This window comes from Lycium ferocissimum, chromosome 4 (genome assembly GCF_029784015.1).
Source record: "Lycium ferocissimum isolate CSIRO_LF1 chromosome 4, AGI_CSIRO_Lferr_CH_V1, whole genome shotgun sequence".
NCBI lineage: Eukaryota > Viridiplantae > Streptophyta > Magnoliopsida > Solanales > Solanaceae > Lycium > Lycium ferocissimum.
Genome location: NC_081345.1, coordinates 17,568,258 through 17,619,269, shown reverse-complemented (window position 1 = coordinate 17,619,269; position 51,012 = coordinate 17,568,258). Strand labels below are relative to the sequence as shown.

Genomic DNA, 51,012 nt, shown 5'->3' with positions numbered 1-51,012 from the left:
GGGTCATACGTTCCACGACAATATATTGATATATGATGATACATGGATTGGGCTGCATGTTCCGCAGCAATACATGATATGATATTTTACGAGTATGCATGCATGACTCCGCCTTAAGGGCCAAACAGTCCTTTGGTTATCTTCTTATCCTTATTCTAACCTCTTGTTCCCTTGTTATTTTATAATGCATGCCTTACATACTCAGTACATTGCTAGTACTGACATCCTTTCTTTGGATCTTTTGTACTCGTACCCCGGGTAGGCGGGGGAGACGATCCGGCTTCCTAGGAACGGATCGACATGCGGGAGCACTTCCATGGGCGGAGGTGCAGTTTCTGATATATTCTTTTGTGTTTATACTTGGATATGGTGGGGTCCTGTCCCATCTTCATGACTTCACAGTTCCAGTTAGAGGCTCGTAGATACTCGTATATAGGTAGCAGATGTTATGTGGCTCTCGACATATATCTTGTGTATTACTCTTTTGCTGCCGCGAGGGCTTGTATATATACATATGTGTACATGTTTTATGGAGTTTATATGTGTATAGGTTAAGACGACGATGGTATGGAAGGTGGTGCTCGGTAGTCGACTCAGGGTACCGTCACGGCCCACTATGTGGGTCGTGACACTCACTCCCTATGAGATATGTCTTTATGATAGTGATGATGATAATGATGTTTTTGGGACGATGCTTCTATGTTTATGATTTCATTGATGCTACTCTTTGTTGTTGTCTTACTCATGAAATTAGTTTTTAAGGTGGGACATAGCGATCTCGATGTTCCATAATGCGATCGGAGGTTCCGACCTTACGTCACTACGATAGTGTTATAGCTGTTACTTGAGCTCACGTGCATGCTTGATATTATATACATAATGATGATACACCGTGCCTAGTTGGCGGGCGGACACCTTACACCGGGTGTTGTGGGCGGCTATGATGATACAGGTGCCCTAGTTAGCCGCGAAAGTCTAGTGGGCAGCGTGAGATGTTTACCCCGGATGCGGGAGGCCCAGACGCGGGCTAATGATGTTATTACAGATTATATATGTATGTATGATATGATTAAACAGTAAAGGCGGGCATGCATGATTCTGCCTCAAGAAGCACGCAGTTTCAGTTACTCTTTTTATTATGCCTTCTGTATTTTCTTATTATGTTACCATACATCCATACTACATACTTGCTCTTGCGCGTCCTTTTCTTTTATGCCAACATGTGTAAATCTCCCCGCGAGTGAGACGGGGGACTATCCGATTCTAGGAGTCGGATCGGCTTGCACGGAGCAACTTCCTGTTCGGTGCGATTTTTTTTTTTTTTTTGATATGTTCTGTTGTGTGCATACTTGGGTATGGCGGGGTCCTGTCCCATCTTCATGACTAGGTGTTTCAGTTAGAGGCTCGTAGATACTTATGTGTGGGTAGCACGTATTAAGTGACCCTCATTGTATATTTTGTACATCATTCTTTTGTTGCCGTGAGGGCTTATGTATTTCATGCATGTTTTGTAGAATAGTTTATGGTCAAATCATGGTAAGCATTATCTTGGAGGTTATATATATACAGGTTGGGTGAGATAGTAGTATGATGGGTGGTGCTCGGTAGTTAGCTCCGGATACCCGTCATGGCCTATAGTTGGGTCGTGACAGGCTAAGTGGAAAAGGCTAAGTGGACACTTATTTTAAACCGACTCAATTTCAACTTTAATCTCAGTTAATCAATTTTGAACTCAGTTTACGAAATTTCCGTTCCTTTTCATCTAGTTTCATGAGCATATATGTCAGCATGTGAGATGTCATATGCTTGCACTTCACTTGGCAGGTGAAATTCAAAATTGAGTAAATCAGAATGTCGTAATTGGCATCAATCTAAAAGTTCCTGGATGTAGGTATTATTAATTGGAGAGATGCAAGCAGTAAGGTAGAAAATATGAATGAAAAAGTTTCTCATATATAAAAACTTTAGACTCTCATATATAAAAACGAAGAAACTGAATATTATCTACTAAATCAACATTTAGATTCTTCTTACAACTAAAAAACTAATTATTCTACAAAAATATAGCAATAACATATGCAACATCCAACTGTAGTAATGGATTAATCAATAAGAAGTGGGGGGCACTAACTGATGGCCCTATATGATGGTCCATCTCAGCTTTGAACTTAACAGTTTCCCGTAATATTATTGCTAGGGCCTGCTATCGTTGCTACGTACCATTTGGATCTTCTGGGATTCTGCTCTTTAATTTTTCTATCGTGGAGGATCAATTCATGATATTTTCTCTTTTGGCTAATTGTATTTACATGATCAAATTCGTCCAAGGTAGCTCCCCGACCAGCACATGTGGGAAACTATGTGTACAACTTAGACAAGTACGAGCGAACCATTGCTAAGTACGTACTTTTGTGTCAAATCATTCTCTGCCAACTGTTTATCTCTCTGCCTAGCATTCCATTTATGAACTAGTTAACCCTATTCCTAAATCGGGAAGGAAATCACCCTAAGATTTCCAATATACCTATGTAACCTCTTGGCGCAACATGCACTCATGTAAACGTAACATAGTGTAGATCTCTTGTTCCACAGTCCTAATGAATTGTGCTGCAAAATAGTGGCCTATTGCATCTAAAAATATTTATTTTCCTCTTTAAGCCGAAAATCTATTGGAAATAGCTTCTTTATCTCTCAAGGTAGGGGTAAGGTTTAAGTACACTCTACCCTCTCCATGTTGGGAAGAAACAAGCAAATACCAAATTGCACGACAATGTAACAGCCGAAGAAATACCCAAGTCAAAACTTCCTATACTATTTGAATCAAGAGAAGGCAATAAATACTAGCACAAATGGAAATCCGGGCAGCAACTATACCAACAACAAGATGTCAAAAGCAAGCAAAAATAAATCGAATGCAAGAGACACCAAATTTACGTGGTAAAACCCCTTCAAAGTGAAGAGAGAACATCCATGGGTCCAAAGCTCCACTATATCAAATGAGGGTTACAAAGTTCTCCAAAATGGCTACCATATGAATGACAAATGCGGAACAACAATAGCAATAAGAGCAACAACAATACAATTTAAGAAAAGAGAGAAATCACCGAAAATAGGTCTACTGTTCACTGCTCGAAAACTGCTGCTACAAATCTCCGAAATAGATCTCCACCGTTCAGATCGAAGAACAATGTGTTGAGAACATTCAGTTAAAATTTCAATCCAATCCAACGTTAGATCAACAGGGATGGGCAAAACAACGAAGCTGGTCGCACAGAATTTTCAGCAAAGACAAACTCTCTATTTCTCTCACTTGGTTGCCTCCTTTCTTTGCCCTTTTTGTCGTGACCAACCCTAAAAATCAGACCACTTAAGTCTATATATATGTGGGTTGGGATCAAAGGGTGGTTTATTTATTCACATACCCAAAAACTCAACACTCCAGACTCCACTCGTGGAATTACATTGGGTATGTTTGTTGTTGTTTAAGCCGAAACTAAATTTTTTATTCTTCCATCTGATTGAGAAGAGAAAAGAAGTATAGATAGTTAATGCTTCTTGTACAATTTGAAATAAAATTATTGGTGGACAGTTTTGGAGGAAAAGTCAAATTCTATAATTAAAGATAGCCACTTGGGCTGCATGAGCATAAAAGCATCCTGAAATTAAATAATTGTTTCAACCATCTTAATAAAGTAATATATTTATTTTAAACTTTGTTAAAAAATAGTTTTGAATTTTGAATTGCAAAAATATTATTATGTGAGTTTACAGCGAAGGTAAGTTTGTTTTGAATAGTCCTGTGTCTTAATAAAAATCTCATCAGGTATATATTATCATTACCAAAAAATCCCTATGTTTTCACTGAAAAATTTTTATTGGCTATTTTCCACTGAATGTCGGTGAGAAAAACCTAAATAGTAGGATTTTCACACTGAAAAATTTGGAAGTTTTCCAGCATTTCAATGGTACCTGTTTCTCACTATGCGTTTTCCCAGTGAACTTGTTGGGTGGGAATGAGGTGGAAAAATCACACGTTTTATACACAAATTTTTCACTGAATGTCGATAGAAAAAACCTCTATTTTTAGTAGTGTATATAATACATGTTTAATATCTCCAACAATGCATATCATCAGAATTTGCTCAAGTGTTCTTGTTCTTTTCTTAATGTGCTCAAAATTCACAAGTATTCTTGTGAAAATTTAAGTTTTTGTAGAACTTGAATTTTATTTCTCTTTGCGGGCGGAACCACCTTAGGCCAAACAGTGTCTGGTGACACCGCTTGGTCTTAATTAATTAAATTTTTACTACATATAAACAAATATAAGAATAAACATATAAATAATAGTATAAACTTGATGGTAGTGAACAAGATGCACCTTCCTAGTTTTACTGGTCTAGCGAGTTAATAGCTTAATTTAGGTTGGCGTCACTACGAAAAAACTGCCCAAAAACCGACAGAATATAGGTTGTTGGTTTAGGTCGCGTTGCTTTCGGACTCCATCGGTTTTTTTTTTTTTTTAAATAAAATAATGAAATGTAGCAACTAGGAATCGAACTTAGGTATGTACACTGGTATTAAACAACTCTGCCACTAGACCAGTCATGTTCTTTGATCAAACACTTCCATTGTTTTAATTTGTACTCTTAGAATGCAGTTTTGCGCTCTAAAAACGACGGAGTCCGTCGGTTTTTGTATAAGAAAATAAAAATGCGACGGAATCCGTCGGTTTATTTTAGAAAATAATATAAAAAATAATAATAATTTTCGTGCGAAAAATAACTGACTGAAGTACATCGGTTTTCTTTTAATGAAAAAAGATTTAAAAAATTTATTGAAAAATCCGTCGGTTTTTTCCTTTTTTTAAGCAGTGAGTTACGAGCTAGCTAGCTTTAGCTTGAATATGACTGTTTTATTTTTTTAGCCTCATTTATTAAAATATAAAAATGATGTTGAAAAGGAATGGTTCTCTAACTCCACAACAGTAGGAATCAACTATACTAAAGTTTCAGAAGTGTGGTAGTAATATATTTGAATTATGTTTTATTAATAATATAGAATTTCTGCCTTTGATTTATTTATTTATTGGCTTTTGTTTCTATAACTTTTTCCCAACAGTTTGAACAAAAAACCAAATGAAGTACACATGTTCAACTTATTCTTGTCTGTCCTAATTTTTCTGAGATCACATGAGATTGGCATCAACTTGGTCCTATTTCTATAATGACTAGTAGAAAAGGAAAAGCACTTAAATTGATGTTGCCTTTGTTAAAGATCTAGATGAGGAAAGAAAGTTTCTATACATGGATAGTGCATAAGTGATAGAAAAAGTGTTGTGACCATGACTTAAAGTTAGATATGGCCAATTGCTCTTCCCTTTTCTGTGTCTAAAAATGGAGACAATAATCTTTGATGTCTTTGGATACTTTTATATTTGATTTCGTCCGCAATTTCATTTAAATGTCATAGTAGGATTTATTTCATTTTATAGACGAGTCTTCGAACTGGATGTACCGACAAAGTTGGGTAAATAAAACTGTTCTCTTTTTTTTTTTTTTTTTTTTTGGTTGAACATGGGCCATGGGGCTGCTGAACCAATTGTTTAAAGATTTTTGGGGCTGCTGAATGAATTGTTTAGAGACTTTTGGAGTTCTATCATTTCTTTTTCTACAACAAATTGTACCGTTCCCATTATTATTTGATACAATTATTACAAGTCAATTAAAACACATTTTCGCTAGTAATGATCCCCTATACTGTTTACCGCTAAAAATGATTTTAGGATTCTCAATTAAATTTATTTTTATTAAGGTTAAAGACAAGCGAATCGTATCTGATCACAAATTCTTTCGAACACAATAGCTTGGCATCGATGACTACAAATGATAATGGCAGTGAAAGCAAACTGATCACAGGTGATATATATAAAGACGTAGTTCAAAGCTTAAGAACAATGTGGATATATTTCAAGTTCTCCTTTAGAGAAAAAGGTTGCTAGGGTTACAAGTCGTAAAGATGAGATGTTGCTCCTTCCCCCGGAAGGTATATTTAACAATGCCAAGCCTAGACTTTTCAACTCTAAAGTACAATTAATGTGACGTGATGGTAGCTTCTCTCTGCAAACGCATAGTGGTGGGTAGCCCAAGGTTGACAAATGTGACGGAGGTTAGTGGAAGTGGAGGTCAACTATGTTATAACGTCTGAATTTATCCATTCGCGCCCAGAAGGCCTTCTCTATTTCGCAAACCCAGACCTGAACTCTTATGCTCCCCTCAGGAGCGTAAGGGGAACTCCCGGATCCTTAGATTGCATGTTCCCATGTGGCACCTCTCATCGCTCCAGCTCATGTCCACTAGGCTCTTCCCTAATACATATACATTTACAAAATTGAATAGAATAAAATGAATTTTTCTGAGTTGATAAGTATTTCTCGAGGACACAACTTTGAGACTATTACCCATCTAACCAGCCAATTTAATCACAACAAATCTAGGAGCAAAATCAAATAAGATTGTCTTTGTTCCCCATTTTAATAGAACCAAAGTTTATGAGCTGACCCACCATGCATTATAATGCAGCATATAAAAGAGAGGAAAGAAAAGTAAGCTATCTTTTTGTGGATAAAGAGAAGTGGAACTGTATTTGTCCTACCTGTAGACAGTGGTTGCATGTATTTGAAGTACCTATACTTAAGATGTAATAGAGATCCAATCTTGCTGGTCTATCAGATCGTGGGATTTGTTCGCCGATAACTCATTTGCCCCACTTTTTGTCTTCATGATATTGTCATCACACCACTGGAGGAGCTCGGTTGTATATGATGCTGATTTGGGGAATCAATATTGCGTCATAATGGAGGCAGGGCTGTCTAAAAAAACCGAAAAATCAAACCACATTGACATAAAAAAAGTCGGTGCGTATTGTCATTTGGTTTAGATTGGCATTTAATTTTGAAAAAAGGGACTTTTAAGGAGCGGAGCCACAGGGGTGCAAGGAGGATCAATTTTTTTTTTTTTTTTTTTTAAATTTCCCAAAAGCCTTCTGGGTATTTTATAATCACAAAAAACTGGTGCTTTACATAGAGGTGGATTAAACATCCATGCCTCCAATTTCACAGCTATATAACCAAAATACCAACCTACTATACAAACGTTATATTAACAGCCTAAAGCAGTTAGTTATTTGCTTGGCTTCTAGCCCATGAGTCAATTGAACTCCCTTGGCATAAAAACTTTTTACACTCGACTTTTAAGTTCAAATGTGGAAATTGCAATATGATATTATGCATTATGTTTTATATTAAGTGATGCATTAATTTTTCTTAGAAAGTCTTGTCCCAGATTTGAGTATTGTGACATTGTACGCAGCCCTCTTTGGCCCCTTTATTTTTCATATTTCAGGATGAGGCGGGATACATGATAACCCTACATGGACTAGGATGACTCTCTTCCCAAGGTATATGTTGAGGCGCCATAATTATTGTGTGGTAGCTAATATGTTCCTTCTTCTTTTCTTTAGTTGGGAATTGTCCCAAAGGTTTATTTCTATTCCTTGGTATAAAGACTTCATAGATATTTGTGTTGGATTGTAGTTATGGAAGTGTACATGACATACATGGAAAGATATTTTTTTTATTTTGATTTCATTATTCTTATTTAATTATACATATATGATTTCTAAAGTTGAAAACGTTTCATGATTGATTTGGAAATGTACAAAAAAATTGAAATGTCTTCTGCATTTAATTTAGCATTGATGCATGCGGTTAGGGTGCATCATATGGGTTTGGTTCGCTCGGGTAGGATAGTATACTGGGTGTCAGTAATGTGGATTTGGGGCATGACATCGTGAGGGAAATCGACGCAACAATATACAACTTTAGGACATTTCTGACTAGTCAAAACTCGCATTTGGAGAACTTGGTATACGAATTTCGCTCCCTGGAGCATGATTCTCAAGTGCTACTCACCCTCTACCCAACTATGGGGGTATATAATAATGTCACTTTTTTTTTTTTTTTTTTTTGCTAATGAAAGAAAATTTTATAACTGAAATAAAGCAGAAGTAAAAGCATAGTTTGTGTACTAATTACATGGAATAGATTTAAACGATCCTATTCCTAAAGAGTCATTGTTTAGAAGCTGCAATAAAAAGGTTGGAGGAGAGCCCTGAAAAATATTCTCCTATATTTAGATCCTCAGCTTCCTTTGCAAATTGAGCCCGTTCATTCGCCACCTTCTTCGTCTCCCGAAATGTGTGCCTTATCATTGCATTCCCCGTTGCAACCAGCAGGAATCTTCAATCACGTATTTCCAAAATTCTTCCTCATTTTTGAGGACATCATTGTACTGGTCTATGAGAGACTCTTCTAAGTTGTAATGGTAGTCATATTTATTATTGGGGTTTATTTTTTGTAGACCCGCGATGCGGCTAAGTAAGATTTTATTTTTTTATTTTTTATAAAATATGTTACTAAAAACATCTCTGCTCCATGTAATGGCAGCTTTAGTAAATTCTTTCAAGTTTTTTGGATAGTCATTTTTATTAAGCCAGTGGTGACTTACTAAGAAGCAAAAAGTTAGTGTCTTAACCACATGGTCTCGAATCTAAAGAAATAGTGAGATTTTCCCAGAGTCCTATCAGTGTTCATAATAAAGGGACAGTGGTTAGAGTGGGTACGTAGTAAGTGTGTAGCCATAGCTTCTTTGAATAACCGTAGCCAGTCTATATTCGCTAAAAACCTATCCAAGTGTTCATGTATGATGTGGGCTTTATTTTTCCTTTTATTTGTCCACGTGTATTTACTACCTTGAACCCGAGGTCAATCATCTCAATATTATCCAGACATTCTAGAAAAGCAGATGTCCTTTTATTATTTATAGGATTACCCTCATACTTCTCATTGGATATGGTGACTTCATTAAAGTCACCATAGATGAGCCAGGGTGTGCCACTTTTCGCAGATTGTTCCGAAGGATAACTTTATTAGCATAAATAGTACAGGCATAAATAAGGGATAGCATCCAAGGGGCAGAGGAGTTTTTTACCTGGATGTTGACATGAATCTCCTGGTCGGTGATGGCGACCGGGCCAATTGTGGTGTCATAGCGTTTCCACATGAGTGCCACACCTCCGTAGTACCCATCAGCCTTAATACCAAACATATCAGTGAATTTAATAAGATCCATAAGAGAGTTATATTTTTCCATTTTAGTTTCGATTAGACAAATAACGGTGGGGTTGTGCCATTCCACTAAAGACTTGAAGTTCCTTCAAAAATTGGGGTTGGGGTTGTTGCATCCCCTACAATTCCATAACAGCACTTTCATTTTACGATTTGGTGTTGTAATCGAGCTCCTTCTGTGTGCCAGTGATATCTCCAAATGGGCCAATAAAAGGTGTGATGGCCCTTGCTTCATCGGGACGTCTGCCTCTGTCAGAGCAGGTATCATGCGAATAGCATATTTGTGGAGCAGTGTTAACGGGTAAGTGCTAATTTTCATCGCCACCCTCAATGTGTCCAACGGAACAAATACGAGATATTTTTGTTCCTCGTTTTCGATCAAAGTCAGAGCGATATAATCCCTCAGGGTCATGGTCCGCATCATGTGTTCTAGAATGTTTGGAACCCACTGATCTTGGTTTAGCAGTTGGTAGAAGTCTCATTGGTCCTTCTCCATATTGAACAATTCTTCCTCATTCAGATTTGGGACAACTTGATCCTCCTCGATGTCAAGGTGTTCTGGTAGAGGTGGAAGGGGTTCCATCTCCTCCTCCGGTGATGAGTTTGATGAGTTCTTCTGCGGGTGCAAGTTGCGGGATGGACCAGCCTCCTCCTGCGCAATCACCGTAAGCCCATAGTCGGTATTGTTCTCTCCATGGTTGTTAAAAAGGCTAAGTTGGTGAATAATCTCCGGAGATCCTATCTCTTGGACTTGCAAAGTTTATAGAGTTGTCTAGGTTTGAAGATGGGAGTATAGCCCCTGATTCACTAAGTGGGTGAGAACATGAGTGGTTTTTAGCATCATTATCGCATGTTGTTAGAACAGCTCGAGATTCCATGTTGACGGTGGCACCTGGTTTATTTGGGTCTGGTCCCAAGTCAAGAATTGGGCCTCCTAATAGTCAGCATAAGTGTAAGGGTATTGTATCGAGTTGTAATTGTAAGCTTGGCTCACCATTACTTGGATTGGTAAAAAGGTTGCTTGGACATAGTAAGTTTGGGTGGGGGAATGTATCTGGAGGTTGGTGGTTCTTGGTAAGTTTTCGCTTTGGTAGTCCTTTTGTTTGTAACGACTCCTTAATGGAGCTTCTGTTTGGCAGTTAGGGTGGTGATAACAATGTTAATGGTGAGGAGCGAAGTATCTTGGCATTCTGGTTCGATAGAGGTTTTTTTGAAGTTTGATATAAGGGAGATGATGGTGGTGGTGAGTTATGCGTTGATGGTAGAGTAAGGGGTTTTATGTTGGGGGTGGTGAGTGTAGTAGGTTTGTATAAGGGCATGGTCTTGTCAGTGCTTTGCATGACCTCGAAGAAAGAGCCTCTGTTAATATTATGATTGTCTTCTAAGGCTCTTTGATTGTCTTCATTAATCAAGTTGCTTGGACGGGGATGAATTTCCATAAGCGTGCGGGTATTATTGTTGCAGGTATCTATTTGCATATTCAAATTCTTATCATTGGCTATTAGGGGTTCTGGTATTTGGGACAAATCTGAGGAAACGTTAAAAGCAATCTCATCAAGGTGGGGCCCTCCTGATATTTTTATGGACTTGGATTTTGTTTGAGGTGGATTTTTTGTCTTCAATGCTTCTTTTTGTACAAAGAAGGGGAAAAGTTTGCTATCATTTTCGGAGCTTTTTTGGTTGAGTTTTGGGGTTGTGGAAGATTCTTTATCACATTTGGTTGGAAAGGTTATTTTGTCTTGTTTGGTATTTTTGATCTTTCATACTGTTGGGATTTTGTTTTGGAGAGTCAACTGGTTAGGGTTTCCGAAGTTGTTATCTTGCGTGTTTGTGTTCTCCTTTTCATATTTGGAGATAAGGTTTGGAACAGTGGTTTTGGTACTTGTTGATGGTATTTAGTTAATTGGAGTGTGATGTGGTTTTTCTATAATGGTGGGTGTGGTGACGGGACCGATGATCAGTGGTTCCTTCATATCCACATCTGAATGAAGTACAGGGTGGAAGCATACATCTACTATTTTGTCTTTCTTTTTTTTGCTTTTTTTTAAAATGTCTCTTCTTTTTTTTTCCACTGTTTCATCATTTTCATTTTTCCTTCTTTTTTCATTTTTTTTTTCTGATTCCTCTTTCTTTCCTATGAACTCTGCTTTTTCACTTTTCTTCTTTTTTTTTTTTTTTAATTTTTTCCTGATTAGTAGAACAATTTACCCCATAAACCGTACCTGTAGGAGGATGAAGATATGGGTTTTGTGTAGTAAGCCTGCGTTTGTTGTATTTGAATGTGTGCCATCTGCCATCCTCCTTTGCCTTTCTTGTTTCCTTTAATTGTTGTTGATTGTTGTGTTCCTCTTGATTTTCTTCCTTGAATGCTGCTATTATTGTTGGGCAACTATGAATTGTATGTCCAAGACATTCGCATTTTGTAGACAGCTGGGTTGTTGCTTCATAAGTAATGTCTTGGTGATGATTTCCTATCATGATGTCCTTAGGCTTTTTTTTTTCCCTATTTGTGCACAAATGCATAGCCTCGCATATCTGCCCCTGGTGGTGTTTGAGGTGCAGCTGTCTATTTTTAAGACCGTACCCATGACCTCTCCAATTTTATTTTATTTTTTTAAATGGTAATGTCATAGTATTATGTTGGTAACTCCTTTAACCTTACCCAAATAGTAGCATATGAGATTGGGTTGTGGTTGGGGTCGAATTTGGGAGTCCATTGTCTCACAGTTAGGAATTGTGAGCCTATAACCATGGTCCTTTGTGAAGTGTTTTGGTGACGCCAATCAGATTAGGTAAAATTCATTTCCTAAGTCTATCAGGTTAAGGTTGTCAATAGTAAGCCAAAGTCTTTTAACCCTAGCATGTAATTGGTTGTATCCCATGTGTTTTCCCATTAGTTTGATAATCACAGCGTGTATCCAAGGTTGGTAAAGCCTTTGTTTATCAGTGGTTGAGATGGGTATGAAGTTTGGATTGTTTGTGCGATTAATGAGTTCATCCTCAAGTGATAAGGTACTGAATAAATTGCACTTGATGCTAATGCTTAAATTTGGTTGGTTAGCTTGCAGTATATCTAAAAAACTTACTTTTGGTGGGGTTGCATCATGTTTGTGTTTGTCATTGCTGCGCAATAGTGTGTCCTTCTCTTCCTCAGTCATTTCTGTATCTGCTCCAATGCTTTGATCAGATTGAGTGGTCATGTCGTTAATTTTGCAATCAACAATAGGGATTAGTTGTTGAATGTTCTCCTTATCTCTCTAGGACAAGAGAGAAGTCAGAGATAAACTTTTTTTTCCTACTTGATTTAATTAAACTTCAAGTTTGAGAGATAGACAACACAATTAATGAAGATGGAATTGTATATAATAATGTCATCAGTGAACAGAATGACAAAGGAATTCAAATATGGCTTGAGTATCCAATTCATTAAATCCATAAAGATAATTGGTGTGTTTGTCAAAAATGACATGACAATGAACTCATAGTGCCCATGACGATTCTTGAAAACGGTCTTAGGAATATATGAGGCCTTAATCTTCAGCTGATGATATCCCGACCTCAAATAAATCTTTGGAAAGAGCATGAGCCTTTGTAATTGATAAAATAGATTATCAATCGAGGCAAAGGGTATCTGTTCTTTATAGCTATCTTATTCAATTATCTATAATCAATATACATACGCATGGTGCCATCCTTCTTCTCCACAAATAAGACAAGAGAATCAAAGGCAAAACACTCGGTCTAATAAACGCTCCGCTCAACAGTTCTTACAATTATTTTGTCAACTCCTTCACCTCAACAGGTGCCATCTTAGATGGTTGGATAGAAATGGGTTGTATACTCGGTACCAAATCAATACCAAAAATGATGTCACTGTCATGTTGTGAGGATCCCAACAAGTCATATAATTAAGTGTAAAATGAGGATAAATATATTATTCTCTTTTGGACAAATTTAAAAAGAAAGCGAGTCACATAAATTGAAGCATAGGGATTTTTTTTTTTATTCAAAGCGATCTGGCCATGAAAATCTGGAAATATTTCTCTGACTCTTGTGGGATTTTGTTTGTGCAGAATAATCCTAGACATAACATCATGCAATGGTGGATTATGAAAATCAAAAACAGTATTCTCACTGTTTTAATCCAATAGTTGTTTACTATCATTTATTGGGAACTTTGAAAAAGCATAAATGCTTATAGATTTGATGGAATCAAAATCTCTAAGTGATTTTTGATTCAGCAAATAAGTCAGCTAATGACTTTACTTCTTAAATTTACATTCCATATCTTAACTCATGATTTGTGTGTAGCTATATATTGGTACATGCAAGCCCAAGCTTACTATCAAAGTGGTGCAGTGAAAGCTCCAATAACTTCAAACTTAATGTGGATGGATGCTCCAAAGATAATACAGGCAAAACTGCAGAAGGTGGTATTCTAAGATATCATTTTGGGGGGGGGGGGGGGGGGGGGGGATGGTGATGACTTTATCTGAATTCTATGATCAAGAAAGAAACAATATGACTGAAGCTAAAGCTATACTTAGTGAGACTAGATGGTGTTTCTGGAACAACTACTCACATGTTATCATTGAATTTGATTCCTTGGTCCTCACTAAAATGATCAAGAAGAAATTAAACCTTCATGGAAACTTTAGAACATCATTCAATATACGATTTGAATAGCTCTGAAAACTTTCATTTTTAACATTGCCTAAGAGAAGGCAATATGCTAGCTGACAAACTTGCTAACTGGGGTGATTTATTTTTTTATTTTTTTAAGGAGGTCATTATTCTTCACTCAAGTTGTCTTTACTTTCTTAAGTTAGAGCTCTATTGAAGAATGACCAAATTGGTCTCCCATGCCTCAGAGTTAGACATGTCAAAAGTCACTATATTTTTGTGCAAAATCCCTCATGATTAACATTATTTATTTAGTCATCTGGTACATCAATGTCTTTACTGCTTATCTTAGTATAGGTCATCTCCTTCACAAGGATGAACTCTTCATCTTAAACGTATCTCAAGGAGGTTTGGAAAAAAAAGTCACCTCTTGTAAATATCCTTTTGGATGTGTAATTTACAGGTTGGAGTCTTGATCAGTCGTGGATTTTAGGGCTTTTTACATCCACTACTTATACTTTTTAAGTAGGTTTTTCAAGTGTTCGTTCGTGTGTTTTCAGATTTTGTGAGTCGAGGACAAAAGAGGGACAAAATGGAACAAAAAGAGCAAAAGAGCATAAAGTTGCAGCGAATATGGAGCACCATAAATTGGATTTTAGGCCGAATCTTTTGCCCAGAGAAATGACAGTCAGCTGAGAAAAGATTATCAACTTGCGACGAGAATGCGGCACCGCAACTTCGGAGTTGCAGTCACATGTTGGAGGCTTGAACACCCAGTGAGCCAAGCTACATGCCTAAAGTTACGAAGCAGATGCGGCACCGCAAACTCAAGTTGCGGCCGCATGTTCATAAGAACTGTGAAGAATTGCTGAGCGTCCTGCGGTCGCAAACTCCAGTTGTGACTGCAAACTTGGATCGCAAGTCGTATATTTGTCCGAAATTTGAATTTTTGTCCTCCCTCAATAAATACTTGTACCTAGTGCTCTGTGCGCATTATTGAATATTCCTCACTTTTCAGTTTTAGTTGTCTTCTAGCACTAAAGAGAGCATTGAATACTATTGTTGTGTGAAGCTTTTAGAGAAGATTCTTCACTTTTTGTCATCTTCTTCTTTAACATTATTGTAAGCTTCCATGAATATTCTCTTTGCTATTACTTTTTATTTAATGAGTATGAGTAGCTAAATCATTTAGCTAAGGTTGTGGGACCAAATGTGTTAGTTATGTGATTGGGTTTTTGCATTCAACTCCCATTTATGTGTTATGATTCTTTTCTATTTACTCTTTGTTCTTTAATGCCATTTAATGGTGTACAACATTGTTTGTGCCTATTTACTTTTCCTTTACTTGAGAAAGAAAGGGGAAGTTAGCACAAGAGTAAATATCAAGAATTTGAGGCTTCTAAACCTCATCTAATGACTCGAGCTAGAGATAGGAAAGTTACTTGAAATAAAATTGGTGTTCATTCATATTCCACATCCTAAGGCTTGAGAAATCTTATCCTAAGGCTTGAGAAAGCTTAGTGATGACATTTATCACCTTGGTTGAGAAACTCTTGATAAACTTGTATATCCATATTTAATCGCACATACACATATGAAGGAGTTGGATTAACACCCAGTTGCATTACTTTCCATTGGAACCACAACCTTAGTGCCTTTAGAAGTTGTTAATCACAAATCAAGCATTCTCTTACCAATGATCATGACAAATATTAAAACCAAACTTTTTGTACATTCCTGTCTCTACAAATATAGACTATTAGTCAAGCGTTACACTTAACGAGTTTATTTCTTCATTGTATTCTATGTAGGATTGGACCTCAACCTTGTTGGGTTCTATATTTGACAACGACAGCTTACTCCTATTTTAAAGGTGTAATTTGGGCGTATCAAGTCTCTATCTAACCCGCCACCAATAAGTGGTTCAATTAACAAAAAGATAATATTATAATATTCTTAATAAAGAAATTTATTTATTTATTTTGTTTGGTAATCAAAAAACTTATAATAAAACAAAACAAAAAATGAAATCCCTCTACTTTCCGTTATACTCACTAGCGATTCCTCCCTTCACTCGGTAAACTTGCTTTGAATTTTAAAACCATATAAAAGAAAAAATTGTTTAAAAGAAAAGAGAAAGATCCAACAAGTCCCCATCTTCTGTTGTCCCTTAGTGTTGTCATAAATCAACTTACAATTAAAACAAATAACCAATATTTCATAAAACAGTAGGTTTGGCGTAGGGGTGTACAAAGCAAACCGACAAACCGCACCAAACCGATAAACCGAGAAAAAAAACCCGACTAGTGGTTTGGTTTGACTTGGTTTGGTGTTGGAAGAAAAAACCCGACCATAATTGGTTTGGTTTGGTTTTACCTAAAAAAAGTCAAACCGAACCAAACCGACCCGACGTTACGTGTATTCGATTTTTAAAATATTTTATACATAAAAAAATTTATTTGTAATGTAATTTGTAAATATTTCCTAAAAATTTTCATAGTTTTTTGTCTTTTATCATATTATTTTAAACTTGAACTTAGAATTTTGAATGCCAATAAGTTTTATATCCCATGGATGTTAGTAACTCAAATAACGTCTAAATCAAAACCAACTCAACACTAATGCTAACAAAAGAAATTCAATTCTAACACTAGGAATGACAGTAATTTTGAATTCTATTCTTCAATTTTGCATAATTGGTTTAGAGCGTAAAAATATATAGCTTAATTTTTTTTCTTTGTCTTGTAATTAATACTTATTAGCCGTACTTATTTTAGCATAACTTTATATTAAAGTCATTTTCTTTATGGCTTATTAATTAGCAATACTTATTTTAACCAATTTTATTATCTTTTTTGTTGAATATTTTAATACGATGTCATCACCCATCTCACATTTTGTGTTATTTTCTTAAGAAACACCTTAGTTATATAGTTATATTTTACCCGAACTAAAGAAATATTTGAAGTAAAAGTCATATGTTTTGTATGAAGACTTTTACCGAAAAAAACCCGAAAAAACCGAATAACCCGAGAAAACCCGAAGTTGAAAAACCCGAATTTTATTGGTTTGGTTTGGTTTATAAAATTAAAAACCCGACGCATTTGATTTGGTTTGGTGTTTAAATAATCCGAACCAACCCGGTCCATGTACACCCCTAGTTTGGCGTTTCTGAATTGTGACATTTTTGCATTACATTGATTTCACTTGGGAAATAATATTTAGATGGCTTTGTCGGACTCACAGGATGATTGCCTGCGTTTTATTAGACTTGATGTGCTTAATGGTTGGCTAATTGAGATTAATAATTTTAGATTCCAAAAAGATGGACCAAAATTCAAAGTAATGTATAGTTTTGTCCTCCAGCCGTACTTATATTCATGACTTCGGGTGAATTATTTGATTTGAGCCTTGGCATTATATGAATACTGATTGTTAATTAAAACAAATAAATGATTATTTTCGCAGTAATTAGTTTTGGTGAAGTACTGATGGTATATATAATGCTGTCTGCATGTTTGCCAAATGAGATAACAATGCATGTGTTGAGGTTTATACTTGAAGTGGCCAGGGCCGTCACAAATCCCGGCTCTATTTTATTCAAATCCACTCCACGTTGATTTCGACACTAAATTATACTCCTCCGTTTGATTTATATGAGCGAACGTTTATTTGAAGACGACATTTAAGAAAGAGGGAAAGACTTTTGAAATTTGTAGTTCAAAATAAGCCTTGAAAATTTGTGTGTGGTGTAGATCATTCATAAAGTGAATTTTTTCCAAATTAGGAAAGAGGTCATTCATTTTGGCACGGACTAAAAAGGAAATAGGTTCAAACAAATTGAAACAGAGAGAGTATATAATTAAGTTTACCATAAGTTATTTAAAATATTAATAAAATATATATACATTATACCAATTAGATATAATTAAGTCATAGTAACAGTTAGTATACAAACATCATGCGTGTGAAACCATTACCAGCATGTCTCTTCCAATTTAACAATTTCCTTTCACTCTACTTCCGGGGTGTTTGGATTGACTTATTTTAAGTGCTTATTGACTTTTAAGCTATTTTTTATTTTTTGTGGTATTTGAAAAAGATAAATAATGTTTTTAAGCGTTTACTTTTAAGCCAAAAAAAGTACAAAATTAAGTCAAAAGCCAAAAGTTTGGTATTCCAACTTATGACTTTCAGCTTATGAACTACTTTTAAAAAGTCAATCCAAACACCCTCTTCATCCCCTTTTTGTCAAATTCACCACATTTCGACAAGGCCAATAATTATTCCCGAAAAGTTTTATCTTTTGTAAATTAAATATACTCTTTGTCGGAATTGTTTGAGGAATAATATAATATCGAGAAGGAATGGAGGAATGGAATGAGTCTTGTAGGAAATAATTCTTTATATGTTATTTAGTCGTCTGATAAGTGGGAGCACGTGTCTAATTATACTCAGATCTTGTACAAAGCTTGAGTGTATAGATAATACCATGAAATTTCGGTACATATTGAGAGAGAAATAATGTATGTACTAGTTATTGTTTTCTCTGAGGTTCATTACATACTTAAACGGCTCAAGCTGCTGGTATATCCAATCTCAGGGTTCTGCGGTGCTATTTTTCCTGTAATTTGGTAGCCCCTCTTCTTAATTGGAATAGATATTTTATCACTCTATTAACACTCCTCCTTTTAAGCACTATTTGGCCGACTGCTTGTTCTTCAATAATGATATCCAATTTCCTTACTTATTGTTAATTGGTTGATTTTTAGTTCTACGTTTGAATTCTTCCACGTAAAGCTTAGTGATCCTGGCTTAGTTCCGTACTTCAATATTTTATATTCAAGTCTGTCTTACTTGTGCTATACATTCTTTCAAGAATTTTGCCGACCACCTTTTGAGTGTGTTTGGTATGGAGAAAAACATATTTTCCTATTTTTCCATGTTTGATTGGTTAAAATGTCTTGAAAAATATTTGCTTTAGGAAAATAAGTTTCTTGAAAATCAGAAAAATGACTTCCTTAATTAAAGTAGGGAAAACAAGTTCCACAAGTAACATTGCAAGTTCATTGTCTCCTCCCCACCCATCCAACACCCCCAACCCCTAGCCCTCGACCTTTCCACACCTCGCCACCCCCGAATCCCCACTCCCCACCCCTACACCACCCAAACTACCCCTCACCCCACCCCACCACCTAACCACCCCTACACCCCCACCCTACTACTTAACCACCCCCGCCTACCCCTACCCTGACCACCCCCCACTACCTCCCTCCCCACCCTTATAACCACCTACCCCTCCCCCCCCCCCCCAAATCCCTATCACTATACCCCCAACCCCTGCCTCTCACCTCCCTACCACCACCCCCATCTCTCTCAACTTTGCAAAACTGGGCACTCTGTAAAAGTAGTAACTTTAAAAAATAGCAACTTTATAAGAGTAATCACTTTATAAAAGTAGTCGCTTTTTAAAAATATTACTTGCGAAAAATAGCTACTTTTCAAAAATAGTCGTTTTGCAAAAGTAGTCACTTAAGAAAATAATCACTTTGTAAAAGTAGTCACTTCGTAAAAGTAGTCACTTTTAGAAAACAGTCACTTTGTGAAAGTAGATACTTTTTAAAAATAGTCACTTTTTTAAAGTAACCAATTTTCATAAATAGTCATTTTGTTAAAGTAGTTACTTTTAAGAACTAACTACTTTGCAAAACTAATAATTTTTAAAATAACCTCTTTCTGAAAGTATTAAAATAACCATTTTTGCAATGTTCCCTTTCTAATATAGTGGCCACTTTTGTAAAGTAGCCATTTTTTAAAAGTGACACAAAAATGGCTACTTTTGTAAAGTGACAAGTTTTTGAAAAATGACAAAAAGTTGTTATTTTTGCAAATTTACATTTTCGGTCGTTTTGCAAGAAATACATTTCCACAAAAATAGCTATTTTTATGTCACTTTTCAAAAAATGGTTAATTTACAAAAATAGTCATTTTTTGTGTCACTTTTAAAAAATGGCTTAGTTTACAAACGTAGTCACTTTTTGGGTTGTCTTTCAAAGTGCAAAGTAGTCATTTTTTTTTTGTCGTCTTAGAAAAAGGCCACTTGTAAAGGTGTGCACATATTTGGTTACCTTATAAAAATAGCCACTTTGTGAAAGTAGCATCTTTTTCAAAATGCAGATGGGGATAATAGGGAAGGTTGGAGTTGGTTTTTTTTTTTTTTTTTTTTTTTTGGGGGAGGGGGGGGGGGCGCAGGTGGGGCAGGGTAGGAGGTGAGAGGTAGTGAGTTGGGGTGTTGGAGGTGCGTGTGGTTAGGGGGTTGGATTGATATTTCCGTCAGACCAAACACTAGAAAATGTTTTCCACATCCAACCAAACACAAGAAAATAAGTAGGACAGTCATTTGTTTTCCAAGAAATCATTTTCGAGAAAAACATTTTCCGTCATATATACCAAACAACCCTTTCTTTAAGAATGATCTCCGGTTGCCCTACTTATGGTTAGTTCATTTTTAGTTCCACATTAGGTCTCCTTCACATAATCTTATAGATTATATGGCAATTGTGTCTTGCTTGTTCTTCAATAGAGCTTCTTGTGTTAATATAATCTAATTAATCACATTATTACTTTTTGCCTCTATAGGGCTTCTTGTGTTTCTTTTCTATAGAGCAATCAATATTTTTTTAGTTTTTAATATTTCTTCCTCCGTAACTCCAACATTAGTGCATATTTTGAAATTTAAGAATAAAGCTTAGAAAATTTCCTCCTCTTCCATTTTACATAGATTTTTTGGAAGGAAACAAAAATTATAGCTAACTCAGCCATATCTTTTAGATAGGCTAAGTCGGCTCAAATATAACCTGTTGTCCGTCTCAAATTAAGGTAGACATCTTATTACATCTTTAAAAATATACCTAAGTTTATATGTAATTTTTATTTTATTGCCTTCGAGTAGGAGACGTTGTTTGCATCCTCGATGATATTCATTGATTTAGAAACGCCAAAAGCCATTGGGAAAGAGCTTTACTGTCAAATTGGAAAGATAAATACTTGTGGACCTATAATGAAATTTATGGTTTAAGAAGCCCTTCTTTGCAAGGGAAAATAACTTAATAATACCACTTAAGACACTATATTACAAAATATAAGGATATTTTTCCTTATTTACAAAACATAACAACTTAATTACAAATCATACCAGATTTGAAAAAATTTAAAGTCCCACCCTTCCCTTTCCCAAATCATACCAGATCTGAATTTTTTTTTTTTTTTTTTTAAAAACCCATCCCTTTCCCTTTTCTCAGCTGCTCACCCTTCCTTCCCCTTCTCTCCATTCTACTCAATCTCTGCTTCAGATCTGAGAATTATAACAGATGATTATGTTCAGCTATGTTAAAACCGTCAAGTTGTGGGGACTCTTCATGGGTTCGATTAGTTCATGAATTTGGTTATTGACAACACCATTGAGGTTAATGACAATGAGAAAAATGAGATTGGCATGGTGGTAATTCGGGGTAATAGTGTGGCGACAAATGACAATTGAAGCACTGGAGCTTGTTGCCATACCACAGTAATATGAATGAGGCGATTATTAGAGGGGTCCTTATCTACATTCAAAATATTACTGCTCTTATGGAACCTAAGTGAATTATGTATGGTACCTAAATTTAACTAGGCTTTGACAAGATGAAAGTTGACATGAATTCCTTCCCCCAAAAAAAAAAAAAAAAAAAAAAAAAAAAAAAAATCTAACATGAACTTTATACAAAATTTTATACAATTGTATACATACTTCATACCGTTTTTATAACGTTTTCATACACGAAAAAATGTGAGAATTCTAAGCCTTGAGCGAGATATACATATTTTATATAGTTTTTATACACAAAATTGAGTGAAATTCTTAAGACTTGAGCGAGATATACATATTTCATACAGTTTTTATACACAAAATATTGAGCGAAATTTTTAAACTTGAGCAAGTTATACACATTTCATATAGTTTTCATACACAAAATCTTGAGCGAAAATTGTAAGCCTTGAGCGAATTTTTTTGTATATGTCTTGTAAGAAATCTATCGTTATGTTTTGTAAACTGCAAAGTATCATTATATTTTATAAATATACACTATTATTATGTATATATACGTCATTATCCCTCTTTGCAAAGCGGTGATTTTGGCCCTGTTTGCTCTGCTAGTGACACCGCAAGAGAGACCTATAAGATTCCAATGTTTTGTTACCTTTTCCCCTACTTGTAACGGCATTCGTGTTTTCCCTAATCATCTCTATCACATAACTTTCCTCCAATAGTTAACTACTCTTTCTAGTATTTCATTCCCTTAGATACCATACTTTTGTTTAACCAAAAAAACAAAAAAGGTAAAAAGAAAGCATGACAATGGCCATTGATTGTATGGTAACAAGAATCAAGTCACCCATGACACAAACATCCAAAGAAAAATTCACAGAAGATGAGAAAAGACCACTGATTTTCGACTCCTCCGTGCTAAAACATGAGTTCAATATTCCTAGACAATTCATATGGCCAGACCACGAGAAGCCTTGTGCTGAGGCACCTGAACTTGATGTCCCACTAATCGATTTAGGAGCTTTCCTTTCTGGCGACCCAATTGCAGCTAAGAAAGTATGTACACTCGTTGATGAAGCATGCAGGAACCACGGTTTCTTTCTCGTGGTGAACCATGGAGTTGACACTAACCTTATTTCACTTGCACATAGTTATATGGATATGTTCTTTGAATTGCCACTTTCTGATAAGCAAAAGGCTCAAAGGAAGAGAGGAGAGCATTGTGGTTATGCTAGTAGCTTTACTGAAAGGTTTTCATCTAAGCTACCTTGGAAAGAAACACTCTCTTTTCCATATTCTGCCGAAGAAGGCTCGTCAGACATGGTTGACGAGTACTTCCTCAAGACAATGGGTAAAAATTTTTGCCATATCGGGTAAGAGGATATGACCATTTGATTTTATTGAATTGTGTCTCTGTCTCATAAAAAAAGATAAGAATTATTAGAGGGTACACATTGTTGGTTACTTAATTATATCTTCTATACACTCCTTACGTGGGTTCTGATTGATTTTCATGCGTCAAATACATCAAAAGTCTTTCGATAATAAGTGACATTGAATATTGGATAGGACTCAATACCTCTGCCTTCATTATTATACTATATTGAACTGTGTGACCATCTTATCTAAAGTTAAATAGTGTAAATAATATTTATATCATGTGACAACTTAAAATTTTAGATGAAATGGTCACACACTTTAGTACCTTTTCCCTTTTCTTGTTTTAATTTTATCTTTCCCCTCATCAACTTGACGAAAGTTCTATTTTTTCATTTTTATAGGAACGTTTACCAAGAATACTGCAATGCCATGAGCACACTCTCTTCTGGAATCATGGAACTCTTGGGAGTGAGCCTGGGTGTGAGCCAGAACCATTTCAAACAGTTCTTTGAAGAAAATGAATCCATAATGAGACTCAACTATTACCCACCATGCCTAAAACCAGACCTCACCTTAGGAACTGGACCACACTGTGATCCAACATCATTAACCATCCTTCATCAAGACAGTGTTGCTGGGCTTCAAGTTTTCATGGAAAACCAATGGCGCTCCATTAGTCCTAATCTCAGCGCTTTTGTCGTTAACATAGGCGACACTTTTATGGTAAGACACTTTGTTAACATAGGTCCTATTCACTAGTCATTTTAACAAATTGAATTCACGTTCTGGAAAAAACCAAAAGCATTTATTACTCCATTTCCTTCATTCAATTTGTTTGACACACTGTCTTTATTATTCGTTCCAAATGAAATGATATATATTTTGAACATGATTATTTTTAAACTTTTTATTTTGCCTTTAATTAATGAAAAACTTTTATAGTTAAGCAAATGTTACTTTATATTGAAGATCACTAGTTACAAAAGTTTTCTATCCTACGAATATTAATTATGATATGTTTAATACTAAAAGTTTTAAAAATCCTTATTCTTTTCTTAAATTTCGCGGCTAATTAAAGTCAAACTCTACCAAATAAATTAGAGCGGTGGGAGTACTATCCTTTTTCAAATTCACACTTATGCTTCAATTAATAGATGTCATTAAAGTGACAAAGTTAAAAGAGATAACGGGACAAACATTCTTGCGAGTAAGACTAATACTTATATATGTTAAAGAGCGTACAGATTTTTGCAAAACAAATACTCATAGAACCAGATGAAGTACAGTATAAGTAGATGCCTTCTTGAAGTATAGAGTGAGACCAACAGCATTTTCGTGACTAATAATAAGATACGGTTTCTGTCTCTGTACTTCCCATATTAATTAACGTACATGCAATTGGACGTACCACATCATGTCTTTTGTTGCTATTATTAATCTAGTTAAAGCACAAGTTGAGTTTTAGGTAAAGTGGAGGTCAATATCAGTGTGACTTTGTTTTTTTTTTTTTGCTCCTTTTGCAGGCACTTTCAAATGGAAGGTACAAAAGTTGCTTACACAGAGCAGTAGTAAACAACAAAACACCTAGGAAATCTCTTGCTTTTTTTCTTTGCCCTAAGAAGGATAAGGTGGTGAGTCCACCAACAGAATTGGTGGACTCCAATAATCCTAGAATATATCCTGATTTCACATGGCCTACACTCCTTGGGTTTACACAGAAGCATTATAGAGCTGATATGAACACCCTCCAATTCTTCTCCAATTGGCTTCAACAAAGAACTCCAGAGATTTAAGGCCTTAGTCTTTTGTTTAAAGTTCAGTATGCACGATAGTATATATTTCTTACGGTATTAAATAGTTGACTTACGAAATCAAGCAACTCTTTTTTTTTTTTGGTAACTAAGCTTTGTATTAATCACCAAAGTAGGACTTTACATATCAAGGCATAACTATACACAGCTTGCCATTCCGAAAGAAAGCAAAAAGAGGCAATCAAGCAACTCTTTATTGCAAGTAAGATACGATAACCTAAAAAATAACATAAAAATTCGTCAAATTACACTTATACTAATGTAAATATTCTTTACACTACCAATAGTATAATTTATCTATTGCAACATTTTATTTACTTTTTCTCGGTTTATTGAGTAATCTTATTATATACAATTATTTACTGCCATAGCTCACTTTAATATGATGGTGTGATTTGTTTTTGGTATATATTTACGTAAATTCTCTCAAACAAAGATGCCGATGTCGAAATTGAATGAACTAATTAAGTTTGACTAAGTTAAAGAGTGAAAATTGGTGGGTGGAATAACGAGACCTCACGGGATTATTTTTTCTTCTTTCAAGAAATTGACTACACTTTGTATGGACTCCATAAAGAAATTGATAACAAAAATATCCAAAAGATTAGATGGGGTGCAGGAAAGAACAATAGTGCTCCAGTGATAAGAATGAGAATCTCGAGCTCTAGATAGGACATAGATTAATACATACGAGTATTGGGAATGGGCAGAGCTTCCAGTGTTGGGAATGGATATATCTTCGTGCTAGTGTATTTGGTTTTATCCTTGTCCATTTGTTTTTAATATCTGGAGGTTTGGATTGTTGCGGAGTTATGGATTGCGTAGGAACAGGCTATTGTCCTGCTCTTTGTCCTTGTCTGTGCAATCCTGCTTTTATATTTATTTCTATTAAACAAAGCTGAGGCTCGTGTGGCCAAAAATCTTTATTAAAAAGCAATACATGTATCTTGTTACATTGGCCTTAGGCAATAAAAAGTAGTTAAAAAGTAGTTGTGGAGAGACTTTCTGAAATAATAACTATTTATGGAGTGACCAACTGAAAAATCAACTCTGTATAACAATAACCATGATATTATTGTTTGATTTACTATTCAAATGAATGAATTTGATATGATGAAAGTTATTTTTCATGAAAACTAGATGTGGCTGTTTGGTTTGTAAGTGCAAAATTAGCAAATCGGTAAGAGTTTTTATAAAATTTTGAGTATTAAAGATTAATAATAATATCTAAGTGTCTGGAACGGGTAATAAGAAAATAAAAGTTAAGATTGTTTTAAGAAAAATGACTTTCGCCTATAAGTAAGAATGATTATACATTTTCTACTAATCAAATAAAATAATTGTTTCATTTTTTCCTCAAATAATTTCAATAATATCATACACATAGCTTCATGTTGATCCCAGCTGACATTGTGATAAGAATACGCTTTTAGTTTAGTTTGGTGAAATGTAGGTCTCTAAAACTGGATGTCATAGGTTCAAATTCGATGAAAGCATATCTTTTTTTCTTATATGAAATTAGAATGAAATAAATTTATCCGGTATAACCTTTATAACAATCAAAATTTGACCGTTTATGTGCCTGCGAATTAAAGAACGGTTAACGGTGAGCACTTTGGATATTGACATTCAGCTATACCTTCTAGTATGTATCTCTCACAGGAAAACACCTTTATTTTTACTACTTGAATAGTATATACGATAAATATCTTAGTATCCCTACAGGAATGTGAATTGTTGTCAATTATAACCAGGGATAAAAATAATCAGACACATAATTAATGCAAATCTTGTTTCCTACAAAAGTAGAAAGAAACAGCCGTGAAGTAAGGACAATTAGGATAGTCCTTGTCCAGGATTAGGAATTTAGGACGTATCCAAAAGGTCCCCTTTCACGTGGCAATCTTTCTTTCTTTTTCGTTTTTTTTTTTTTTTTTTTTCCTTCACGTGGCAACCTATGTTGTTTCCCATGGGCATTTTTGGTTTATGTTGGTGTATTGATGAGTTGTCTGTGGCTGTGTCCTGTGTGCTCTATTTTAGCTCAAACTTACACATTTTTGTTCTCTCTCACTTTTCCCTAATATAATACGACATAACTTGGGATTGTGACTTGAATTTGACTCGTCCTTTTCCTTTATTATCAATATCAATTCTTTCTATAGATATGGACAAATGATTTTCAATCACTAATTTTTTTCTTTTAGAAAGGCAATTAGATTGTGCTAATGAGATTTCAACATAAGATCTCATACAGAACTTAAGCTCTGTAATCATTGCTTTAGAAATGGTTTTTATGTCAATAGAATCTTGTAACGTGGAGGTATATTATTTACTTTATAAACAACTAGTATACGTACCCGTGCAATGGGCGGATCGTTCCAAAGGAAAAAAAACATTATAAGATGTGTGTATTAAAGTAAAGGACCTAAAAGCACTTCTTGTTAAACAATATTTTGGTACAACAGAATTAGTCACGATCTTTAAAACTACAATAATTGATCCACCAAAATGAATATTTAGGACTATACAATGTATGCAAGGTAAACTTATTTGTTCAACCAAAGTAGATTTCTGATAGATTGCTGCATCAATACATATTTCCTAAACTACCAATGTGCTACCAAAAACTTAATCAAAATCTTCACCAAGACTAATTCCTAAAGGCATACTACATATTACGAATTTTACATAAAATAAGAGGGGATACATTGTCAAATTTGACGCTTAAGGCAAAAGAGGATAAATGGACAAATTATGTACGTTTATTTTCAAAAAAACAATATGGGTGAGTGATACGCCCAAATTATACCTCTAAATTAGAAGTAAGCGGTCGTTGTCAAATATAGAACCCAACAAGGTTGGGGTCGAATCTCACAGAGAATACAATGAAGAAATTAACTTGTTAAGTGTAACGCTTGACTAATAGTCAATATTTCGAGGGACGGGAATGTACAAAGTGTTTGGTTTTAATATTTATCATGATCATTAGTGAGAGAATGCTTGGTTTTGAATTAACAATTACTAAAGGCACTAAGGTTGTGGTTCCAATGGAAAGTAATGCGCTTGGGTTTCACTTCAACTCATTTCTATGCATAATTGTAGTAGACCAAGGGGCACTTAACTCTTGCCAAACGTTTTCCAACCAAATTAACAAAATTTATTCTAAGCTTTTCCAAGCCTTAGAATGTTTTATATGAGAACACCCATTTAGTCTCAACTAGCTTTCCTATTCCTAGCGCAAGCTATTAGATGAGGGTTATGCCTCAAATTGTTGCTATTAACTCTTTTCCTAACCTCTACTTTCTTTTCCAAGTAAAGTAATGGTAATAAAGCACAAGTAATGTTGTACACCATCACAAGACATTGAAGCATAAAAAGTTAATAGAAAACACATTTGGCATATAGATGAAGTGTGAATATGAAACACAATCACATAACTAACACATTTGGTCCCACAACCTTAGCTAAATGAGTTAGCTATTCATACCCATTAAATATAAAGTAGTAGCCAAAAGAATATTCATGGAACTTACAAAAATGTTAATGGAGAAGATGACAAAAAGATGGAGAATCTTCTTAAAAGCTTCACAATAAATGATATTCCAAAGCTCCACGTTTAGAGCTAAAAGACAATATGAACTGAAAAGTAGGGAATATCCAATGCTTTACACAACAACCAAGTACTAGTATTTATAGATGGGGGACAAAAAGTGAAAAAATGGCTTTTAATGCACTCGTGCGGGGCAAGTATGCGACTGCATACTGAGTGTGCGCCCGCATACTCTTTGTTGATCGCCGCACTTTTGCTGCCTTCCATGGGATTATGCGAGCACCAACTAAGTTGGCGAAGTCGCATACTCTTCGCATTTTTGCTCAATTCGCTCCACTCACTGGCTTGTGGAAGGACGAATATGTTCGCACATCAAGTTTGCGGTCCCCCATATTCGTCGCATAGGAAAACTTGAGGCTGCTCACTGGTTCTTCTTATGACGAGTATGCGGACACATGACAGAGAGTGCGATCCCGCATACTCATCGCATGTCAGCATTTTTCTTTGTTTTTCTCATCGTTTTGTCTTTTTGTGTCCTTGACTCAAAAACCTGAAACCATGAAACAACCTAGTAGAAATACAAACAAACACTTCAAAAGACTCCCAAAAAGAGATAAGTAGTGGTCATAAAAAGCTGAAAATCCACGACTTATCAACACCCCCAACTTAACCTTTTGCTTGTCCTCAAGCAAACAACTTAAGACTCACGACACACGACTCACAACATGCCAACTGGCCTAATTGGGTAGCACATGACTATCGGTTGGTATCAATAATTAGAAAACACACCTAATCCTTCTACCATATCCACCGCTTCAGGTTATTTCAAAAATGCACTAACAATGACCTTATGACACACCAAAACTTCACATGGTTTCTCGAGCTTACTCAATTTGCATTCACATCCTATTGACTCATTTGCATGGTCTCATTGCTCACCCATTATTATAATACATGCGCCCTCACAAGAAAGAAAGCCCCTTTCGCACAAATATCAACTAAAAGAGAGGGACAAAAGGAGAACACTCGCACTCAAAAAAGAATCTTACGTGTCACAAGTATCAAACCATATGCTTGCCCTTACTCTCTTTCCATACTAATTCCAAAAATAATCGATTGTAGATCACAAAGGTCTTTTCGGGTTGTAATGATGGCTTTGGGTTAGGTAGGATACAAATTTGGGTACAAAAGTGACCATCCCTTCCTTGAGCACTACATTTAACTTGGTTGAGGCCTTTTCTTTGATTCACCATAATTTCATTTTCTTTCCACCTTTTCTCTCCTTAGTCGCATCTTTCTATTGCCTTTTTATTAGTTGCCCTATTTTAGCAAAAACAGCAATGAACAACACTTCTTTCTTTTTCTTTTATTTTCTTTCGTGCAAGGGCAACCTTTTCATTTCTAACTACCGCCATTTCACTTTCGATTTTCGTCAACCTTTTTCACGTGGCTCTCACCCCCAACTTAGGCCAAAAGCCTATGTTGAGATTTTAGAGTTCAAGGAGGGATGGGTTCAAAAGAGATACACGAAGTGGTACGGCTTGTCATATGGCAATCAAGAAAAAGGCTGAAGGCTAAAAAAGGTTGACTAGTGATACATATATGAACAAGGTATTTCACATGGAAAATCAAAGATTGCCTAAGATCCTTTCTTCAACCGACTATTCGAGTATAGCTTAGGAAGAAAAATCGGGCAAGTTCTAGTTGACACAAGAAATCACACAAGTTAACACAAAACGTCACCACTCTTGGCACATGCATTGTTCAGAATGAGTAAATATCTATCAAAACAAGATCAATTAATGGTTTACCAAATTGAGTAGTCAAGAGAAACAACGTGAAGCCTAAGTTGTCATGGTCTTCATTTCTCAATAAAGTTTTTTTTTTTAAAAAAATATTGTTGGGGATACACCTTAGTATGTACTTTTCTAACTGTATTGATACCAAACAAGTCATGCTCACTTCCCGACCCTACAAGACTTAGTTCCCTTAAGAAAGCGCCCAAATATCTATCATTGGGACCAGCCGACTCAAAACTTCCTACAAATACTGGGTTCAAAAGACCATTAGCATCCTTAGGAAAAGAACCATGGCTAAGAAAAACCAAGGATATAGCTAATACCACAAACTAAATACACGGTCAACCACGATACATAAGAAAACAAAACACAATGCTATAATATAATAAATAAATAAAAAAACAAGATCCAAAAATTGTGTACACATGTCCAAAAATGATAGCCAAAAACACAGACACTTTTCAAAATACAGAGTCTACATGTGTACACATGGCCAACAACCACAAGGTCTATCCCCACAAGCAAGGCTACCCACCCCCAACTAAAAACATTGCATTGTCCCCAATGCAGCAAAGATAATCAAAAAACACGAGAACTCTCTTTGATTGCGACGTATCCTTTTCTAGCGTCGGTCGAGCCGCATCATCGAACGGAGCTATTAACGCCCTATTTGTAGCACTTATTAGAGAATCCTTTCTAGCAGGGTCAATAAACAACATGTGGATGTCCGGGGCTTTTATTTTCTCCAAGGGAAACCTTTTTAGATTTCTAAGAGGCGCTATTCCACTTTCGGGGAATAAGATCCATCAATTTGCTCAGCCGCTCTCCTCAAGGCCCGCTTAAACTCCTTATCAGTGCGAGCCATATGGTGTCCTGAGGCCTCATAAGCCTTGACAATATCATCGGTGGCACTTGGGAGCGACTCAAAGTCCTTTAACTCCACATACTCATCATCACCCATATGAAAAAGGTTTTGTCTTTAGGCGATTTCAAAGGATTACCTAAGATCAATTTCTACAGATGCAAGCGCCCTCGAGCATCACCCATAGGAAGAAGCCTCTCGGGGCAAGTTCGCCGGTGCCCATAGCCGCAAATAAGTGGAGTACGAGACGCACCATGTCTTGGCTCGACGCATTGTTCGGTGAGATCAATATCTATCAAAACAAGATCAATGTTGGTCTCACCCATCTCAACTCTCTCCAATCTCGTCTCCAAACTAACAACCCTGGCCTCTATTTCTGGAAGGAAGTGATCGTTTACGAATGTAGATACGCCTTTTGAATGAAACTGGTCACCTTCTTATCAACAGCAGTGGTAGTGCGGGCCATCGTCTCGAAACCCTACAAGGCTTAGGTCCCTTAAGAAACCCAAAATCTATCAGAGGGGGGTGGGGCGAGTCAAAACTTCCTACAAATACCGGTTCAAAAGCCCCATTAGCATCCTTAGAAAAGAACCACGGCTAAGAAAATGTCCCCAAGGATATAGCTAATACCACCTCTAAATACATGGTCTTCCAAACCCGATGTCAAATCAATGGTCTGGGTTTTCGCTCCAAAAATTTTGCCTCTCCGGGTTCTCTTCATCCTCCGATAATAGAATATCAATTTTTTTGACGGGAGCACAATTTCTATCGATGCAGGACCAAATCAAAACTTTGTGGCGATGACACAAAGTTGTGATCAAGCACGGGAATGGGATGTTTCTTGTGGTCTGCCAAGCCCGGTCCATGATGTGATAGTAAACAATCCGACCCACATTGATATACACCCCGGTCATGATACAGGCCAATAGTATTGCCTTCTGAATCCCCACCTTTATTTCATTATGGGATGGCCAAAATCTGCATCGACGATGTAAACGGTAGAGATGCGAGAGCCAAAACTTGGCCTCAATATTGAGGATGGACCTGTGAATATCTTCTCTCCAAGCCACCCATAGAGATGTAGTACCAGAGGCTGCAATCACCTCATAAGCCCGACAATGTCACATGGACCGGGTTGATTCGGATTTTTAAATTCCAAACCAAACCAATCGCGTCGGGTTTTTAAATTTATACACCAAACCAAACCGCGTCGGGTTTTTCAACCTCGGGTTTTCTCGGGTTACCGGTTTTCTCGGGTTTTTCGGTTTTTTTTTCATAGGAATAGTCTTGATACAATACATCTAACTTTTACTTCAAATATTTCCCCGGGTGAGATACAACTATATAATTAAGGTGCTTCTTAAGAAAATAACACAAAATGTGAGAACTCTGATGACATTGCATTAAAATATTCAACAAAAACTAATAAAATCGATTAAAATAAATATTGCTAATTAGGTTGGCGGCCATAAAGAAAATGACCATAATCTAAAAATACTAAGTCATGCTAAAATAAGCACGGCTAGTAAGTATTAATTACATGACAAAGAAAAAAACTTAAGTTATGTATTTTCACTCTATAAACTAATTATGCAAAACTAAAGAATAGATATCCAACATTCTCGAAATCCTAGTGGTAAATTGAATTTCTTTCCATAGCGTTAGTGTTGAGCTGGTTTTGGTTTGAACTTTATTTGAGTTACAAATATCCATAGGATATAAAACTTATTGACATTCAAAATTCTAAGTTCAAGCTTGAATAATATGATAATAGATAAAAAAAAAACTACGAAAAAATAAAAGAAATATTTATAAATTCCATTACAAATAAATATTTTTATGTATAAAATATTTTAGAAATTGAATATATGTAATATCGGGTTGGTTTGGTTCGAATTTGACTTTTTTTAGTTAATGGGAAACCAAACCAATTATGATCGGGTTTTTTTCTCAACACCAAACCAAGTCAAACCAAACCACTAGTCGGGTTTTTTTCTCGGTTTGACTCGGTTTATCGGTTTGGTGCGGTTTGTCGGTTTACTTTGTACACCCCTAACCTCAGCCAACCAAGGTCGCAGGCTTTCGGCCACATTCTTGTCAATTTTCTCCTCATACTCTGTGTGGGGTGTGCCCTGATTCCCAAAGTATTCAAGATTGATCCCTTCATGGAATATGGGCACTGTCACTCCCCGAATTGTGCACCCAATCATCATCTTTTTCTTCTTGCCCATTGAAACACCGAGGTTGGCATAAAATTCTTGGCAGATTTGCGGGATGTAGTTGTCGGGGTGCTCAGTGAATCTCATCTAGTTTCGCCTCTCAAGTTGCTCTAGTATCCGGGGAAAGTGCTCCTGAATCCCCTTCAGGAGTATCTGCTTCTCAGAATTGAAGGAACGTTTATGGTCGTAACGCTCTTTCACCCCCGGGATTTTCCATCGTAGATCTTCCTCATATTTAATCCGAGTGGCCAGCCGCTCCTGGAGTGTCCTTTCCCGAGGGGTGTCTACTGCAGGTGTAGAGGTTTCTCCTTCTGGAAGTGTTGTTCCTTCCGGTAAACGCTTTTTGCGTTTGCCGGTTGTGTTCTTTTAGGCAAGAGCTTTGCCTCGAGTCATCCTGTATATCACAACACCCAGCAAGCCATGGTTATCGTTAAATAAAAAGAAAAAAAAGAAAAAGAAAAAAACATGAAAATATGGTGCCAAATCAAGTGTACAAGTGTAACCAAAGTGGGCAGGATTTGAAAGTGTGCGGACCGCACAACAAAATATGCGCTGCGCACAATGAGTTTGCGAACCCGCAAACTCATCGCCAACTGCCCAGAAGTGAGGAGGTCACTGCCCCATTTTAGGCCGAAGTGTGCGCACCGCACACTGAGTTTGCGAGTTTGCAAACTCCTCGCCAACTAGCAAAAGAAGGAAACCCTTCTGCCAGTTTTGGCTAAGGAGTTTGCGTTCTGCAAACTCAGTATGCACTCACGCATACCCAACGCACACTCCTATTTTAGCAAAAGACCATTCTAACCCTACTCGTAGTTGGCGACGGAGATGCGACCCCGCACACTCAGTTTGCGGTCGCCAACTCCGTCGTCTTCTTCACCATTCGTACCCCATCGCCATTTTCATGGATTGAAGCACAAACCCCCCTCCCCCCCACATCGACCCCCAATGCAAGGTTTACACTACCCATTATCATTTTAACTCGTCAACCAAACTCAAGACTACCAATAAGCAAATTAACAATCATAACCCCCCTCCCCCACAGACGAGTGGCCGCTAAACAGCCACTAGAGCGAAATCAACCATCCAAGCAGCCTAACTAAAGTCTAAGGGAATGAATTCCACTCTTAGCAAAAAGATTTTCATGAAAATTAAAGAGTTGCAGGCATACCTTAAGAATCTATGAATGCTCAGTGAAGGATGGCGTCAAGTGATATCCAAGAAAGCTTAGCACAAAATTAGGGGAGGGGTGGTGAGAAAGGAGGCGGTGCGAGGGTGTGGGAGCAGTGGAGATGGACGATTTTGGGGGGAAAGGGGGGTGGTGACGTTTAAACTTCTCAAGAGGGAAAGAGAGAGAGAGAGGGGACAAAAAAATAGAAAGACGACAAGACAGCAACCCCTTTTATATTCACGCCACTTTGCGTTGAGTGTGCGACCGCACATTAAGTTGGCGGTTCCGCATACTCTTCGCAAGTGGCCTTACCTGACGTGGTCCCTTCTTGTAGATGCGGACAAGTATGCGGCCGCACACTAGAAGTGCGAGGTCGCATAAGGTCCGCCAACTTGCCATTTTCGCGTGACTTACTGCCTTTTTTTGGGCTGGAGTTTGCGGCCGCCAACTCGTGATGCGGTCTCGCATATAGGCCGCACTCCAGCCACTTTTGTTTTCTCAATTTTCTCAGTTCTCTCAATCACATCTCCTTGCAACCTTGATTCATGCACACTTAACACCCAAAGAAAAACAAAAAGAGTTAAAAACTTGGGTTGCCTCCCAAGAAGCGCTTGATTTTACGTCGCAGCACGACGGTTTTACCCCTTTTCTTTTATGGTTCATTGAGGTAGGTGACCTCCATTGTCTTTGCTTCATTGGGTAAGCCAAAGTAATGCTTAACCCTTTGCCCGTTCACTTTGATTTTATTCCCACTTGGGCACACAAGTTCAAGTACTCCATGTGGGAACACTTGTGTGATTTCAAACGGACCGGGCCACTTGGATTTTAACTTTTCGAGAAACAACCGGAGTCTTGAATTGAACAATAACACCCGGTACCCGAACTGAACTCTCTTTGCAAGATCTTTTTGTCATGAAAATGCTTCATACGAGCTTCGTAGATGGAAGAGCTCACATAGGCTCTAAATCGGAATTCATCCAGCTCATTTAGTTGATCCATCCTTAGTTGCGAAGCATCTCCCCAATCAAGATTTAACTTTTTAAATGCCCAAAGTGTCTTGTGTTCAAGTTCCACCAGTGACAAGCTTTGCCAAATACCAATTGATAAGAAGACATGCCGATGAGTGTTTTGTATGCAGTTCGGTACGCCCATAGAGCATCATCCAATTTTCTCGACCAATCAATCCTATTTGCGTTAGCTGTCTTGGAGAGGATGCTCTTGATCTCCCGATTCGACACCTCAACTTGACCACTTGTTTGGGGATGATAAAGGGTGGCCACTTTATGTTTTACTCCATATTTCTCAAGAAGAGCTTTGAATAAGCGGTTGCAAAAGTGAGTACCCCCATCACTAATGATGGCCCTTGGAGTTCCAAACCTTGAGAATATGTGCTTTTTCAAAAATACGGTGACACTCTTGCCTTCATTATTGGGAAGCGCAACGGCCTCCACCCATTTGGACACATAGTCCACTGCCACAAGGATGTATTTGTTGTTGTAGGAGCTCACAAACGGACCCATGAAATCAATGCCCCATACATCAAACAACTCCACCTCAAGAATTGGTGTCATAGGCAATTCATGCCTTCTAGAAATACCCCCTTGCCGTTGACATTGATCACATGCCTTCACAAAGTCATGGGCGTCTTAGTAGATGGTAGGCTAATAAAAACCACTTTGGAGGACTTTTTTCGCTGTTCATGAACTACTATGATGACCACCAACCGGAGATGAGTGACATGCTTCAATGATGGGCATCATTTCTACTTCGGGTATACACCTCCTTATGATGTTATCGGCGCAAACCCGAAATAGATATGGCTCATCCCAATAGAACTTCCGGACGTCATTCAAGAACTTCTTCTTTTGGTGGAAGTTCAAATCCTCGGGCATGATGTCACTAGCATGATAGTTTGCAAAGTCGGCATACCATGGAATCATATCATATGACCCCGCCATCACTTGCTCATCCGGGAATGATTCATTTATTTCAAGACCATCCGATGGACGCCCGCCCTCTTCAAGGCGAGACAAATGGTCCGCCACTTGATTTTCACAACCTTTTCGATCCTTGACTTCAAAGTCAAATTCTTGCAAGAGAAGGACCCAACGTATTAACCTCGGTTTAGCATCTTTCTTTGTCATGAGGTAACGTAGAGCCGCATGGTCGGTGTGAACAATCACATGGGTTCCCAACAAGTAGGCACGAAACTTTTTGAAAGCAAACACAATAGCAAGCAACTCTTGATCGGTGATTGTGTAGTTCATTTGGGCACCATTTAGAGTCTTTCTTGCATAGTAAATTGGGTGGAAGATCTTATCCCGCTTTTGACCAAGAACGGCCCCCATGGCAAATCCGCTTACATCACACATCAACTCAAAGGGTTGAGACCAATCAGGTGCAATGATGATAGGAGTCGATGTGAGTCTTTCTTTCAAGCCCTCAAATGCCTTCAAACAAGCATCATCAAATACAAACTTTGACTCTTTCTCTAACAATTTGCATAGGGGGTTGGCTATTTTTGAAAAGTCCTTGATGAATCTTCTATAAAACCCGGCATACCCAAGGAAGCTACGAACAACCTTTACGGAGATTGGGGGAGGAAGCTTGACAATAACCTCAATTTTAGCTTGATCAACCTCAAGCCCCTTTTCCGAAATTTTGTGCCCTAAGACAATCCCTTCTCTCACCATGAAGTGACACTTCTCCCAATTTAGGACCAAGTTTGTCTCTTCACAACGTTTCAATACTTGGGCAAGATTCTCCAAGCATTCATCAAAGGAGTCCCCCACCACGGAAAAGTCATCCATGAAGATTTCAATGGACTCCTCTACCATGTCGGAGAAAATAGACATCATGCAACGTTGAAAGGTTGCGGGTGCATTACATAGCCCAAAGGGCATTCTCTTGAAAGCAAAGGTCCCATAAGGACAAGTGAAAATGGTTTTCTCTTGATCCTCGGGGCAATGGTGATTTGGTTGTACCCGGAATAGCCATCAAGGAAGCAAAAATAATCCTTCCCGCAAGCCTATCAAGCATTTGATCCATGAATGGCATTGGAAAGTGGTCCTTTTTTGTCCATTTGTTCAACTTTCGATAATCCATACATACCCGCCATCCGGTGACCGTGCGAGTGGGAATCAATTCATTTTTAGCATTTGCAACCACGGTGATTCCACCCTTTTTGGGCACGCATTGAACCGGGATAACCCAATAGCTATCCGATATAGGGTACACAACACCGGAATCTAACCATTTGATAATTTCAAATTGCACAATCTCTTGCATAGGAGAGTTCAACCTCCTTTGATGTTCAACACTTGGCTCACATTCTTCATCAAGTTGAATTTTATGAGTACAAATACCGGGCGGAATCCCTTGGATATCCGCAATACACCAACCAATAGCTTTTTTATATCTTCTCAAAATAACTAGCAACCTTTCTCGTTGTTCATCCATCAACCGGGTGGAAATAATCACGGGCAATGTGTTGTTAGGACCAAGGAATTCATACCTCAAGTGTGAAGGAAGAGGTTTGAGTTCCAAGGTAGGAGGCTCAATAATGGAAGGCTTTGCGGGAGGAGTAGCACGGTTTTCTAAGTCAAGATCAAGCTTCTTTGGATTGTAATGGTATGACCCCAACCCAATCAATGCATTAACCGTCTCCTCGAACTCTTCATCATCTTCCCCCTCATAGTTCATTATCACCGCCGCCAACATATCACCCACATGCTCATGCTCAACGGTTGCATCCATGGCTTCATCTATCGTATTAATAACCGACACAACACTCATATCCGCCGGTTGTTTCATTGACTTGCAAATATGGAAAGTGACTTCTTCATCATTTATTCTAAATTTTAGGTCACCTCTCTCCACATCTACAAGAGCACGCCCCGTGGCCAAGAAAGGTCTCCCCAAGATTATGGGTACCTCAAAATCAACTTCACAATCCAAGATCACAAAATCGGCCGGAAAAATGAATCGATCAACCCTTACAAGCACATCATATAGGATACCAACCGGTCTCTTCACGATTCTATCCGCCATTAGTAATCTCATTGTTGTGGGTCGGGGAGTGCCCAACCCCAATTTGTTGAAAATAGCAAGCGGCATCAAGTTAATGCTTGCTCCAAGATCACATAGTGCCTTGCCAAATTTATACAATCCAATTGTGCAAGGGATGGTGAAAGCTCCCGGATCTTCCTTCTTTTGAACCAAGGCCTTTGTCAAAACTAGCGTGCTTGGTCACAATGATGTGTAACTCCCATTGTTTCAAAACTAGTACACCTCCTCGTTGATTAGGCGTCACAAGTATATCTTTCATGAATTTTGATTCTAAATAAGATTTCAAAGACATTTGAAGTTGTTGTTAAGGAAAGTAAGGTATATGTCATGTGTCGGGCAAGATTTATGAGTATCGAATTAATGATGACTTAATGAAGTTTTGGAGAAGAGTTATAACGTCTCTTGGATTGTTAATAAAGTGTTAAATAAGTATTAAAAAGGTTCCATAAGGATTTAAGAACAAACAAATAAAGGAATTGAGTTTGTGGGAACTTTGGTAAAACTTGGCAAAATTTTCAAAATTTTTGTCCAAATTGGTGGAATATCTCCTAGAATATGAGGAGTTTTGGTGTGTTTATTTTTTCCAAATTGAATTTCATCGAGTCTAGTTTCCAACGCAACAAACCGCTCATCAATGTGATGTACGAGTAAAAACGTTATGGCCATTCTCTGAGAGCAGAAAATTCTTCGACCATTTGAAAGTGTGGGCTTTTGGTAGGAAATTCTACTTCTTCAAATTGGAAAAACCGTCAAATGGTCAATGACCCATTTTTGATGGCAGTTCTACGGACCATTTTTTCTCATCTTCAACAACAACGGAGGATTTTAAGTCACTAGACCCATGTTCATTAATTCATTTCATTTCCACACCACTTCTCTCTAGAACCCTCTAGAACTCTCTCTACTCTTCATGCACAAGAAAACAAAGGAAATCAAAGATCAATAACAACAATTCAATTAAGAAACCCATCAAAGTTCATCTAAGCCAAGAAATTGAAGGTGAAACTAGGGTTTTTCTGTGTGAAGTGTTTGCACCCAAGGTTCCTTTTACACCATCTAAGGTAAGTTTTATGACATTTCCTTGTTGTTTAAGGTATTTGAAAGTTGAAACACTTGGATTATTTAGGAAATAGGAAATAGGTCATGAATGTGGGAATAGTGTCACTTTTGAGTAAATGTTTGGATTGAGTTATGATTCTTGATACATTATGATTATAATCATGTTATAAATGATATTGAGAACATGGAATAGACATTTTATATGAATGAACGAAATTGTGTGATATGACCATGAATATAGATGAATTGAAGTGAATTGAGAAGTAAGGATAATGTAGTTGAATAAAGGCTATTGTGATGATATTGATATTTTAGGGATGTTTGGGAGTTGATATGGAATATGGAGAAAGTTGTATAAACAAAGGAAATTTGCCCAAACTTTGAAGCACGTTCTTATAATCGATTAGCTTGATTGTAATCTCTTGAAGGTAGAAACGTGAGCGTTGAGCAAAAGCGATAGAATTTTTCGAAAGAGGTATGATAGTTTCTTTCTAAGACATGAATATTATGACATTCCAACTTTCTCATGAATGTCCTATCTTAAAGAAACCTATGAGTCCTTGTTCATGAATAGCCATATGAGATAAGAAATATGCTATGAGTACGATAATGATGATGGTGTTTAAGCCTAAAGATTCTAGAGATTATTGATGCCTACGAGGCTAATGGTACTAACCACGATTTATTGATGTTTTATTTGTGCACTCACCACGTTAGTTCCTCCAAGGTGAGATATAACGATTTTGAATACTTCATAACGTAATCGGGGGTTCACGACCTTATGTCACCCCGACATAGTTATAGTTGCTTTCAAGTTCTAAGGTATGTTTGATGATAAATGTATAATGGTGGTAAATTATGATGAAGCCATGATATCCTATGAGATGAGTAATAATTGTATACGGTATTTTTATGGATGCCATAAATATGATATTATTTTCTGTCCTTAATTCTTGCATGTTCTATGAAAAGTTATGATCTTATGAGATGTATGTGATGATAAAAGATTTTTCCGTAGTAATGGCAAGGATGATGATGAGATATACCAGCCTCGTTATGGCCGGGTACGGAAGACACATATGTGATATTGTCGAGCCACTACGTGGCCGAATTAGTCTCGTGGGTACGGAATTTTACGTGGCCGAATACGGATAATGTTTAAATGTGTATAAGCTTATTGTCTATGATATGTATATGTATGTGTTATGATGAATGCAAGATGATGATAAGGTTACGATTAGTTATGCTAAGGTCATGATATGACATATAATAATGTTAAGGATGATACCAAGTCTATATGACGGGGTACGGGGTTGTACTGCATTGTAAATTATTGCATATGTAAGTATGTGGATATAACAAGTGTATCTTTAGAGGAACAAAGGGGTAAGTACGTACGGCGAATGTTCAAAAGGTATCATGAAGAATGGACAATTCATTTATTTTATGCCATCCCTTATGTTCCTATTATGTAGTATTATTATTCATCTCTCGTCGACGCCGTGTTCATGCCCTAGACAGGAGACGGTGAGGATCCATTGTAGCTATCGAGTGAGCCCTCCTTTACGGAGGTGCTATTTTGAGATAGTATTTTTGTGTGCATATATTTTGGGCACGACGGGGTCCGTCCGTCCATATGTCTAGTACTCTAGTATGCTCGTAGATCGGAAGTGGGTAGTATGGTCTCGATCTTTATATATATATATATATATATATATATATATATATATATATATATATATATATATATATATATATATATTGATAGAACTGGCTTATGTTGTACAAAGTAAATATGTTTCAAATGTTAACATTTTTTTCTATTATTATGAGTATAAGAAATGTGAATGACGCCGAGTAATAGAATAGATCCTGGTCCGCAATGTGTGTTGTGTTGGAATGTTAATTAAAATCCCTTTCAATCTCTCTATAAATTTGAGAAATTTTCCATCATCCGCCTTTTTTGCCAATCGTTGAGGAAATAGAAGAGGATGCTTCATAACGGGCGGTGAAGCCCTTGGTACCTCCTCTACCGCTTCCTTGCCTTTTGAAGCATCATCAATTTCCGGAGCATCTTCAACAACAATGGGCTGTTCAATACTAGCCCGTTTCTTCTTTTGATTCACTTCTTCTTCGACAACAATGGGTTCTTCAACCATTTTCTCCACATCAACTAACATATCATCTTTCACCAATTCCTTCTTCAAAAGAAAATAAAGTAATTTCATTGCATTTATGATCACCATCAGATTTAAATGGGAGTGTGCTTTTTGCCTTTGGTTAAGGATAGCCGAGATTTAGCCAAGCTGAGACTCCAATTGTTTAATGGAGGTGGAGTGTGAACTTACAACTTGCCCCATTGATTTCACCTCATCTCTTGTCTTCTTGCAAAAGGTATAGGTGGATTCCACTTTCTTCAACACTCTTGATAACATATCTTCGATTTTTGAGCTAGCGGGGTCGCTAATAGGCAGTTGACTAGAGTTTTGTTGATTCGACTTTGGAGGGACATATGAATTTGAACTTCGATGATTGTTGTAGTTATTGTAACCCCCTTGATTGTTGTCTCGATTATCTCTCCAACTCGAGTTGCCTTGATCCTTGTTCCAACCTTGATTCCCTTAACCTTGCCGCCAAGATCTTTGATTAGGACCTTAGTAGTTTGGCCGGGAACCCTCCCTTTGATTGTTGATATAACTCGGCTCCTCATCATACATTTGGAAGCATTGCTCATCCGGAGAACCCCCTTTACAAGATCCTACCGCATTCACCCCTTTACTTCCACCACCCATGACATGTTTCGTAAGAAGGTCCATTTGGGTGACGAGTTTTCCCATGGACTCATCTCTCTCTTCCTCCTTCTTAATCATATCACGAGTGAGCACATTTTTGGAGGACTTTCCTCCACCTACTTCTGACTCCCTAGTATGCCATACTTCATTAGTCTCGATCAATTTATCCAAGAGTTGTGGTTCGTGGCATAGGAATTGTACAAGATTTTCTCTAATGTTGTTGCCATTTGTTAACCGAGTCCAAAGACCTATAAAATGGAGAAGAACTAGAAACCCACCCAGACTCCGACTTTCTTTTTAAAACGAATCCAAGTTTCATGGACAACCTTCTCAGGAAGTTGACGAAAGTTATTGATTTCATCACGGAGTTACGACATCTGAGATGGAGGAAAGAACTTCTTGAGACATGCTTCAGTCAATTCCTCCCAAGTAGTGATAGACCCGGACGAAAGATCATCTAACCAAGTCGCGGCTTATGGAGATGGAAAATATGGGGCTTTCAATTGAGACGCTCGGATGCACATTGGTAGAACACACCCTAAGAAAGTTCTTAAGGTGCCATTCAACGCAAATAGGCCCTTAGTAACGATCCAAAGTGTAAAATGGTCACATGGAAACTCGAGTTTTCAATCGACTCAAGTCAACTTGTGGGGTGTCTTCGATACCCTCGGAGGATTTTGAATGGGATTACCATCCTCGTCCATATTTCCTGCACAACACACAACAACAAAAGAAATTAAGAAGAGAAATAAAGACTAAAAGTAATGTTTTACACTAGGTAGTAAATTTCTAGACCGTATTTCCTGGCAACGGCGCCAAAATTTGATACGCCTAAATTATATCTCTAAATTAGGAGTAAGCGGTCGTTCTCAAATATAGAACCCAATAAGGTTGGGGTCGAATCCCACAGAGAATACAATGAAGAAATTAACTTGTTAAGTGTAACGCTTGACTAATAGTCAATATTTCGAGAGACGGGAATGTACAGAGTGTTTGGTTTTAATATTTATCATGATCATTAGTGAGAGAATGCTTGATTTTGAATTAACAGTTACTAAAGGTACTAAGGTTGTGGTTCCAATGGAAAGTAATGCGCTTGAGTTTCACTTTAACTCATTTCTATGCATAATTGTAGTAGACCAAGGGGCACTTAACTCTTGTCAAATGTTTTCCAACCAAATTAGCAAAATTCATTTTAAGCTTTTTTAAGCCTTAGAATGTTTTATATGAGAACACCCATTTAGCCTCAACTACCTTTCCAATTCCTAGCGCAAGCTATTAGATGAGGGTTATGCCTCAAATTGTTGCTATTAACTCTTTTCCTAACCTCTACTTTCTTTTTCAAGCAAAGTAATGGTAATAAGGCACAAGTAATATTGTAAACCATCACAAGACATTGAAGCATGAAAGTTAATAGAAAACACATTTGACAGATAGATAAAGTGTGAATATGAAACCCAATCACATAACTAACACATTTGGTCCCACAACCTTAGCTAAATGAGTTAGCTATTCATACCCATTGAATATAAAGTAGTAGCCAAAAGAATATTCATGGAACTTACAATAATGTTAATGGAGAAGATGACAAAAAGATGGAGAATCTTCTTAAAAGCTTCACAATAAATGATATTCCAAAGCTCCACTTTTAGAGCTAAAAGACAATATGAACTGAAAAGTAGGGAATATTCAATGCTTTACACAGCAACCAAGGACTAGTATTTATAGATGGGGGACAAAAAGTGAAAAAGTGGCTTTTAATGCACTCGTGCGGGGCAAGTATGTGACCGCATACTGAGTGTGCGCCCACATACTCTCTGTTGATCGCCGTACTTTTGCTGCCTTCCATGGGATTATGCGAGCGCCAACTAAGTTGGCGAAGTCGCATACTCTTCGCATTCTTGCTCAATTCACTCCACTCACTAGCTTGTGGAAGGACGAACATGCGACGGTACATCAAGTTTGCGGTCCCGCATATTCGTCGCATACTTGTGAAAACTGTGCTGCTCACTGATTCTTCTGATGACGAGTATACGGACTCATGACAGAGAGTGTGATCCCCGCATACTCATCGCATGTCAGCATTTTTCTTTCTTTTTCTCATCGTTTTGTCCTTTTTGTGTCCTTGACTTAAAAACCTGAAATCATGAAACAACCTAGTAGAAATACAAACAAACGCTTCAAAAGACTCCCAAAAAGAGATAAGTAGTGGTCATAAAAAGCCGAAAATCCATGACTTATCAATGAGTGCACATTTGTTTTCATTTAAGGTTGCAATTAGCTCGCTAAATTGTCATATTAATCATACATTCACTATTCACAATGTATTTATGCGAAAGAAAATTAACTATCTATCATAAGTAAACTTTCTTATGAATGATAGATGTGTTTTCACCATTTGTATTGTTCAATAATATTCTGAACTTACATAAAGGTGGCCTTAGATTCATTAACTACTAATTCACAAATCATAGGTATTTATTGTCACATGTATCATAATAATCCAGTTGTTTAAATACTTAAACACTGGGGACATACATAACAAACAGTCATCACATGGAGCAACAATAATCATCAATATGACCAAGTAAACTCTTTACTTACTAAAAAGAAAGATTTCCTAAACTATTGAAGAAGCCAATTTAATAGCTATGTAGAAACAATTATGGGACATGCCTCTTCCCTTACAATTGTACTTGAGTATTCTCCTGCGCCACAAATAGCAAACAACATAATATCATATTTTAAACACCTTTTGCACCAAACACATTTAATCATACAATCAGCAATCATTTTCTGAAGTATGCTAATTGTTAGTCTGCTTCACTTTTAATAGAAAATCATCTCGTGCAATTTATGTTTAATTTTTTCCCCCGTATTAGTAATCGCGCATTCTTTTGGTAATTGATATTACTTAAAATGTAATAGAGTAAAAAGTAAGCAAAAGAAGAAAAATAAGAAGAAAAATAACACATTAATGATTATTGTGAATGCACATCAAACATCCTCAACGAATTTGATAATTTCTTCAAACAAATTCCTGCAGAAGAGAAAGAGGAGATTAATCAAAGCAGCTATTCATCATTTTGAAAAGCTATTTAACTTGAAAACTCCCCCAGCTGACAACTCTATTCTTAATTGCATTCCTCAACTTATTACCGAGGAGGATAATGAGATGCTGACCAAAATTCCTGAAAATGAGGAGATTAAGGAGGCCATTTTTAACCTTAGCTCAGACAGTTCCGCAGGTCCTGATGGTTTTAATGGAAACTTTTTTCAAACTTGTTGGGATGTCATTAAAAATGATGTTATTGACTTTGTCCAAGAATATTTCAATGGAAGAAATCTCACCAAATATTTCAATCATACCTGCTTAGTATTGATCCCCAAAGTCACTTCTGCCAGCAACTTCTCAGAAATGAGACCCATTAGCCTCACTAACTTCACCACCAAAATCATCTCCAAAATTTTCTCCAACAGACTTAACACCCTTCTTCCAACCCTTATATCAGAAAACCAAAGTGACTTTGTACAAGGCAGACTGATTACAGAAAATATTATGCTAGCCTAGGAAATCATTCAGGGCATCAGAAAAGAGAATAAGGGAGGCAATATGGTAACATGGCAAAAGCATATGACAGGCTTTCCTGGAATTTTCTTATATCATTACTAAGAAAGTTTGGCTTTTCTGAGGTGTGGATTTATTTAATTTGGGGGCTTATTGCTGATGTATGGCACTCTATTATTATCAATGGCACTAGAATAGGTTTTTTTCACTTCTTCTCAAGGGCTGAAGCAAGGGGACCCTTTGTCCCCTTCTCTTTTCATCATTGCTGCAGAGGTTCTTACTAGATCCCTAAATGATCTCAATAATAATCCTGATTTCATCCCTTTTCACATGAACAAAAGGGGACCTCAAATAAATCATTTAGCCTATGCAGATGATATTGTTATTTTCAGCAGTGGCAAAAGAAGATCCATCAATCTTATCATGAATCACATCAAGAAGCATGAAAAGGCTTTGGGCAAAGAGTTAATGGTGATAAAAGTTTTTTCCTTACGGATCCTAAAGCTAGTGCTTAGAGAATTAACAGAATGAGATCTTGCACCAGTTTTATGGAAAAATGCTTTCCTTTCACTTATCTTGGTTGTTCTCTATACATAGGCAGAAAAAAAACTTGTTTACTTTGAGAATATGGCAACTAAAGTGGCCAATAGACTCAATAGCTGGCAAGGCAAAATGCTTACCTATGGAGGTAAAATGGTGATGATTAAAAGTGCGCTCCAATCCTTACCTATTTATACTCTTTCTGCTATGAGCCCCCCCCAAAGGAACTTTAACTCTTATTGAAAAATACTTTGCTAGGTTCTTCTAGGGCACTTCAAGTGAGAAAAATAAGTATTACTGGAGTGCTTGGGAGAACCTATGTTTTCCTACTAAAGAGGGGGACTTAGGCATAAGAACTATGGTTGAGATCAGTAACACTATTGCTATGAAAAGGTGGTGGAGGTTTAGAACACAAACTTCTCTCTGGGGCACTTTTATGAGTGCCAAATACTGTAGCAGGTCCCACCCATGCTGCTAAAAAATGGGCATCTGGTAATTCTCATGCTTGGAAACATATGCTCCAAGTTAGAGGCAAAGTGGAAAGCAACATGCTTTGAAAGATCAATGCTGGTAGATGTAGTCTATGGTGGGATAACTGGTCGGATAAAGGTGCTCTAGCTAACCTCTTTCCTGAGTATCACCACAATAGATATACATCTATTAGTGATTATATTAACAATGGAGCTTGGGACTTGACCAGGCTGGCTATTGACTTTGATGAAAGAATGAATGATATCATAGAAGGAATACATTGGTGACCTTTTGCTGGATGATTTCATTCTTTGGAAGCCATCCAAAGGAAGTGGATTTATACTAACCCTCTCGTTTGTGTTAACAAAGTGCAGAAATAGGAAGATGAGGTGCTGAGTAATTTATGGCATAACTGCACACCCTTCAAGATCTCTTTTCTTGTATGGAGAGCTTGTCTTGCCAAACTTCCTTTCAATGAAAGACTAGCAAGATTTGGCATCAATGATGAGTCTGACTGTAGATGCTGCAATAGATCCACAAATGACATTATCCAACACACTTTCACGCTGCAGGGAGGCTGCAAAGTATCTCTGGAACCAGTTTGGCTCTCCTCTTGGCTTTAGTCACAGGAACTAGCCATTTAGAAGAATCTTGAAGCGCTAGATGGATACTAAAACCACTAACAGTGTTCACAAACTTCTTGTTAATATTGTACCTTTAGTAATATGTTGGGAGATTTGGAGATCATGGACTGCATGCAAATATGGAGATCAAAACAAATTTTATGTGAGGAAGATGGCATATCATATTTGTTGGACTGTAAATGCTGCAATTACCAAAGCTTTTCCCAATTGTCTTTTCAATTGGCCTTGGGCCAAACTCTGTAATGAAGTGGAGAAGTGGAAACATAAGACGGTCTACTCTCATGTTCTATGGAAGATGCCTGCCGATGGCATTGTCAAAATTAACAAAAATGAGAGCTATCTCTCAGATGGCAAAGCAGGTATTGGTGGCATCATTAGAACTTTCTCAGGAGAAATGATAGTTGCTTTCTCCGACTCTATTCAGTGTAGCTCTCATAATATAGCTGAAGGCATGGTTGCTTTTGAAGGAATTCAACTTTGTTTACAAACTTTGGCACAAGAGAATTTCATCTAGAATTAGACTCTCAGATCATTGTCAACATGCTTAAGGCTAGGGATACCAACAATCTCAGGCTAAAGGGAATCGTATTAAACTCTGTCAAGGCCATTGAAAAAGCAGAATTTACCATTACTTATTGTTACAGAGAAGCAAACCAAGTAGCAGACTTGCTTGCTAAAAATGCTGCAACCAGTTGTAATTCTTTTCACTATACATCCTACTCTCAACTTCCAGGAAATGTGAAAGGATCTTATCACATGGATACATGGCAATTCCCAAGTCTGCGAAGCAAAGTGGATAGATCTAATTTTGTAGTTAGTTAGGCTCTCACTTGTAAACATGAAGGGATGTATATTTTTTGTACAATTGATTGTCTTCCCCTTCATGTTCATTGTTTAGGATAATTTGATCTCACAACTTTGTGCATACTGGAGGTATAGGTTCTTGTCCCCCTCCACTTTTGTAATTGGTTGAAGTTGGAATAAACAAGGTAGGGGTCACGCCAAACCCCCCAACATCCCATGGTCACTGACCAAGGGGTGATTGGCTTAAAAAAAAAAAAATCAACATCAAAAGGAAAAGATTATAAAATTGATAGGCTACTCATGTTAATGATTTCTATGAATGCACATCAAACATCCTCAGCGAAGTTGATAATTTCCTCAAACAAATCGACATTAAAAGGAAAAGATTATAAAATTGACAGACTACTCATGTTTTTATGCTTTCTTTTATTTTTTCTAGCTGAAATGGGTTAAACAAAGTATCGCTCAACAAAAACTTCAGTAGAAAATAACACATACATATGATTAGTAACTCTCCTTACCTATTCTCTGAATCTCTACCAAAAGGTTTCCTAACTCCAGCTTCTGCTCCTTCTAAAAGGCATAATGGAATCAATCATGAAAATTTCTGTCGATGAAGGAAAATCAAAAGAAAAAAGATCAAAAAAGATCATAATTTACCTTCATTGAGGATTTGCTGAAGTTTCTCTAGTGATTAAATCCACGTTGTAGTTTTTCTCATTTTTTAGAAATTTGATTATGCTTACGTCTGTGCAAAGAAAAGATCTCAAATTCTTTAAAATAAGTATATAACTGAAACATGAAAGGAGTTTCTATTACAACACATTACTTTCTCAACGCATGACAAAGCTATATCTTCAATTTCATGTACTACACCTTCAGTCTGCCCTGCAATCAACAAAATTAATTGCCCTAAGCAAAATAGATCATGAAACATGTATTATAAGAGAAAGATCAACAACACGGGAATGAAGAGACAATACCGATAAGAACTTTTGTTAAACCATGTAAATTTAGTAATGTCAAATTGATAACTGCAATGAAAACTCCAGGTGAGTTAGTTGTTGGTTAATAGTGAAATAAAAATTCCTATATTGTGTGAGCCATATGAATACCACTAAGAATCTATCAATCATAGAGTAATAACTAAAATTGAACAACCAAGTAACTACTCCATCATCCATAAATCAAGAACGATTTATATACAATACCACTGCATATATAAGCAAGTTTCCTCCTAATTCAGTGCACTAAACCTACAAAAAATAAAGTTGAAATTAAACTTAAAAGTTAAATATATATTTAAACGATAGTGATAAAAAATTAAAAATATATTTGTTGTTACACCTCGGTAATTTCGTGACGATGTGTCGTGAATGGACTAACGTCGGTCAAGGCCGACACGAGACCTTCACGACTACAAGAGGGTGATTGGAAACCTTAATGTATATACGATAAGATTCTTAGGTTATCGGACTTGGCGAAACTAGGCTCGTCATGAAAGTGAAGTATAAGTTACGTTTGGGAAGGATTTCATGGGTGTCGAGCTAAGGAATGTTTAGCAAGGATTTAAGGACGAGTTATAATGTCCGTTAGATCGTTAAGGAGGTGTTGCACGAGTACCAAGAAAGTTCCATAAGGATTTGAGATCGAACGAAGCAACGAGAACGAAATCGGAAAAACTGAGGATTATACGGTCCAATGTACGGACCGTATATTTTATACGGCTCGAATATCTAGCCGTAGAACCCTTCCAGTTAAGGGTGAAATTTTTGGAGATTCTGGAAGGAACATACGGTCCAATATACGGACTGTATAAATTGTACGGACCGTATATTGTACCGTATATTCCGGGTTGGGTCCGAATTTTATTTTTATATAGGCACGGTTTTCCCTTCTTTTTCTCATTTCCCACATCTCAAACACTCTCCAAACCTCTAGAACTTTCTCCATATCACACTAACACACATCCAAGTAGGGGAATTAAAGGATCAAACACCAAAAGTTGGTAGAATCAAGGGTGTAAATGCTTCTGAAAGATTGATAGAGGCCGAAAATCTCCTTGGTAGTCAAGTGGAGTTCTTCTCAAGTGGAGTATTTTTATCCAAAGATCATCCTTACATAATCAAGGTGAGTATTATAATTATTTCATGTTAGTAAGGGTGTTGGGTAGTGAAGAATTGGAATTATGAACAAGTATGAAGTTGTATTGTAGCTATGGTCATGGCGAATTCCGGAGATGAGTTTAGAGGTTGAATAATGTTTAACTTGAGGGAAATTTGCGTATTATGATATTATGGATGTTGTTGTGTTGCTTAGGAGCTATTTTGTTGTATGCGGAAAAGTTGTCGAGACAAACGAAATGCTGTCCAATTTTCGTTAGCCTTATCCGCTTTAGTTTAAACTTAAGTATGCCTTCAATAATCTAACCTTATTCATTACTGGTTTTCAACGGGTCCTCGTGGAAAGTTCTTTTTTCTCTCTCTTCACAACGCTTCCGTGCACGTTAACATTTTAACAAGTGCTAACGTGCGGAAGCCGTGAAAATGGGGAAAAGTCGAACACCAAAGCAAACTAACACAAATACAACGCCCGTGAACACTAAGCGATCGGCGGAGATCATTGACCAACCACAAAAGCAAAAGAAGTAGGAAAAAAGATGACCCAAAGGGGAGTGATACAAGACTCATCGGCTTAAAAAGCGGGGAAAATCCACCTAAGTCGAGGTCGCATGTGCCAGTGGAATCGACCTCGCACTCGTGAAGAAGAAATAGCAACAAGACTAATAACGCACTGAACCCCACCGAACAAGACAAGCCGACATCGACCGCAAAAACAAAGGAAACCCCCCCCCGGGCTACTCCGACGCGGAAAAAGCCACC

At 37.1% G+C, this 51,012-nt stretch overlaps 2 protein-coding genes across 2 annotated transcripts; one reads left to right on the top strand and one right to left on the bottom strand.

The window, feature by feature from the left end:
* Positions 1-22,046: 22,046 nt before the first annotated feature.
* On the top strand, positions 22,047-24,657 carry LOC132051661 (gibberellin 20 oxidase 1-like). The gene is made up of 3 exons (XM_059442820.1): positions 22,047-22,768; positions 23,177-23,498; positions 24,299-24,657. Exons 1-3 carry the CDS (start codon positions 22,200-22,202, stop codon positions 24,566-24,568), a joined length of 1,161 nt encoding a protein of 386 aa, XP_059298803.1. The 5' UTR covers positions 22,047-22,199; the 3' UTR covers positions 24,569-24,657.
* Positions 24,658-28,617: 3,960 nt separating this feature from the next.
* Positions 28,618-41,557, bottom strand: LOC132053786 (uncharacterized). The gene is made up of 10 exons (XM_059445890.1): positions 41,336-41,557; positions 37,296-38,408; positions 36,854-37,141; positions 36,510-36,739; positions 36,029-36,473; positions 35,260-35,731; positions 35,056-35,209; positions 34,599-34,736; positions 30,061-30,229; positions 28,618-28,686 (listed from the first exon to the last, which is right to left on the bottom strand). Exons 1-10 carry the CDS (start codon positions 41,555-41,557, stop codon positions 28,618-28,620), a joined length of 3,300 nt encoding a protein of 1,099 aa, XP_059301873.1.
* Between the last annotated feature and the right edge of the window lie 9,455 nt (positions 41,558-51,012).

What these genes read in the sequence shown, in the direction of transcription:
- LOC132053786 (XM_059445890.1), bottom strand. Translation starts at nt 41,557, where the DNA reads ATGGTGATCATAAATGCAATGAAATTACTTTATTTTCTTTTGAAGAAG. An exon ending in GGGGCCGTTCTTGGTCAAAA is followed by an intron (nt 36,474 to 36,509) that starts GCGGGATAAGAT and finishes TTACTATGCAAG; the next exon opens with AAAGACTCTAAATGGTGCCC. An exon ending in GAGTTCAGTTCGGGTACCGG is followed by an intron (nt 34,737 to 35,055) that starts GTGTTATTGTTC and finishes TTGGGTGTTAAG; the next exon opens with TGTGCATGAATCAAGGTTGC.
- LOC132051661 (XM_059442820.1), top strand. Translation starts at nt 22,200, where the DNA reads ATGACAATGGCCATTGATTGTATGGTAACAAGAATCAAGTCACCCATG. An exon ending in AAAAATTTTTGCCATATCGG is followed by an intron (nt 22,769 to 23,176) that starts GTAAGAGGATAT and finishes TCATTTTTATAG; the next exon opens with GAACGTTTACCAAGAATACT. An exon ending in ACATAGGCGACACTTTTATG is followed by an intron (nt 23,499 to 24,298) that starts GTAAGACACTTT and finishes CTCCTTTTGCAG; the next exon opens with GCACTTTCAAATGGAAGGTA.